The 72,089-nt window shown below is 36.0% G+C and overlaps 1 protein-coding gene across 1 annotated transcript; it reads left to right on the forward strand.

The window, feature by feature from the left end:
• The first annotated feature begins 8,387 nt into the window (after positions 1-8,387).
• Positions 8,388-30,503, forward strand: LOC116871748 (cysteine-rich secretory protein 2-like). Its single transcript, XM_032864571.1, has 10 exons — positions 8,388-8,515; positions 9,580-9,680; positions 12,312-12,342; positions 14,650-14,720; positions 19,411-19,527; positions 20,572-20,659; positions 24,724-24,869; positions 25,281-25,378; positions 28,052-28,140; positions 30,149-30,503. Exons 4-10 carry the CDS (start codon positions 14,652-14,654, stop codon positions 30,274-30,276), a joined length of 735 nt encoding a protein of 244 aa, XP_032720462.1. The 5' UTR covers positions 8,388-8,515; positions 9,580-9,680; positions 12,312-12,342; positions 14,650-14,651; the 3' UTR covers positions 30,277-30,503.
• The last annotated feature ends 41,586 nt before the right edge of the window (positions 30,504-72,089 follow it).

The raw sequence follows: 72,089 nt of genomic DNA on the forward strand, positions 1-72,089 counted from the left end.
GAATTGGGATATTGTTATCAGTAGGATAACAAGCCAGGAAAATATATTACAGAAGATAGTGATATGATGAGGTATAAATTGTAAAAGAACAAGAGTGCAAGCTAGCAACCAGTTAAGAGACTATTGAGAAGAAGAGAGGTTGACTTAAATTTTACTAGATTATGGATATACCTTAAATATAAAATATAGATTGTGCAATCTCAGGATAATATCTCTTTATATCATGACAGAAAACAGGAGAACTATTTCCCTACTCAGGGTAGCATTAACTTATGCCATAGACAAAGATATCACAAGAAAAGGAAACTACAGACTACTATTTCTCATGAACATAGATCCAACATATAAAAAAGATTATACACCATGACAAAGTGAGGTTATTGCAGGAATGAAATGTTTCAATATTCAAAAATCAATTAATGTATATACCATATCAAAATAAAGATATCATGTAGTTGTCAAAAAAGTTACAAAAAATGCACTTGATAAAAACCAACACCTTTAGTTAAGATAATTTTCAAAAAACTAGGAGTAGACGGTAACTTCTTCATCTTAATGGGAAATATTTTACAAAATTCTCCAGCTAACCGTTTTCTTAGTAATGAATGACTGAATGCTTTCTCTTTATGTTATAGGGAAAAACAGTATTATAGTATTTTTCCAATCTGGAATCTCCTCTCAGGAATAAAGCAAAACTCTCATTTTGCACCACTTTGTTCACATTTTAAGTATACTGCCAATGTGTGGAGTGGGGGGGTGGGAAGGAGAAGAAAATAAAAACATTTAGTGTGGAAAAGGGCACTGGGTAGGTATTCAGAGAACTAGCTTTCAGTCTTGCTCCCCAATGGACTGCTTGCCTCTAACCTTGGGGTAAGAGGGCAGGGTAGGAGGAGCATAAGTTTGGCTTAGATATAACACAGATACAACTAGATAACATTCCCACTAGTGTAAATAACCCAGAAAATGTTCCAAAGATGGGCAGAACAAACTCCACAACTAAAGATGAGGCCACATCAAAGAAAGTAAAACTTGTGAAGACATGGTTTGTGAATGAAATGGGCCATGGCTAGCCACAGTGGAGAGGGAGCCATGACATGAAGAAAGGCAAAAAACAGTTCATACTGGGGAAGCATTTTTAATTTTGACCCGATTAGATCTCATTTCTGCACTAGGAAATTCTCTAGTGTCTTTTATGCTTTTTTCAAGCCCAGCTACTAACTTTATAATTGTTATCCTGAATTCCAGCTCTGACATTTTACTTATATCTATATTGAGTAGATCTGTGGCAGACAGTATTACCTCTGTTTTTGTTGTTGTTGTCATTGTTGTTGTTCTTAATTCCTCCTCCTAGTCATTTTTTCTCAGGGAAGAATGGAATGAGGGAAGAATCAAATAATATCAACCATGACCCAAAGATATACACAGTAGACAAGCCAAAGAGGTTAGAAACAAACAAAAACAAACAAAAAAAAGAAAGATAGAAAGAAAAGAAAAGAAAAGAAAAAGGAAAAGAAAAGAAAACTGGAAAGAAAAAAGAAAAAGAAAAAAACAAAGAAAGAAAAAAATTAAAAAGGGGGGATGGAGAGAGAATATAATCTCACAGGGTGGACAAAATAGGGTGATCTGCTTGGTCCTGGGTGTATTTTGGTCCCTGTGTTAGAAGACACTAAATCCCAAAGTTGTAAAGAAAGCAAAACCATATATATATATATATGCATATATATATATATATATATATATATATATATATATATATATATGATTGAATAGAGTGCAAGCAAGCCACAAATGAAAACTATATCTACAGAAGGTAAATGTAAAAAATGAAAGTTAAAAAAAAAAGACTTAAAAACCAAGAGTTGATAAAGAAAACTAGTTGAAAAGGAAAAAAGAATGGAAAATTTTAATTTGAAAGATAAATGAACCATGAGAAAAAAAACCTCGAACTATATATACTATTTTTCCCATAGTACTGGAGTTTCGCAGTCCTGTGAGGTCTGTAAACTTGCTGTTCACCTCTTCTTCCAGTTGCTTTTCTAGGAGTGGGGCCTGCTGTGCTGATTCTTAGGTGTCTTTGCCTGGGGCAGAGTGCATCACCCTTGTTAGGCAGCCAGGCTCTGTGTAAACTCTTTCTGGTTGTTCTGTGTGGATTTTATTCCCTGAAGGCTTTGTGCAGCACCTCTTTAGAGGATCAAAATTAAAACTTCCATGCCCCCAATCTCCAGTCCCAGAGCTAAAAGATTGCAGTCCCTTCTCTTCAACAAACCCTCAGGGATAAGCAGTCTTCCCTTTCATGAGTGCCAAACTCTGCAGGCTCCTGTGGTGCACAACCACTCCATCCCTCCCTGGGGGAAGGTAGAGGGTCACAACATTCCTGTATTTTTGCAGGACTCCCACACTGAGAGCTTTCTCCCAGTGGTGTATGCAACTGCCCCATGTCTCCTAGGGGAAGGTGGAGGGTCCCCACATTCCTGTCCTCTACAGGGTCCCCACACAGAGAATGGTGACCCTTGCCCCAGCTCACAGTTTATGGAGAACTGAGCTGAGATCTCCTCTCCCCAGTTTCACTAACCATAATCAGTTTCCCTGCTTCAGTGTTTGGGAACTCCACCAGCCTAGATACCCACGTTCTTTCCATGATGCCAGGGATCCTGAGACAATACTGTCCCACCTAGAAATCTCCCCCATTTCACCACCTGAACACCTTTTAGGCAAGAATGTCTCTCTCAATGGGCAGATTTCTAAGGGTTCAGATTTTGGACTCTGTGGCTATATCACTTTCCAGTGCCACCTTATGGAGGCTCCCTTCTCCCACAGCTTTTCGTGTGATATATCCCCTCAGATTCACTTCTCCACACCTCCTAAATTGCCAAAAAGTGGTCTCTTTTTAAAAAAATCCATTAAAAAAAAATACACTGTGATAAAGTAGGATTTGAACCCAAGATACAAGGGTGGTTCAATATTGACAAAATCATCAACATGAATCATCACATAAATAAGAGAAAGGATAAGAAACATACAATCATTTCAATAGATACAGGAAAAAAAATTGACAAAGAACATCCATTCATCCGAAAAAGCCTCTGCAAAGTAGGTCTAGAGGGAATATACCTTAACATAATAAAAGCCTTATGTGAAAAACTCACAGCCAATATCATATTCAATGGTGAAATTGAATATGGTGAAAGCTTTGGTGAAAATGGTGAGAGCTGGGCGCCTGGGTGGCTCAGTGGGTTGGGCCACTGCCTTCGGCTCGGGTCATGATCTCGGGGTCCTGGGATCGAGTCCCGCATCGGGCTCTCTGCTCGGCGGGGAGCCTGCTTCCCTCTCTCTCTCTGCCTGCCTCTCTGTCTACTTGTGATCTCTGTCTGTCAAATCAATAAATAAAAATCTTTAAAAAAAAAATGGTGAGAGCTTTCCTCCTTAGCTCAGGGATAAGACAAGGATGTCCACTTCCACCACATTTACTCAACAGAGACCTAGAAGTGCTAGCCACAGTGGTTAGAAAACATAAAGAAATAAAAGCCAAATTGGTAAAGAAGAAGTAAAACTCTGATAATACTCTATATAGAAAACCCTAAAGACTCCACCAAAGAACTACTAGAACTGACACATGAACTCAGTAAAGTCACAGAAACCTGTTGCATACTTATATGCTAATAATAAAGCAGCAGAAAGTCAAAATAAGAAAATAATTCCATTTATAATTGCACCCAAAACAGGAATATCTAAGAATAAACTTAACCAGAGAGGTGAAAGACCAGTACTCTGAAAACCATAAAACACTGGTGAAAGAAATTTATGATGATGCCAAGAATTGGAAAGACATTCCATGCTCATGGGTTGGAAGAACAAAGGTCTATACTACCCAAAGCAATCTACAGATTGCATGCAATCCCTATCAAAATACCAGTAGCATTTTTCACAGAACTAGAGCAAAGAATCCTAAAATTTGCATGGAACCACGAAAGACCTCAAATACACAAAGCAGTCTTGAAAACAAAGGGGAAAAAAAAGGCAAACCTGGAGGTATCACAATGCATTACATTACAAGTTATATTACAAAATTATAGTAATGGAAGCAGTATGGTACTGGCATATAAACAGACACACAGATCAGTAGAACTGAAAAGAAAATCCAGAAATAAATCTACAATTATATGGTCAATTAATCCTCAACAAAGGAGGAATGAATATACAATGGGAAAAAGGCAGTTTCTTCAGCAAATTGTATTAGGAAAATCCATTGCAGCCACATGCAAGAGAATGAAACTGGACCACTTTCTTGTACCATATGCAAAAGTAGACTCCAAAAGGGTTAAAGACCTAAATGTGAGACCTGAAACCATAAAACCCCTAGGAGAGAGCACAGCAGGTAATGTCTCTGACATTGGCTGTAGGAACATTTTTCTAGATCTGTCTCAAGGTAAGGGAAATAAAAGCAAAAATAAACTATTTGGACTACAACAGAATAAAAAGCTTCTGTATAGCAAAGGAAAAAATCAATAACAGTAAAAGGCAGCCTCCTGGATGAGCAAAGACAAATGACATATCTGATAAAGAGTTAGTCAAAATATTTAAAGAACTGGTACAACTCAACACCCAAAAACAAATAATCCAATTAAAAATGAACAGAAGACATGAACAAGCATTTCTCCAAAGAGGACAAGGATGGCCAAGGGATACATGAAAGGATGCTCACTGGCACTCATAATCAGGCAAATGCAAGTCAAAACCACAATGAGATATCATATCCTGTCAGAATGGTTTTAAAACGCAAGACACAACAACTTGTTGGCAAGAATGTGGGAGAAAAGGACCCTCTTGCACTGTTGGTAGAAATGCAAATGGTACAGCACTATGGAAAACAGTGCAGAGGTTCCTCAAAAAGTTAAAGGTGGAGCTATCCTAGGATTCAGTAATTGTACTATTCAGTATTTATCCAAAAACACTAATTCAAAGGGATGCACACAACCTTATGCTTATAGCAAAATTAGCCAAACTATTTATAGCCAAACTATGGAAGCAGCCCAAGCATCCACTGGAAGGTGATTGGATATAAAAGATGTGCCATATATATACAATGAAATATCATTCAGCCATAACAAGAATGAAATCTTGCCATTTGCAACAACATGGATGGAGCTAGAGAGTATAAGTCTTGGAGAAATAAGTGAAAAACAAATAACACATGATTTCACTCATATTTGGAATTTAAGAAATAAAACAAATGGGCAAGGGGAAAAAGAGAGAGACAAACTGAGAAACACATTCTTAAATGTAGAGAACAAACTAATGGGTACCTGGGGAAAGGTGGGTGGGGAGAATGGGTGAAATAGATGATGGGGATTAAAGAGTGCACTGACCAAGATGAAAAAAATAAAGTGATTTTTTTTAAAAAAAGAAGAGAAAAGAAAGGAAGAAACTGTCTTTACAACTCTAAAATGATTTTTGTAGAAAATCCAAAGGAATCTACTAAAAAAGCTACAAAAACTAATAAGCTAGTTTAGTAAGGTCACTTTATGGGTGGAGGGGGAGGGGAGCATCTTACATATAAAGGAACAGGGTAAGAATTAGAGTGGATTTCTCTGCAGAATCATGCAAGACCCTAGCCCTTAGCTCTCAGGTATTTTCAACACTGTGCCTCTCAGCTCAGCACATTGCTAACCTTTGGTTTTACATGAATATTTAGAAGTACCCACACTGTTCCTTTCAATAGATGGAGATATGATTTCAAGTGACTCAAAACCTATAAGCTGTCTTCTGTTCCAGATTTGCCCTCCATACCAACTTCATCATCAACACTGTTTTTTTTATCTCTTCACATCCCAACTTCTGTTCTATTTCTGCTGTTCTAAAATTAATACGGGAAATTGCCACCACGTTCTTATTTTTTCTGTCACCAATTTCTCTACTCTGCAAATCACCCTACATAGAGTTATTGGGTAGAATTTTCTTTAAGTTTTTATTTAAGTTCCAGTTAGTTAACATACAGTTTAATATTAGCTTCAGGTATACAATATAGTAATTCAGCACTTCCATACAATACCCAGTGCTCATCACAAGTGCAATCCTTCATTCACGGCTCCTGTTTCATACTTCCCCCAACTCACTCCCCTCCGATAACCATCAGTTTGTTCTCTGTAGTTAAGGGTCTTCTTCTTGGTTTGCCTCCCTCTTTTTTTTTTTTTCCTTTTGCACTTCTTAGTGCAGCTAAGTAATATTCTATTTAGTAGTTTTGATAAAATAATATTTGATCATAAATTTTCCCAGTTATCTAAACATCAGTGAATTTACTTCCCCATGTTATACAAAGAAGCAAATCTCCTCAGATTTCTATGCAAAATTATCCCAACATTTTAAATAGCCTATCATTCTGACTTACATACACCTTGTGATACATTGATTTGTCTGTTTTGCCCTTCCAAACAAGTGTTAAAACTATTTTTCTGATAAAGTCATATGCATTTTTCAAAGGAAATTTTTTATCCAGATAATATTTTTACCCAGATTTTTACCAAGATAATATTAACTAAATCGGAATTTTTACCCAGATATTAACTCAGATAATTTTTATCCAGATATTATTAATCCAGAATTCCCAATTGTTGTAGATATTCCCTGTTCCAACTACTTAGCACTAAACTACACTACCTGAGAATGTTTGTATGTATGCATTTTTCCTACATTACTATAAGTCTTAGAGGAAAGAGATGATGTGTGTTTTTCTCTGCATTCCCTAAGAATCTAGGCCAAGTCAATATTTATTCTCTCAACAAATATTTATAAATTATTACCTAGGTAATTTGGATCATGCTAGGCTTTTGACATATAGCAATAATCAAAAGAGATATAATCCATTTCTCAAATATATATTTACTCACAATATCTATCACTACAACACTCAAGTTGCTCTCATTCTGACATCATCTATGGAAACAAGTAATAATTATAGGTATGGTGGTTCCCAGAATGAAAAATAAGATATTCATGGTAATTTATAGACTGTTACAGGATGACAATTTATTGTGTTGCACTAATTTATAAAAAATGTACTAAGCAATTCTATTTATAAATAAGTGAGTAGCAACTTTGTAGACATAAGAATTTGAACTGTTAAATTAATAGTCTAAGCAAGATGCAGTGAAAACATGAATATAGCAGTGAGAAAGATCCAGGGATGGATTTTGTAAACATTCAGAAAAGAAAACTGTCAGAAGTTAACTTTGATTGAAAGGAACCATAAGATTAAAGCAGGTTACGATGACCTCTAAATTCCAATTTTTTTTCTTTTCCTTTTTTTTTTTTTTTTTTTTTAGTTAATGGTATTTGAACTGAAATAGCAATAAAAGAGAACTAAAATAATGTTTGTGCATTGGTCTCTTGGAATTTTAACATTGCCAGGGGAAAATGACAATTGTGCATAGACGAGTCTCAAAGGTGGGAATGAAAAGTTCAAGCCTCTTTGTAGGGGTAGAGTCCGTTAATATGTGATGGGTATTGATCCTCGGTTTGTCATCTTTGACCAAACCTATCTTCTATGTGATGAGTTAATTCATTCCTTTAAATCTTGAAAACAACTAAGCATAGGAGGAAATGTATCCATTACTCATCTGCCCTCTGTGAAGACGTGCAATACATCTTCAACCAGTGACAGATATACCTACTGAACTTGAAGCCACCAGCCTTGGATCAGGAATTCTGGGCATTTTCCTAAGACTTGCTCTTGTTACTCTTAACTGAATTTCTTTCTTTCTTTCTTTCTTTTATTTTTTTTTTTTTAAGATTTTATTTATTTATTTGACAGACCTATCACAAGTAGGCAGAGAGGCAGGCAGAGAGAGAAGAGGGAGGAAGCAGGCTCCCCGCTGAGCAGAGAGCCCGATGCGGGGCTCGATCCGACCACCCTGAGATCACAACCCCAGCCGAAGGCAGAAGGCTTTAACCCACTGAGCCACTCAGGCTCCCCTTAACTCAATTTCTTAACCACAAAACTGTTTTGGAAGGGAAGAGAGGCATCAAGAACACTAGGTGTTTATGAGCAAACCTACAAATGCCAACTTTATGTAACCCTGAATGCACTTTGGGGACTACACTAGTATTGCATTGCAAACTTAATTATCTGTGGATTTTTACCAATCTGCTCTTTAAATTCTGACCTGTGTTAATTCAGGAATTCTTATCTCTACAAGAATGCCGCCTTTTTCAACCACCCCCTGTGCATTCCGAATCCTAGTGTTATCTCCATCTTCCTCCTCTTCAAGTGGGCAAGCAGACATTTCCTTTCCTCAAGGGAAGCTGTGTAGGATTTTCTCAGCGCGGCGTCACAGGGAGTCGGGGCAGTCGTGAGAATTCAGTAAGCTGACGACTGCGCTGAAGGCACAAAGCCGCGTGACGTCGCTCGTCGCTCACACCTGCTTGGATGGGTATTTTACTCTCGCTGTCCGAGCAGCGAGCAGCAGCCAGTCTCTGGCTCCCGTCCCCACTGTGGGAAGATCGGGGCTCTGGAGCCAGGGTAAGAATTGGAGCAGTCTGGGAAAGGAAATGACCAGGGCCTGGGAGGTGGGGTGAAATGATAGAAAAAGATCGGTGAGCTGAGAGGTGCTGTGGTCCTCCCGGCCTTTTCTGACACTCTGGTGGACACATCTGCTGAATCAGTGCATATGGACAGCTTTAAGTTTTGTTGATTATCTCCGTTCCACCAAAGACTTTCAATGTGCCTCTCATAGATGTTTATCCTATTGAAACTCTGTCTTAAAAGATTAATCATTACATTTACATGAAATGCTCTGATTCATAGCAGAAGACAAGTCATGTAAATGAGGAGTTCATGAGGTCAAATTAAGAACTTTAATTTCTTACTTGTGTTTTGAACCCACAGTTATTAGAAACTGTGTATTGCAAATAATTAGACTTATAGATGTTGACTCTTCTGGACTGTATGTCATCTACTGGCTTCCAGGAAAAGACATGAAGACATATAGGTGTGATTCCAAATCCATGTAGTAAATGCTTACTATGTGGGTGACTACTTATAGAAATTATCTTCTAAAGAGTGTATATATGTGGGGACCACCTGAGTGGCTCAGTTCCTTAAGTGGGGATTCTTGATTTCACTCAGGTCATGATCTCAGGGTTATGGGTTGGAGCCCATGTGAGCTCCATGCTTAGTACTAGGAATCTGTCTCTTTCCCTCTGCTCTCTACCTAAGCCATGGTGCTCATTCTCTCTCTCCCCCTTTCTCCTCAAATAAATAGAAAAATAAAATATTTCTAAATTTTTTCTAAAAAAGAGTGTATAAGGATTTAGGAGTCTGGAAAATATGTTGATAATCTAAGGAAGTCAAGTGAATTTCCTTAAGAAGCTCACTTTTTGTTATTTGAAGGAAATACCGAGACATCAAAACATAATCTGATCTCAGAAGTATATTATGGTCTTAATGGGTGAGCTCAAATAAATACAGGAAAATATTGGGGTAATACTAAAAACACAGTGTTTTAAGTTTGTGACAAAGGTTATTGATACTACCTATTTATTCTTCCCATCTTTATTTTAAATATCATTTTTTCCTTGTTCTAGGATTATCAAACTGAACACCATGATCTTCCTACAGACACCTTAGATCTATGTCACCTCAGTCTTAAAACACCTGCAAAAAAGTGCACAGTACTTTTCCATTAGTAAGTAGCAAGGAAAAAAATGGCTGCAAACTTTTCAACTATGTATGAATGTGGGTTTTCTCATTGTTTTCACTGATGTAATAAAGATGATTATGAGTTGGGTAATGAGGGTGGGGGAAAGGAGAGTGGTAGGGAGGAATATGTGGGATCTTGACCTAGTGAATTATGGAATTGTGGGTCATCTAACGCAATCCCATTGAATGATTGAGCCATACAAAATTATCAGGCTAATCTATATGTCTGTAAATGAGCTGATAAGGATACAACAGCCCAAATGTTAGATCCATTTTCTTAAAGTTAGCCAGAAGACGTCCAGTAGAAGTGGGCCTTGAACATTTGAATCTCTGATTAGATTATGCTGATTTTTTCCCAATGATACCCAGAAATAAAACAAGGCTTATAAACACTTCTAAAATTAGCAACTTAAAATCATAAACGCCATGCATTCATGGAAAGATCTTATGAACATAGCAAACTACTGCACATTGTAAAGGATTATAATAAAAATATTAATAACTTACATATGTTATTATTTGTCAGGCATTGTATTAGGGGCCTTATGTATATTATCCCATTCACTTTTTCAAAGCAAGGTTCTTGATATGATAATCCACATTTTACAGAAGAGAAAATTGAAGCTCAGGATTTTCCAAAACTGATGGTTTCCAAAGACTATGCTCTTAAGCAGTAAGTCATAAAAAGTAGGTAACTGGGATGTAAAAGAAAGCTGAGCCTTCAGCTATAAGGTAGCATCCTGGTTACCTTCACAGTGATTAACCAGTCTTCAGTAGTTATTATAAAAATACTAAGCCAAAAAAGCAGAATCCAGATTTTCGTGTGCTTGGTAAAAGAAGAGGGCTGGTTAGGGAGGGCAATCATGTTGTATTAACTCATGTTAAAGAGATACCACCTCACGCAGGTCAGAATGGCTAGAACGAACAACTCAGGAAACAGCAGATACTGGTGAAGATGAGAGAAAGGGGAACACTTTCAAACTGTTGGTAGGAATGCAAACTGGTGCAGCCACTCTGGAAAACAATATGGAGGTTCCTCAAAAAGTTAAAAATAGAACTACCCTATGACCCAGCAATTGCACTACTAGGTATTTATCCAAAGGTTACACAGTGATCTGAAGGGGCATGTGTGCTTCAGTATATATACCAGCAATGTCCTCAACCTCCAAAATATGGAAAGAGCCCAGATGTCCATTGACAGATGAATGGATAAAGAAGATGTGCATATATATATGTATATATATATGCACATCTTCTTTATCCATTGTATATGTCCATATGTATATATATACATGTATGTGGACTATATATAGATATATATGTCCATATGTGTATATATATATACATATATATGGACTATTACTCCATATTATGGAAAATTACATATATATATATATAGGAGTATTACTCAGCCATCAAAAAGAATGATATTGTGCCATTTGCAATGACATGGGTGGGACTAGAGGGTATTACACTAAGCAAAATAAGCCAGTCAGAGAAAGACAAATATCATATGATTTCATTCCTACTTGGAATTTAAGAAAGAAAAAAAAAAGATGAACATAAGGGAAGGGGAGGAAAAATAAAATAAATAAAACAGAGAGGGAGACAAACTGTAAGAAACTCTTAACTCCAGGAAACAAATCGAGGGTTGCTGAAAGAGAGGTGGGTGGGGAATAGGGTGACTGGGTGATGGGCATTAAGGAGGGCACATGATGAACTGAGTGTTATATGCAACTAATGAATCACTAAATTCAACCTCTGAAACTAAATACCGTATATTTAATTAAATTGAATTTAAATAAAAAGATTTTTTTTAAAGTGGTATGTGTACCAGTCTATGGAAATGCTTTTCTAAAGGATAAAAAAGAACCTGCCAATGCTGTGAAAAGAAGTAAACAGTAGTTGAGACCAAGTTAAATGTAAAAACAAATGTGAGGAATAAAACTGAATATAATTGATGAAATCTGTTGCCACTTTGACATCACAATTTCAAATTCTTTTCATAGTATGTTCTAAAATTATTGCTTGTTCTTTTGCTTGTATTTTAATACAGTGATTGAATAAACAGATAATCTAGTTTCATTAAAAAGGCAGTTTATAACAATGTAATATGCAAAAACTATTGAATCATGCACTTTATTTATTTATTTTTTTAAAGATTTTATTTATTTGACAGACAGAGATCACAAGGAGGCAGAGAGGCAGGCAAAGAGAGAGGGAGAAGCAGGCTCCCTGCTGAGCAGAGAGCCCGATGCGGGGCTCGATCCCAGGACCCTGGGATCATGACCTGAGCCGAAGGCAGAGGCTTAACCCACTGAGCCACCCAGGTGCCCCTGAATCATGCACTTTAAATGACTGAATTGTATGGTATGTAAATTAGATCTCAATAAAGTTTGTCTTGTTAAAAACTTTTAAAAAATGCTGTATGGAAGCCAGGTAATGTCAAAAGCCGTGTCAGACAACTAGCAATGAAATTTGAATATACTGGTGTGAAAAATTCTGTTTCAGAAATTTACTGACTTAGATTTACTTGCACAAACAGAAATTGCTAAAACAGAATAGATGTAACATATATTGTGCTCTAACCTCTTCTCCACTTTCCTTCTTTCTACAGATAAAGCAAATTCCTACTTTGAGAACCAACAGTAAGTGATAACTCATTTATTTTAATGTGAACAATTTGTGTCAGTCATTTTTGTTTTGCCAATGGCAAAATTATATACTTAATACATTTATCCATAATTTCCAAAATTTATGGATAATTTTTTATTAAAAGAATCAAGCTAATTTTACTCTTTTCTCACTTTATCAATTTGAAACTTCTTTACATTTAATCTTGAGAGATAATAAAAATAATTTTCAGGTTTATGACTTTAAAACAATTATTCTAGAACTATCTTTACTAGAAGAAATGTAAAAGTATGACAAATTGTGTATGTTATTGATGATTTTTACTATGAACATGTATGGTTATGTATTAATACAGGAGTTGTTAAAATAAGGATAAGAGTGCCTCCAGTGTACTACAAAATGATTTTGCTTTTCTCCGTTGAAACTATGTTTCTTTCAATGTGAATTGACTTTGACATTATGCTTGGTGGAAGGCTAATTTCTGAAGTTACTTAAGAACTTACCATTGGGATAGTTTAATTAACTATTTAACACTCAGTTTCTTCAGCTGTAAAACATAGTCATACCCACTATAGTATGATGATGACATTAGGTGCAAATTTTGCTTTGCATGGTCAATAAATGTTCAGTCTTGGGGCGCCTGGGTGGCTCAGTGGGTTGGGCCTCTGCCTTCTGCTCAGGTCATGATCTTGGGGTCCTGGGATCGAGCCCCGCATCGGGCTTTCTGTTCGGCGGGAGGCCTGCTTCCTCCTCTCTCTCTGCCTGCCTCTCTGCCTACTTGTGATCTCTCTCTGTGTTAAATAAATAAATAAAATCTTTGAAAAAAAAAATGTTCAGTCTTTTCCTTTTATGAGCACATTATTGAGGATAAAGGGAATACATGGAACAGGTATCAATTGTCTACTATTTACAAATCAATAAGGCCTAGGAAGTACCATAAATAAATTGTTTAAGATATTTTTTCTCTTCAAAAATTTGGGAGTACTAAACTCAAACAAACAAACAAAAAAAGATCAATGCATCATTCCTTTAGTTTACAAAGTGAGTAACTTAGATGACTAATGGCCAGAAGATAAGTGGTTTTAAGATAAGTGGGCTTGTTGCTTCATCTAAAGGACCAAGAATTTTTTTTGAAACATTGAGAAATGAGAACATAGACAACCTAAAACTGAGTGTCTTTTAAAAAGTTAGTGAGGATATTAAATAACTTTTGTACCAAATCATGGATTCAGCAAATTTGAACAGGCTTGATTTTCAATAAAATATTTGTGTTTTATTTTTTTATACTGGGAAATTTGAGATACAGACAAGTATAAGTAATAAAAGTCAAAATAACTTCTAATCCCTCTACCAGGGAAATAACCACTAATGAAGTGTTTGTATATTTATTTTTTTATTTTAGAGAGAGAGAGAGTGAGAATGCATGTGAACATGAACCTGTGGGGTGGAGGGGCAGAGGGGGAGGTACAGAGACAAAGAGGCTCCACGCTGAGCACAGAGCCTCACGTGGGGTTCAGTCTCATGACCCTGAGATCATGGCCCAAACTGAAATCAAGAGTTGGATCCTTAACTGACTCAGGCACCCAGGCTCCCTATATATTTATTTCTGTGTAATCGTAATTTTGGAGTCTTGATTAGAATCATGTGTAAATAAAAGAACAAACAGTTCTACTTTTTTTTTTAAGATTTTATTTATTTATTTGACAGACAGAGATCACAAGCAGGCAGAGAGGCAGGCAGAGAGAAGGAAGAAGCAGGTTCCACACCAAGCAGAGAGCTGGATGCGGGGTTCCATCTCAAGACCCTGGGATCATGACCTGAGCCGAAGGTGGAGGCTTTAACCCACTGAGCCATTCAGGCGCCCCCAAACAGTTCTACTTTTTATAGAGCAGAGCAAACCAAGAGACTGTGCATACAGAAAATAATGTTTTCCCAAAAATTGTGATGAATAATCAATGCAGTATCATAATTAACTCTGAAAAAATCTGTATTATCCACATTTTTAATGAACTTAGGAGGAATAGAGTTGGTCAGAAATATAATGACATGTCCCTAGCCTTTATATGTATACTTTAAGAGCATCAGTCAAGTGTTTCAGTTTATTTTTTATTGCCCCTATCAGTGACAAAGTTGGTTTCACTATGATTCTACTGCAACCAAATAATAATCTTCTCTTGTTACATTTTTTTGTGTGTGTGAATTTGGGAATTACAGTTCCTTTGAACTAACCAAGATCACTATATTGGCTTTTCCTCATAGTTAGAGGTCCATGTGCTACATGTTTTAATGCAGAATTTTCTTCTCTTTGACTTACTTCCCAGAAATGGCTTTATTCCCAGTAGTGTTGTTTCTGGCCATTCTGCTGCTTCCATCTGTACCCACAGAAGGAAAGGTAAATGTAAATAAGAAAATCTTTCTAAATCTATCCACACAAATTTGTGGGATGGTTGGGTCCTTTGAGAGGAGAAAGGGAAAAGTGTCTGTACATCACAAAGTACTCACTGGTGGCTCAGATCACTTAATACAATGTCTTGATGACAGTCTATGCTGAGCTCTCCAGTACCCACTGGTCACATGTGGCTATTGAACACTTACAGTGCAGCTTATCCAGAACAAAATATACTGTAAGTACACATGCTAGATTTCAAAGATTTAGTGAAGAAAAAGAAGAAGGAGGAGGAGGAGGTGGAGGAGGAGGAACAGGAAGAAGAAGGAGAAGAAGAAGAAAATATGTCATTAATAACTTAGATATTCAGTACATGATGAAATTTTATTTTGGATAAATAATTCAATAATGTATTAGGTTCTCAAGGCTGTTGTAAGAAATGAATGCAAGTTGGGTGACTTAGAACAACAGAAATTTATTTTCTCACAGTTCTGGTGGCCATAAGCCTAAAATCTATGTGTCAGCAAGGCCACACTCCCTCTGGAGGATCTAGGAAGGAATGTGTTCCATTTCTTTCTTTTAGCTTATGCTGGCTTTGACAAGTCATTGTGATAACTAGGCTTGTAGCTACATCACATATTCTCTGCTTCCCTTTTCACATCACCTTCTCCTCTCTCTGTCTTTTATATGGATACTTGTCGATGGATTTTGGTCCTACTTAGATAATCCAGGATAATTGAATCTTGAGATTCTTAACTATATACAGAGAAGGTCACATTGACAGATTCTGGGGATTAGGATGTAGACATGTTATTTTTGTAGACTATTAGTCAAGCCATTAAAAGTAAAATTTATTGCTTAAAATAATGTCAATATTTTTAAAAAATCATACATTATGATCAAGTAGGATTTACTCCCAGAATACAACAGTAGTTCAATATTTACAAAATAATCAATGCAATATGTCACATGAATAAGAGAAAGGATAAAAAACATACAATCCTGTCAATATATACAGAAAAAGCATTTGACAAAGTGCAACATCCATTCATTATAAAAAGCCTCTGCAAAGTAGGTCTAGAGAAAACATACCAAAACATAATAAGGGCCTTATGTGAAAAACTCACAACCAATATCATATTCAGTGGTGAAAAACTGAGAGCTTTCCCCCTTAGATTAGGGACAAGACAAGGATGTCCATCCTTACTACATTTACTCAACAGAGTCCTAGAAGTTCTAGCCATGGCATTTAGAAAACATAAAGAAATAAAAACCATCCAAATTGGTAAGAAAGAAGTAAAACCCTCACAATTTGCACATGACATGATTCTCTATATAGAAACCCTAAAGACTCCTCCAAGGAACTATTAGCACTGAAACATGAATTCAGTAAACTCATAGGATACAAAATCAATACACAGAAATCTGTTGCATTCCTATATGCTAATAATGAAGCAGCACAAAGTCAAAATAAGAAAATAATTCCATTTATAATTGCACCCAAAACAGGAAAATATCTAGGAATAAACTTAACCAGAGAGGTGAAAGACCAGTACTCTGAAAACCATAAAACACTGGTGAAAGAAATTTATGATGATGCCAAGAATTGGAAAGACATTCCATGCTCGTGGGTTGGAAGAACAAAGGTCTATACTACCCAAAGCAATCTACAGATTGCATGCAATCCCTATCAAAATACCGATAGCATTTTTCACAGAACTAGAGCAAAGAATCCTAAAATTTGCATGGAACCACGAAAGACCTCAAATACACAAAGCAGTCTTGAAAACAAAGGGGAAAAAAAGGCAAACCTGGAGGTATCACAATTCATTACATTACAAGTTATATTACAAAATTATAGTAATGGAAGCAGTACGGTACTGGCATATAAACAGACACACAGATCAGTAGAACTGAACAGAAAATCCAGAAATAAATCCACAATTATATGGTCAATTAATCCTCAACAAAGGAGGAATGAATATACAGTGGGAAAAAGGCAGTCTCTTCAACAAATGGTGTTAGGAAAATAATCCATTGCAGTCACATTCAAGAGAATGAAACTGGACCACTTTCTTGTACCACATGCAAAAGTAGACTCCAAAAGGGTTAAAGACCTAAATGTGAGACCTGAAACCATAAAAACCCTTAGGAGAGAGCACAGCAGGTAATGTCTCTGACATCAGCTCTAGGAACATTTTTCTAGATCTGTCTCTTGAGGCAAAGGAAACAAAAGCAAAAATAAACTATTGGGACTACAACAGAATAAAAAGTTTCTGCACAGCAAGAAAAATAAAAGAAAAAGGAAAAAAATAACCACTAAAAAACAATGTCCTGGATGGGCAAAGATATTTGCGTATGACATATTTGATACAGGGTAAATATCCAAAACATTTAAAGAACTGATTCAACTCAACACAAACACAAAAATAATTCAATTAAAAATGGATAGAAGACATGAACAGACATTTTCCAGAGAAGGCCTACGGATGGCCAACAGACCGTGAAAAGATGCTCAGCGGCACTCATCATCACGGAGATACAAATCAAAACCATGAGATGTCACCTCACACCTGTCAAAATGTCTAAAATCAATAGCACAAAAAACAACTTACTGGCAAAGATGTAGAGAAAAAGAAACCATTGTGCACCATTGTTGGTAATGCAAACTGGTGCAGCCACTGTGGAAAATTATATGGAGGTTTCCCCAAAAAATTAAAAATAGAATTTCCATACGATTCAGTAATTTCATTACTGGGTATTTACACAAAGTATATCAAAACAATAGTTAGAAAAGATATATGCTCCCCTATGTTTCTTGCAGCATTATTTACAATAGCCAAACTATGGAAGCAGCCCACGTGTCCACTGATAGATGAATGGATTAAGATGTGATATACGTGGGTGGTACATAGGTAGATAGACAGATGATAGATAGAATAATGTGTGTGTGTGTGTGTATAATGTATATATTGTGTACATCTATATAATGAAATATTATTCAGCCATAAAAAGAATGAAATCTTGCCATTTGCAACAATACGGATACAGCTAGAGTACAATGCTAAGCAAAATAAGTCAGAGAAAGACAAATAGTATATGATCTCACTTATATGTGGAATTTAAGAAGCAAAACAAATGAGAAGAGAAAAAAGAGAGAGAGAGAAAAACCAAGAAATAGACTATTAACTATACAGAACAAATAGATGGTTACCAGAGGGGATGTGGGTGAGGGGATGGGGGAAATAGGTGATGGGGATTAAGAGTGCACTTATCATGATGAAATAACATTTAAAAAATTATAAAATAAATTAATATCACTTAATTTTTTTACTTTTTTAATTTGACCACCAAAATGTTAAAATTACATGTTATGCTTGAATTATTTTTCTAATGAATGCAATGGTCTATGATTTAAGAAGCTAATGATAGTCCTCTCTCCACAAGATCGTTTCCCATTTCTTTTATTTAATGTGCTTCAGTGCGATCTTAAAGAGAACTAACAATGACATAACTTTAAATTAGCACTATTTCATATATCACATTTAATTTTCATCCTTACTGCATGATAAAGTTATACTTATTTTTACATTTAAAAAAATCTACCTCTAAAAGTCTTAGTGTTTGTTTTGCTTTCTTATTCATGCTCAAAAATGCTTGATATGTGAAGCCTACCTCTTGAATTCAAACCTTTTAATTTGAATAAACTATATTGCTTAAATAATCCCAAGACCAAGATCAGTCATCCTTTTCAATGACTGGGAGGGTAGGTGCCCATATACAATGTCTATCTCTTGATCAGAAAATCTCTTGATTGTAAGGAGCTCTGGTCATTGCTGTTTCCCTATCTTTAACTCCGGGCATATAGGAAGATATCCCAGGACCAGAGACTAGTAAGACTAGAACTCATCAGACCAGAGAATTCTGCCACTGGCTGAAAACTTATTTGGTATTCAGAAATACAGATTGTAATAAAATAGATAATAATATCTACTGTAATAGGAATAAGTTTACTAAGGTATTGAATGAAATTTGAACTCCTGAACATTCTTTCTCTAAATACATTCTGAATACATTATTTCTTTAAATACAGACCATATCAGGTCAAAGTTCCCTTAAAGTCTAGGGTGAATCTTGAGCCCCACTCTCATCCCACCTACTGCAACCTGATCAAATATGAATGAATATGTCTTAAAGTTCCTGTTGTGTGCCTTTGTGGTTATAAAATATCACTCATATGTCTAGAAGAATCACAGAGAAGATCCAGTAAACCATATAAGGTAGAAAGTAGAGAATCTGATTAACAAACACATAGCAGTGCAAAAGAGAAAATATATCTCTCTTCAAATAATTTTATAAGTGAAAACCAGGATATGGACCAGAGAGATAACATGGCCATGAAAGGAGAAAAAGTACATTAATAATTACCATGAAACTAGAAATTGGCATCTGTGGCCTCAGAGGAGATTTTAATTTGTTATGCCATGAATTTCACCCTCCTTCTCAAAGCTTCAAATGACTTCTTTTCTATTTGTCATAGCTTTGGCTCAGGTTCATTGGCAATGCTTAACAACTAATATTGACTTGAACTGAATGCTCTTAAAATGATCTTTGTTCCCTTGAATTTGCTTATTCATTCTTTAATGAAACTTTAACAAATGTTAAGAAGATAACCTTGATTTTTATTTCCTTTTAGGACCCATCCTTTACTGCTTTGCTAACCACTCAAACGCAAATCCAAAAAGATATTGTAAATAAACACAATGAACTAAGGAAATCAGTCTCTCCACCTGCCAGCAACATGCTAAAGATGGTAAGAGGCAATGATAAGGGCTAATGATGTGAGCTAGCAGTGATAAGAGCAGGGATTTCTTTTTTTTTTTTAAGATTTTTTTATTATTTATTTGACAGACAGAGATCACAAGTAGGCAGAGAGACAGGCAGAGAGAGAGGGGGAAGCAGGCTCCTCACCAAGCAGAGAGCCCGATGTGGGACTCGATCCCAGGACTCTGGGATCATGACCTGAGCCGAAGGCAGAGGCTTTAACCCACTGAGCCACTCATGCACCCCAGAGCAGGGATTTCTTAAGAACTTTGTGCTTACAAAGTTTTTCTTCTATTCTGCTATTTCATCTGAGCTGTGTTATGGGCATGGCAGAAAATTTTTCCTTTTTAATGGTTAAATAATCTGTCAAATTTATAGGGATATTCAGTCAGGAAGGCAACATTAGAGCCAGATCTTCAGACATCAAATGTGAGGCCATTGCACTTTTTTGTCACTATCTGCCCTAGTCTAAAGGAGGTCCCTTTCTTTCATGTATTTTATTCTTTTTAATTAATCTTTATGCCCAATGTGAGGCTCAGACTCAGGATCCGAAGAATCCTGTGGGTAAATAAGAGCCCACTTTCCACAGCATGGTTCATAAATGCTAGACTATCTCCCATTTGAAACCAATGGGCTACAATTAGAATTGGGAATAATCTAGGCCTGCTTATTACTAAGGAAATATAATTCAAAGACTTCACATGTTGAGTATTTAGAGTAGCCCCATTACTAAAAATCCTGCATGTGGTTCCAGTACTATCATAAATTGTCAGATATTATGTTAGATATTTCTCTATCTCTATCTAGTCATCATTTATGAACTTCTCTTCATGTGGAAATTGGCACTGGAGCAAATAAATGCACACATGCCTATATACCCCCCTACCAAAAAGGTTTTTGCATACCACTGATGATCAGATAATTATCTATAGAAGTTTAAAGTAGTGCAAATCAACCTACCAATCAGATTATAAACCATATGCTTCATAGGAGTTGAATTTTTAAGTGTATTTTTTTTTCTTGTGACATTTAGGAATGGAACAGAGAAGCAGCAGCAAATGCACAAAAGTGGGCAAACAAGTGCACTTTGGAACACAGTGTGCCAGAGGACCGAAAAACTAGTATGTAAATGAGTAAATATTTTTTGAATAGATGAACTAATAAAATGATATTGAAAAAATCAGATAGAATGGAACATTCCGGTATGTTATAAGAAGACTTAGAGAATAAACATTGCTTATACTGCTCTATTTATATATTTTTGTTTTTGTTTTTGAGAGAGAGAATATGAGTGGGGGGGGAGGGGCAGAGGAAGAGGAAGAGAGAATCCCAAGCAGGTTCCATGCCAAGTGTGGAGGCTTACACGGGGCTTGATTTCATGACCCTGAGATCATGACCTGAGTGGAAATCAAGAGTTGGATGCTTAACCACTGAGCCACCCAAGTGTCCCTATATTCTCCTTTTTTAAAATCAAAGTATCTGTAGAAGGAGAGAGAATTATAGGTACCATTTTGCACTTGTTGATTGTTTACATTATGCAAATGATACTTGAAGCAATACTCCACTTTTTTGTTTCAACCAGCTCATGAGTCAATAAGTCATGTATCATCATTTCTCCAAATTTAAAGATGAGAAGATGAGGACAGGGGAAAAATGACTTCCCCAAGTCACAATCTGAAGTGTGTCATATATTGGAAAGTTAACCAGCCTTAATTATTTCTAATCCACTGCTCTTTTTTGTGATCCTGTGTAGCTATCTGATGTTTTCATATCTCTTCTTTTGTATTCATAAAATATACTAAATTAAGGTGATTTGCTCCTGAATTTTGTGAATATTGCTCTAAAAATACTTAAATTTTAAAAATTATGATAAATATTTTGGTATGTTGATTCATTTTTAATTTTTGAATTCTTGTCAAGTATTATAAACACCATGAAAGAAAAGATGTTTTATGCATAAACCTTACAATAAAATATTTATTTATATTTTCAACCATAATATACATATAGGCAAGCTCAATTTGAAAGCAACAAATTTTTACCTGTAATTTAATCACATTATTTACTTATATGGTTGATGCTGCTCTGTTAATGAAATTATGAAAAGAATGACTGCATTCAGTAGAAGATTAAAACAAATGGTCTTAGAGATGCAAGTCTACTATTAGATTCTTAGTTTCTTTTTTCTATATTAAAAGACATAGACAAGAATATTTTATACTCTCTTTAAGCAACAAATAGACATTATATTTTAAGCTACCAAAATGTAATTCATAATTGAGAGGTTGAAAAGATCAAGAAAAGTTTCTGGGCAAGAAATTACTTTCTTTATTGTGGTAAGAACACTTCATGTGACTTACACTTTTAACAAGTAAGTGTACTGTATGATATTACTGACATTAGGTACAATGTCCTGCAGCAGAAGTTATTAATCTAGAACTTATTCATCTTTATGAATGAAACTTTATGCCCATTGATTGGTAATTTCCCATTTCTCCTTCCCCCCATCCTTATCTATTACTGTTCTACTCTTTGGTTCTATGAATTTGGTTATTTTATGTACTTCATATAAAGGGAATCATGTAATAGTTGTCTTTCTGTGACTGGATTTTTTCACTTAATATCATGTTTTCAAGATTCATCCATAGTGTCTCACCCAAGTGTTGCAGAATTTCCTTCTTTTTTAAGGATGAACGAAAGCTGTTGTGTATATATGGGTGTCATTTTGTCCATCCACTCATCTGTCCGCAGATTTTATGTTTCCATATATAGGCTATTGTGAAGAATGCTGCAATGAATATGAAGAATGCTAATATTGCTTCAAAACCCTGATTTCAATTTTTTTGGATAAATACCCAGAAGTAGTATTACTGGATCATTGGTAGTTCTAACTTTAATTTTTTGAGGAACTCTGTTTTTTTCCACAGCAGCTACCCCATTTTTTATGCCCAACAAAATTATACAGGATTCCAATTTTTCACATCTTTATCATCACTTGTTGTCAGTTTTGTTTTCCCCCAGAAGAGACTTCTTGACAGGTGTAAGGTGACATCTCATTGTGGTTTTCATTTGCATTTCCCTATGTTTAGCAACACTGAGCACCTTTTCACATACCAGTTGGCCATTTGTGCATCTTTGGAGAATGTCCAATCAAACTGTGGTCAGAAAAGATCTGTAGTCAATTTCTCAGGCAGCCTCCTAAAAGAGATGGATCTTTAGGCATTCCATCCAACTCTTTCTCTACTCATGAAGAGGCTAGAAGTTTGGATTTTTTAATCTACTTATTCTGTGCTGAACAAGGAAGGGAAGCTGGCATTTATGAACCCAAATCTCTATGCTCATCTTGGTTATGCTAGATCTGTCATTTTCAGAGAGGCAAGTCAGAAGTCAATTTTCTGGGCAACATCTGGAATATTTGTGGCACTGGATGCCCAGGCCAACTTTTTCCCACTCCAGGGAGAAACAGGTAGATATGGTACTTGCTCACTGTGTGCTATGCTGGGGAGCTGAGAAATGGCATCTACCAATCCAAACCACCATCTCTGTTCTCCCCCAGGGAGTAACACTGAAACTATGTCAAACCCCTCAGAGCTTTAAGACAAGCAAGGCTGATGTCAGTTCTTCAGGCAGCCCTAGAGAAATTGGAGCAATGGACACACCAATCAACTCTTTGCTTCCCCAGGAGGAAGCTGAGAACTAAGAACTAAGCCAAGGGGAGGAGATATGGTAACTACCAGCTAAAGCCAGCATCTCCATTCTCCTCCAGATGACTAGCCTGTGCCTGATAGTCAGAACTCCCAAGACTACCAAGAAAGAAGCCAACCATCTCTGGGGAATTTCCTTAGGGAAGGTTGGGATGCTGGACACAAAAACCAACACCTTCCTTCCCCTAGGAGAAGCTGGGAGCTAGGAGACCTCTTCCTGATCATAGGGGAAGCACTGTGCTGAGGGTAGGCATTCTAGCAAAAGGGTGTCCCAGTTTCCCTACAGACTTCAGTTCTCCCATATTCTCCCATGAGAATTCTCCCATGATATTCTCCCATGATCTAGGAGTCTTTCAGTTAGTTTTCCCACAAAGGGCAATTTGTTTGGAAATTATTGCTGAATCTGTGTATTTGTTAGGAAAAGGAGAGTCTGGGGCTCCCTACTCCCCCATCTTTCTGATGTCACCTTCTGCAAGGCTCTTCTTGGCTAATTCTCTGAGGAAGATTGGCCTTATGACATTCTGATTTAGTGATTAAGAAAGACTCCAAAAGCTTTGAAATCTGCCATTCCTCCTGATGTCAGATGCCTATAAATTGAGGCTCTTATAGACTGCCTGTAGAACTCTTTTTATCAATTTCACACAAAATCATAGTTATAAACATTGAGAACAGGGTCCAGTATGTGAAAAATCTCTGGTGAAGATGGATGAGAGGAGGAGAAAAGGAATAAAAGTTGTTCACTGCCTTTCACGAATTTATGATACAAAGCTGAGAGCATAGGAGTTAATACAATGTGAAGAATTTAGCCTGAAAAAGAATGCATTTCTGAAACTCCAGAAGATTTTTGAAGCGTAAGGTCTTCTTAACCTGTGCAAAGTTTTGCATGTTGATGCCAGCCTCAGTGTCCTAAACAGATTTTTTTAAAAGATTTATTTATTTATTTTAGATAGAATGGTGAAGGTGGAGGGAGAGAATCCTCAAGAAGACTCCCTGCTGAGTGGAGAGCCTGATGCAAGACTAGATCTCAAGACCCTGAGATCATGGTCTGAGCCCATCAAGAGTCAGCCTCTTAACCTACTAGGCTACCCAGGTGTCCCAAGATAGATCTATCTTCTGTTCAGCTTTAGAGCTGAGAAGAATGGAAGCCCTTTTATTAAGTATTATGAGTTATAAGTATAGGCACTGTGTTTGAAGGGCAACATCCTTGTGGGTTTTTTTTTTTTTAAGATTTTATTTTATTTATTTGACAGACAGAGATCACAAGTAGGCAGGCAGAGAGAGAGGAGGAAGCAGGCTCTCCACGAAGCAGAGAGCCCGATGTGGGGTTCGGTCCCAGGATGCTGGGATCATGACCTGAGCCGAAGGCAGAGGCTTTAACCCACTGAGCCACCCAGGTGCCCCCATCCTTGTGTTTATATAGTTGATTTCTTTTGCCATTGAATACTCTATTGCTTCCTCAAGAATGATCCATTTATCTTTAGGTACAAAATGTGGTGAGAATCTCTATATGTCAAGTAACCCTGCTCCATGGTCAGATGCAATCCAAAGCTGGTATGATGAGCGCCATAATTTTGTCTATGGTGTAGGACCTAAGAGTTCCAATGCAGTTGTTGGACATTACACCCAGGTAAGACAAACAAATAAAAATACTTTGACCACAAATGCTCTAATATGAAAGCATCTCTAAATTATGACCAAGTCCAATGTTCAATTTGGGTAAGAGCATGAATAGATATGATAGTCCTGACGTTGGCTGGTACTTCATCGAGAGTTGTCTTTTTTTTCCATCACTTGCAAAACTCTTGGTAAGGAAGCATACTCCATATTTTCTCAAAATTAGAAATGGATAAAATAGTGAAGGCATGTTAAGATTTAATATTTTAAAATTTGTGATTTTCTTCAATTGTAAATATTTTCAAAAGGTACTTGGCTACAAGCTATAATAGTACCATTTTTTCAGTTTTATAGTTGCTACTATTTTTTAAATATTTTCCCTCATCTTGAATGTGATCTCATATATTCCCTTTTGGAATTGTAGCTCGTTTGGTACTCTACTTACCATGTTGGATGTGGAATTGCCTATTGTCCCAATCAAGAGAATCTAAAATACTACTATGTTTGCCAATATTGTCCTGCGTAAGTATACACTTTAGAGTTTCATGCAATAATCCTATGTGCAATTTAGTATTTTAAAATTCTTTTATAGTAAACAAATTAGAACATAAAACATATTTCAGTAAAGGGAAAGAATAATTCCTTTTTTCATTTTTTAAAATTGATGCATAGTTCATATACAATGTCACAATGTATAACATAGTGACAGGTCTACACTTTATACTATGCTCACTGCAAGAGTAGCTAACAGCAGTCACCATATGATGCTATTATAGCTATTTTTTAATTTTTTTAAATATTTTTATTTATTTGTCAGAGAGAGAGCACAGGCAGGGGGAGCGGCAGGCAGAGGGAGAAGCAGTCTCCCCACTGACCCTGGGATAATGACCTAAGCCAAACGCAGATGCTTAACCAACTGAGCCACCCAGGTGTCCCATGTTATTATAACTATTTCAGTACTATTGACTATTATCCCTATGCTGTACTTTTTATCCCCATGACTTACTTTTTCCATAACTGGAAGCCCGTATCACCCACTCCCTTTCAACTATTTTGTCCATCCCCTCATTGCTGCCAATCTCTGCCCCTCTGTCAAACATCAGTTTGTTCTTGTACTTATGGTCTGTTTCTGCTTTTGTTTGTTTGTGTTTTTAGCATCCCCATATAAGTGAAATAGTATGGTGTCTGTGTTTCTCTAACTTGCTTCACTTAACAAATACCCTTTTAGGTCCATCCAGAAGGAATACATCTTTGGAAATGCCTTTTTTTTAAAAGATTTTATTTATTTATTTGATAGACAGAGATCACAAGTAGGCAGAGAGGCAGGCAGAGAGAGGGGAAGGGAAGCAGGCTTCCTGTCGAGCAGAGAGCCCGATAAGGGGCCCAATCCCAGGACTCTGGGATCATGGGAATGCCTTTTAAGTTGAGATACATTCAAGTTCTCAGGGAAGAGACCAGGTTCTCAACTCCCAAGTATAAAATCTGAAACTCTCTTTCTTTAGTTACAAAGTAGCATCTTTTTTCTCAGTCACCTTTCCCTTGGGCTCACTACTCTAGACTTGATATCATCAGTTCTCACTAACTTCACACTTTAGGAGGTTGCAGCTTGATGGTTAAGCAAGGGATGGTTGTGGAGTGGCAAGTAGGGGATGGAAGATTGTGATTTCCATTTCTCCTGCTAAAATATCCCTTATCCCGTTAATCTAAAAAATCACCCACATTATTTCCTCGCAGATTATTCATTCTTTTGCATCTCAAAGGTTTTTCAAGAGATCGTTAATATACTTCAGTGTCCAGAAAAAAAAAAAATCTTCAGTCTTTGTTTTTCAGAAGTTTTCACAAAATCTCCACAATGAATCATTTTTTAAGGTCTTGACCTATAGCAGGAAATATGTTCTTTCCATCAAGGATTATGTCTGAATTTACCCATAATAAATTCTGTGGATATACTGAAGATCTAATCTCAATTTACCTGTTAATCTTAAATTCTTTTAATGCTTGAACTTTCATGCCACTGGAGACAGGGAGATCCCTAGAAGCAAGGCTCCTATAGGATTTGTTTTGAGACTGTAGATAATCCAAGCATGTGATCCTCCAGAGTGAGAGGTATGACCTCCAACATCATTTTCCTGCAAGCACTTACTAAGGTTTAGTAGAAAGAATTGAGAGGTCCTAGGAGAATGCACCCAAACTCACCGGCTGGCTCTGAGAGAGAGGGTCTGGAGCCAGTCATCTGAAGTGAGAGTTGGAGTGAATAATGAGGAAAAGCAGGGGTGAGAGAACTTCCAGAACATGTTTGTGTCTTATTTCACATTTTTCCAGGGGCTCACACATGGTCGTTATGTTCTGTGCAGGGAGAGATTCAGATGCTTGACCTTGTATTCTTGGCCCACTTGACACTATTGAGATTTGGACTCACTTGTAATTCAAATAAATTAAATGGCTAATAGGTAATGATCATGAGCAAGTTGTAAGTTAGTCACTGTAATGTGTTACACTCTGGATATCCATGCTTGTCAAAATTTTTGAGTGAACATTCCCTGTGTTTGGTAAGATTAAAAATGTCTCACATACCTCTAGAAACTCACAAATTTCCTTCTCTCTGCCTGTTCCAGAAACACACACCACTAACTTAACTTAAATATCCCTGCCCTCATCTAAAAGTTGAAGTACATATATATGTGTATATATATACTGGAGTTTACTGTTTCTAGATTATATCTAAGAAATTTGGTATTTTATTATCTTTCAACTATAAAATGATATTGTAACATTAAATATTCTTTTCCAACTGCAACTACTTGCCTCCCAGGAGCTCTTTTGTCTCCCTAGGGGATATATTCTACCTCTAGCTAACACATTGGGCTATACTGCCTTGCCAGTTTGACCAAGTCTGCTGGGACATGAAGAAAGTGTGACCACATTGAAATATACTTTGAAAACTTTAGACTCTAATTACTCTAATTTAGTTGCGCAATCGGAATAATTATAGTCAAGGAAATTGGTCAATATGTGAAGCATTTTCTTAATTTGAATGTTACCTGAATTACTCACTGGGCATTATAATTTTTAACTTTTTTAACATAACTGAAAACATTTGTAGTCATGTATGTTTGGTAATTTATACTGCCCTTGGGGAGTATAAACTAAATTATAAAGTGAAAAGTATTTGACATTAGGTATTTTAAATTTCAGTGGCAATAACGTGAGTAAAAAGAATACCCCTTACCAACAAGGGACACCTTGTGCCAGTTGCCCTGGTAACTGTGACAATGGACTATGCAGTAAGTTTGAAGTGATCACCTTGCTATTATAATAAAAAGTTGATATTTTATTTTCTTTCTGTGGGTTGAGAAATCTCCTAAAGTAATCAGTTTAAATAATATCGTTATGCAGAAGACAAATATGTTACTCAACACAGCATGTGTTTATGTAAACATTTTACACACTTTAGTAACCTACATATTACTTGTAATGAAAAGAGTATTGCCATATGTAAGATAATGAAAGATCTGCCATTCACATATTTTTGTTACTAAGCATAGCTATTAATATTAATTATACATATTTCTGGCAAATAGTTCAGATAAAGTTAGTATGATTGTGTCAAAAGTCCTATTCTGAAATGCAAAACTATGCATATAAGATCACATTATATCTGAATCTAGACAGGCAAATCAAATATTATACTATTTTTGTGCTAATGAGTTCATTATGCTAACTACCTCTTTTTTTCTATAGTAAAATTGGAATCATAGTGTTTAAATTAATAATCACTTTCTCTATAATTTGATAGTAGTCTACTGCATTTTTTTCTTTTCCTCAGTCAACAACATTGTCATTACTGTACATTTTTAATGACAAAATCAAATCTGTATATAGTGTTACATATATACAGAGCCCACAAAAATACTGTTGCAAAAAGGGAGAAAATAAATTTCACATACATAATTTCTAAAGTTGTAATGAGTAGAAGTAAAAATAGCTCTTAGCTCTTTATAGTTAGGATACTTGTATTAAAATTATTGTGAATAATAGAATTGAATGAAACTCATTCACTGAGATTTTTAACTTTCAAATGCATTCATCTTTAGTTAGCATTCTTACTGACTGAATTATATAGCTATTATTCAGAATATTATTTAGAATATCAATCAGCTAAAGAAGGAAAAAAAGTTACATATTAATAGCTCTGCTGAACGTTATTTGGGAAGAAGCTTATAATTTATCCTATTATCAATAAGCACTCAGTTGAAATATTTTAAACAAGGGTGACAGGGTTGTAACCATGTTTTATAAAGAGCTTTCTAGCAATAGTATGGAAAGACAATTGGATGTAAGTCAGCTAGAAAACTGACTATGGGTTTAAAAAAAAAAATCTCTCTACCACATTACTGACAAAATAATGAAGAGAATTGGATGGGGTTGGAATATAAGGAATAGAATAGCCAATGTTTGTTACCTGTGCTGATTGAGTGATGATCAGAAGTAGGGAAGAAGGACGTCAAACTGATCCAGTTTTTGGTCTAAATTACTGAGTAGTTAGAGAGCCATTTCTCTGACATTGTTAGTGGGGATGTAGGGAGACGAGGGTGAAGGGGTTTACAGGAAGAACATACCCAAGAATTGTCAGCCATACAGGTAGTATGATGAGTTTAGTTTGAGATTTGTTGAGTTCGTGGCCTCTGGGGAGGATCCAGAAAGAAATACCAGAAGGAAAGGGGACATGTTATCATTGTTTTGCATCTTTATCTTCCCATAGAAATTCCTTTCTCAAGGAAGCAAACACTGGAGTCTAAACCAGTGCTGTTCAATAGTATGAAATAAAGAAAAAGTCCTGTATCAGCATGTGTCTTACAAGTAAACTAGTCACATGTGGCCTTTGAATATTGAAATGTGGCTAGTAAGATTAAGGAACTAAATTTTTTACTTTATCTAATATAGAGTAATTTAAATGTAAATATCTATATGGGACTAGTGGTTCCCATATTAGACACTGAAGGTGTAGAGAGATTTATTTATATTTATTTAACTTTATTGGCTAAAGAAGAAAAATAGGTCAATTTATTTTGGAAACATATCACCAAGTTCAAAATAAAAAGTGATACTTTAATCAGTGAGCTCAACTCAGGCTCACAAGATATTTCTCACAAGAAACGGAAAGCCCATCATTGTGTAAGTGACATTGACTTGATTTGTCCAATCTTTATGGCCTCATGCACTTTTGAATGTACAGCATTATTTTGCTGCTATTGAAGAAAATGATAATGAACTCATTTATTTTTGTCACAGCCAACAGTTGCGAGTTTGAAGATCTCCTTAGTAACTGTGATTCCTTGAAGAAAACAGCTGGTTGTGGACACGAATTGCTTAAGGAAAAGTGCAAGGCAACTTGCCTATGTGAAAACAAAATTTACTGAGATGCCCATTGTGCATTGCACAGGACTAAGTGAAGAGAGCTGCAACATTTTATTGAAACATACCACAGGGGAAATTGTAGGCATGTTAGTTACAAATATGGTTCCACTCAGTAATTCATCTTTTTTCCTCTCTATAGAAATCTCTTTTCATGCAGATATTTACACAAGCAGCATAGTCTATGAGGACAACTTTGGACTTTGATCGAAATTTGGTACTTTAAACTTAACGAATTAAGTTGACAATTTTGTAAATTGTATAACCATAGACCTTAGGTCACTAGAACACTGGATTGAAATGGAGAAGTACATGATTCCTGAAACAACATGCCAAAAAAAAAAAAAAAAAAGAAAAGAAAAGAAAGAAAGAAAAGAAAAGAGAGAGAGACTGAAACATCATTGTTATTCCTGTGAAATGACTTTTTACTTGAATAAAGAATAAATTCAAAGATTGACACTTACCTTTGTCTCATGGCCTCTTCTTTAAGCAAAAGTAATCATCTTTTAGAATAAAAAAATTATGTAAGAAACCACATGAGTGATTCTTGTGTAATATTTTCTAGTATTTATAATTCACCCCAGCTAGATTCAGCCCAGATAAATAATTTAGTGCAAAATTTCCAAAATATTTTCCTATAAAATTAAATTTTAACAAAAATAAGAATCAACTCTGTTCTTATTTTTTGATATTTTAATCTCCTCCTTATAGATGTGGTTGATATATTAAAAGAGTGTATATATATCCAACAGCATATATAAATATAGCCTTCTAAGAAAAAAAACAAAAATGATATTTCAGAGAGATTTATCATTTATAAATTTTTGCATTCATTCTCATTTAAGACTGATTTCAACAGGGCCCATTTTATAGGTGAGAACACACACACACACACACACACACACACACACAAATATAAAAAAGATGAAGGAGGTATTGAAAGTAGTTAAGAAATATGTCTGGCCAGACAGATGGAGAGCAAGTATTAACTACTGATGCCTCCAAGATGAGAGTATATGTATCATTCTACACTCATTAAAGAGACTGAATTCATAATTTTAAATCTTCCCAAAGGGAAATTTCCAGATCCAGATGATTTCAGTGAAGCATTACACCAAACATTTAAAGAACTAATACTAAGTTTACACAATCTCATCTAGAAAATTATATAGGAGGGAATGCTCGTCAATTTATTCTTTGACACCAGTATTATCCTACTCTTAAAACCAAAGACAGTGCAAGAGGAAAAAAAAAGTACAAATCTATAGCTGTCTTGAGCATGAATGAAAATATTCCAAATAAAAATTTAACAAATTAACCCAGCAATATAGTAAAAGGATAATATACCCTAACCAACTGGGATTTTCCCTATGGATGCAGGTTTGAGCTTACACTTAAAATCAAACTCTGTTCTGCTATATTAGCAAACTAAAGAAAACCATGTGTTTACTTCAGTAGATAAAAAGAACAAGCATTTGACAAAATCTAATATCCAATCCTCATAAAACTCTCATCAAATCAAAAAGAGAAGGGAGTTTCTCACCTTGATAAACAGAAGCTAAAAAAAAAAAAACAAAATGTACAGCTAACACTGTAATGGTGAAAGACTTGATTTTTTCCCTCTCTAAGATCAGAGAAAAAAAAAAGGGGGGGCTGAGATGTCCACTCTCATCACCAAGCATTGTACTAGATCTGGTCAGTCAATCAGATAAGACAAAAGGCATCTAATTAGAAAAGGAGGAGTAAAACTATCCTTATGCACAGAAGAAATGACACACAAAATCACCAGTCTGGAAATGTACAGATACAGTTGACCCTTGAACAACACGAAGGGTTTAGGGGGACTGACACCTGCATAATTGAAAATCAGTGTATAACTTTTGGCACCCCCAAAGCTTAACTATCAATAGTCTACTATTGATCAGAAGCCTTACTGATAACATTAGTGGATTAACACATATTTTGCATATATATATATATATATATATATACTGTGTTCTTACAATAGAGCAATCTAGAGAAAAACCTTTGTTAAGAAAATCATTTTTGTATAGTACTGTGCTGTGCAACCCTGCAAATGTATTTATCAAAAAAAATCTGGGGGGGGGGGAGGAGCAAGGTGGTGGTGGAGTAGGAGACCTAAATATCATTATGTCCTAGGAGTTCAGTTAAATAGTTATCAAACCATTTCAAACAACTACAAACTCAACAGGAGATCAAAGAGAAGAAGAGCAGCAATTCTAGGAAAAGAAAAGCAACCACTTTCTGGAAGGTATGTACAGAGACATGAATCCAAGGCAATATAGTGGAAGATAGACCATGGGAAGAGGGGTCAGCTCCTGGTAGTGGTAGAGCAGCAGAGCACAAAATTGGAAATTTAGAATTCTGCTCCACTGAGGGATGTCACTCCAGAGGCTAAGCAGGGGCTGGAGACCTCAAGGGGACAGTGTAGTCTCAAGACCCGCACAGTCATAAAAAGACCAGGGGTGCCTGAGTGCAGCAGAGCTCTCAGGTATCAAAGCAGGGAAGCCAGCTGCAGAGATGGAGCTGAGGATTGGGCTCTCAGCTTGGGGTTACCTTAAACTGTGATCCAAGACAAAGTCGGGCCACTTCTCTTTGAGCAGAAACCCCACAAGTGGCAGACTGAAGAGACCGCCCCACCTTTCTTCCTCTGGAAAGAATGGCGTGGGAGTGCGTTACAGGAATCTGCTGGGTTTGGAGACCAAACGGGGCCATGTGCCAGAGACAGAAATGCTTGATCACAGGCTGGGTGAGCAGGGAGCTCGCCAGAGACCAGGGATATGGGAGTGATTGACAGCTTTTCTCTGAGGACACACTGGAGAGTGGGGCCCTGAGCTATAGGCTCCTCTGGGCTGGAGTTTGGGAGGCCACCACTTTCATACTCCTCCTCCAAAGATGTATGGAAAATGTTCAGGGAACAAAATCTCCCAAGAGTGAACCCAAGCAGATTACTGAGCCTGGCCCCTGGCAAAGGTGGTGCAATTCTGCCTCAGGCAAAGACATTTGAGAATCACGGCAACAGTTCCCTCAGCCAGAAAATCAGCAAGAACATCCAGCCAAGAACAAGTTCACCGATCAATGAGAACTGCAAAACTTCAGAGCTATGGGAATACACCACATAGAATTCATGGCTTCTTTCCCATGATTCTTTAATCTTTCAAAGTTAAATTTTTTTAAATTTTACTTTTTTCTTACTCTATTTTTTATTTTCCCCTCTATCCTATTTTAACTGTTTTTAACTATTTTATCAATACCTTTTTAAAAACCTTTTAACATTTTCATTGTTATAGTCATATTTTATCCCTTCATTATATTTAAACTTACCTTTTGTTTACATATAGATTTTTCTTTCTTTAAAATTTAGGATACAATTTCTTCTAACAGATCAAAGTATATCCTAAATCTAGCATGGATTTGGTCTAGTCTCCAGTCTGATCACATTCTTTCCACTTTTTTTTTTCTTTTTCAACAAACTACTTAGCAATTCCTTTTTTAGAATCTTTTTTAATTTTCATCTTTAAAGTCATATTCCATCCCTTCATCATGTTTACCCTTATTTTTGTATATTTTATTTGTATATATATGTACATATATATATTTGTGCAAATATATATGTGTGTGTATACACACACACACACACACACACACATATATATATATATATATATATATATATATATATATGGTTTTCTTTCTTTAAATTTTTGGGAGATTTGGGAGATCTAACAAATCAAAATACACCCAAAATCAAGTGTGTGGCCCTGTTTGATTCATCAGTCTAAAATATATATATAATTTTTTCTATTATTTTTTTCTTTCTTCTTCCCCTAGTTTTGGGTATCTTCTGATTTAGTTAGTGTACAACTTTCTGGGGTCGTTGTTACCCTTTTGGTATTTTGTTCTCTCATTCATCTACTCTTATCTGGATAAGATGACAAAGCAGAAAAACTCACCTCAAAAGAAAACAAGAGGCAAAACTGATCTAATCAATATGGACATTAGTAAAATGTCAGAACTAGAGCTCAGAATGAGGATTATCAAGGTGCCAGCTGGGCTTAAAAAAGCATGGAAGATAATAGAAAATCCCTTTCTGGAGAAATAAAAGAACTAAAATCTAACCAAGTTGAAATAAAAAAAGAAACTATTAATGAGGTGCAATAAAAAAAAAAAAAAGGAGACTCTTACTGCTAGGATAAATGAGACAGAAGATAGAATTAGTGATATAGAAGACCAAATGATGGAGAATAAAGAATCTGAGAAAAAGAGAGATAAACAATTACTGGACCACGAGGGGAGAATTCAGGAGATGAGTGATACCATAAGACAAAACAATATGGATCAGAAAAATTAACCAGGAAATTAAAGAAGCATTTTAAAAATTCATGGGAACAAATGAAAATGAAAACATAACTGTTCAAAGTACTTGGGACACAGCAAAAGCGGCTCTGAGAGGAAAATATGTAGCAATACAAGCCTTTCTCAAGAAACAAGAAAGGTCTCAAATACACAACCTAACCCTACACCTAAAGGAGCTGGGGAAAGAACAGCAAAGAGAACCTAAACCCAACAGGAGAAGAGAAACAATAAAGATCAGAGCAGAAATTAATGAAAGAGAAACCAAAAGAACAGTAAAACAAATCAACGAAACTAGAAGATGGTTCTTTGAAAGAATTAATAAGATTGATAAACCCCTGGCCAGACTTATCAAAACATCAGAGAAAGGACCCAAATTAATAAAATCATGAATGAAAGAGGAGAGACCACAACCAACACCAAAGAAATACAAACAATTATAATGAAAGAGGAGAGACCACAACCAACACCAAAGAAATACAAACAATTATAAGAACCCATTATGAACAACTATAGGCCAGCATATTTGACAATCTGGAAGAAATGGATGCATTCCTAGAAACATATAAACTACCACAACTGAACTAGGAAGAAATAGAAAACCTGAACAGACTCATAATTAGTAAGGAGATTGAAGCAGTCATCAAAAATCTCCCAACAAACAAGACCGCAGGGCCAGATGGCTTCCCAGGGAAATTCTATCAAACATTTAAAGAATAATTAATTCTCATTCTCCTGAAACTGTTCCAAAAAATAGAAATGGAAAGAAAACTTCCAAACTCTTTTTATGAGACCAACATTACCTTGATCCCAAAACCAGACAAAGACCCCATCAAAAAGGAGAACTACAGACCAATATCCTTGATAAACATGGCTGCAAAAATTCTCACCAAAATCCTAGCCAATAAGATCCAACAGTACATTAAAAGGATTATTCAGCACGATCAAGTGGGATTTATTCCTGGGCTGCAAGGTTGGTATAACATCCACAAATCAAATCAATGTGATATAATACATTAATAAAAGAAAGAACAAAACCATATGATACTCTCAATAGATGTTGAAATAGCATTTGACAAAACACAGCATCCTTTCTTGATCAAATCTCTTCACAGTTTAGTGAAAAGGGTACATACCTCAATATCATCAAAGCCATCTATGAAAAACCCACAGTGAATATCATTCTCAACGAGGAAAAACTGAGAGCTTTTCCCTAAAGGTCAGGAATACAGCAGTGCTGTCCACTATCACTATTGCTATTGAACATAGTAATAGAAGTCCTAGCCTCAGCAATCAGACAACAAAAAGAAATAAAAGGCATCTGAATTGACAAAGAAGTCAAACGCTCACTCTTTGTAGATGTTATGATACTTTATGTGGAAAACCCAAAAGACTCCACTCCAAAACTTCTAGAACTCATACAGGAATTCAATAAAGTGTCAGGATATAAAATCAATGCAAATAAATCAGTTGCATTTCTATACAACAACAGCAAGAAAGAGAAATTAAGGGGTTGATCCCATTTACAATTGCAATCAAAACCATAAGATACCTAAGAATAAACTTCACCAAAGAGACAAAGAATCTGTGCTCAGAAAACTATAAAGTACTCATGAAAGAAATTGAGGAAGACACAAAGAAATGGAAAAACGTTCCATGCTCATGGATTGGAAAAACCAATATTGTGAAAATGTCTATGCTACCTAAAGCAATCTACACATTTAATGCAATCCCTATCAAAATACCATCGATTTTTTTTCAAAGAAATAGAATAAATAATCCTAAAATTTATGTGGTACCAGAAAGACCCAGAATAGCCAAAGGAATGTTGAAAAAAAAAAAAAAAAGAAAAAACAAAGTTGGTGACATCAAAATTCCAGACTTCAAGTTCTATTACAACACTGTAATCAATAAGACAGTATCGTACTGGCACAAAAACAGACACACAGATCAATGGAACAGAATAGAAAGCCCAGAAATGGACCCTCAACTCTATGGTCAACTAAGCTTCAACAAGGCAAGAAAGAATGTCCAAAGGAGAAAAGACAATCTCTTCAACAAATGGTGTTGGGAAAATTGGACAGCCACATGCAGGAGAATGAAACTGGACCATTTCCTTACACCACACACAAAAATAAACTCTAAATGGATGAAAGACCTCAATGTGACATAAGAATCTATCAAAATCCTTGAGAACACAGGCAGCAACCTCTTCAACCTCAGCTGTAGCAACTACTTCCTAGGAACATCGACAAAGGCAAAGGAGCAAGGGCAAAAATGAAGTATTGGGACTTCATCAAGATCAAAAGCATTTGCACAGTAAAGCAACCAGTCAACAAAACCAAAAGATAACTGACAGAATGGAAGAAGGTATTTGCAAACAACAAAAGAGATAAAGGGCTAGTATCCAAAATCTATAAAGAACTTATCAAACTCAACACCCAAAGAACAAATAACCCAGTCGATAAACGAGCAGAAGACATGAACAGACATTTCTGCAAAGAAGACCTCCAAATGGCCAACAGACACATGAAAAAGTGTCCAACATCACTCGGCATCAAGGAAATGCAAATCAAAACCACAGTAAGACACCACCTCACACCAGTCAGAATGATTAAAATTAACAAGTCAGGAAATGACAGATGTTGATGAGGATGCAGAAAAAAAGGGAACCCTCCTACACTGTTGGTGGGAATACAAGCTGGTGCAGCCACTCTGGAAAACAGTAAGGAGGTTCCTCAAAAAGTTGAAAGTAGAGCTACCCTATGACCCAGCAATTGTACTACTGGGTATTTACCCTAAAGATACAAATGTAGTAATCTAAAGGAGCACATGCACCCGAATGTTTATAGCAGCAATGTCCACAGTAGCCAAATTATGGAAAGAACCTAGATGTCCTTCAACAGATAAATGGATAAAAATGGTCTATATATACAATGGAATACTATGCAGCCATCAAAAGAAACACGAAATCTTGCCATTTGCAATGACATGGATAGAACTAGAAGGTATTATGGTGAGCGAAATAAATCAATCAGAGAAAGACAATTATCATATGATCTCTCTGATATGAGGAATTTGAGAGGTAGGGCAGGGAGGTCATGGGCAGTAGGGAGAGAAGAAATGAGACAAGATAGGACTGGGGAGGGAGACAAATCATAAGACACTCTTAATCTCAGAAAACAAACTGAGGGTTGCTGGGGGCGTGGGGGTAGGGATAGGGTGGCTGGGTGATGGACATTGGAGAGGGTATGTGCTATGGTGAGTGCTTTGAACTGTGTAAGACTGATGACTAACAGACCTGTACCCCTGAAGCAAATAATATATTATATGTTAATTAAAAAGTCCATGTATAAGTGGATTCACACAGTTGAAACCTGTATTTTTTGTCAGTCGTATATGGAAAGCTTATTTTTGACGGTGCTGGAGAGGCAATTCAAAGGAGAAAGAATAATCTTATCAGCAAATGGTAGTGGAAAAACTGATGTCCATATATTAACAAAAAAAAAAAAAAATGAAGTTTGATCCAGACTTTTGCAGTGTATACAAGAAGTAATTCTCCATTTTCTCACATACCCAAATAAAGAAATTATAAAATGTTTAGAGGATGTAAGAGAATCTGTAGACTTATTAAAAAGTTATACACCTACCTCATGATCCAGGCTTTCCATTTCCAAATGCCCATGAGAAAACATTTATCTCTTCAAGACTTATACCTGAGCATCCATAGAACACTTATGTGTAATAGCTAAAACCTAGAAACAATCCAAGTGCTCATCCACATGTAACTGGATAAACCAACAGCATTGATCTCAAAGTTATTAGACTGAGTGAAAGAAGACATAGAGGTGTACTCACTGTGTGATTCTATTCATATAAATTTGGAAAATGCAAACTAATTTATAGGGACAAAGCAGATCAGACTTCAGCTTCCTCTTTTATAAAGTTAGTATAATTGTATATATGTGTGTGTGTATGTGTGTGTGTGTGTATAATATGAGGATATTTAGTAAAAAAATAATAATGAGATAAGCACTTAAATCTCATAGTGTTGATTGCAGGGTGATGTCAGCAAAACAGCAGCATAAGAATTTCTAGCACTCATTTTCCACCCAAAAACATCACTCACAAAAATAGCCAAGGATTCTAGGTGAGGGATCCAGCAACTAGGTGAAACACAGAAATTAAAAAAAAGACACAGCAGATTCATGCTCAATCTTCTTCACCTCCCCCAGTCCTAGGCAGCCCAGCATGGACCATGAGGAAAGTAGAATGAAGCGACCACCTGACGTCACCACAGATTTCAGAATTGGTCCACCTCAGCACCAGGCAACCTCCTAAGCACTAGGGAGCTCCTTATGGACTCTTGCAAACACAGCCCCCAGCTCACCCCAGTGTTGCTGGCTCCAAGAGGCCAGCTAGGGGCTGGGTTTGCAAAGCTCAAGTCTGCTTCCTTGGCTCCAGTTTCCCAAGAGGGCCCCATGAACCAAGTCTGCTGATCCTGACTGGCTTCTGTTGGCTTTCACAGCTCCAGGCAGCTGCTATGGCCTGGCATGCTCCTTTGACCACAGGCAGCTCCTGGGGCACCAAGCTTCCAGCAAGCTCCCATGAATTTAGGCTTCCAGCTTATCCCAACAGCAGCTTCTCCTGAGGTCTGGACACCTCCTTTGGTACCAGGCTCCCTGCCATCCTCGCTAACCCCAGCTCCAAGCCTTGTCTTCAAGGAGTTCACATTCTAGTGGGATCTTGCCCCTCTTGTGCACTTCACAGTTATATTCCCAGCACCTGACAGAGTGTTTCACACATAGGTAACCCTCAAAAAATATTTGTGTCATAAATGAATTATATCAAAGAACAGGCCAACAAGGAAACTATGTATTATACACTATAAGTGTCATAAAGAAATCAAGCAGGAACATGTAATGGAAAAAAAAGAAAGGGTTTTTTTTTTAATATCATTGTCTTTGCAGACTTAAGAAGCAGTGTAGGCTTCATAACTTCGTTTATGGGATGAATATACTTCATGTACACTCCAGCTACCTATATTGTTGTCCTACCACATACTAAAACAGATAACTGAGAATGAGGGGGAGAGATAAAAGTTATTAAAGATAATTTATTAAATTATTAAATTTAATAATTATAATTACTATTACTAAATAAAGATAAGTGAATTTTTGTTGGAATTAATAGGCTATGTAGGCATATAATGAAAATATTGGAAGTACAAAAATTAATTAAATATGCAAAATATATAAATATGTAAAATGCTTTACCTGATTTTGCAAAATTACTTAAATGAAAAATTTCCCAAAGGCATGAATCTGAACCCATTCAGTTTAATTAAAAAAAAAAAAACTGTTAAACTGATGGTTACAGAGCAGGGAGAGGGATGAGTAAAGTAGGCTATGGGGATGAGGAAGGGCACTTATCCTGATGTACCTTAGGTGATTTATGAAGCATTGAATCACTGTATTGTACACCTGAAATTAACATAACACTCTATGTTTACTAACTAGGATTAAAATTTAAAAAGGTGTTCAAAAATTTTAAAAATTGGGCACATGGGTGGCTCAGTGGATTAAGCCTCTGCCTTCAGCTCAGGTCATGATCCCAGGGTCCTGAGATCAAGCCCCGCATGAGGCTCTCTGCTCAGCAGGGAGCCTGTTTCCCCTTCTCTCTCTGCCTGCTTCCCTGCCTACTTGTGATTTCTCTCTCTGTCAAATAAATAAAATCTTATAAAAAAATAAAGAAATTAATTTTTTTTAAATCCATTAAATAAATAAGCATTTTAAAAGAGATAAATTAGCTAGTTATATAGAAACTAGACTGGAAATGCATAACTCATAAATACTAGTCTCTAGGGGTACCTGAGTGGCTCAGTCATTTAAGTGTCTGCGTTTGGCTCAGGTCATGATCTCAGAGTCCCAGATGGAGCCCCTTGTCTGGCTCCCTGCTCCACAGGGAGTCCGCTTCTCCCTCTGCCCTTCACCTGTCTCCTGCTCTCTCGCACACATGCTTTCTTTTCTTTCAAATAAATGAATAAAAATCTTTAAAAAATACTATGCTCTATAAATATGAGGCCATACAATCAACATTTAAAATAGCAACATATCAGGTCTGTAAAAACAAGTTAGATTTCTTATTTTCAACTAAATTAGATTTGTGGTTTCAAAAGACAGTGAAAAAGAACAAACCATTGTATATTTTACTGGGAATTCCCAGGTCAAAAGTTAATCTTAATTTTATTTGTAGTTAAATATTTAGAGAACACTGAGAACAGAAGTAGATGCCTGCAAAATGAAAAAGCAAATCTATACATTATACACTTAAATAAGCAAAACTACATACATGGATCCACAAAATATGCACAAGTTGCTGAAAAATGCATCACATTGATGCCTCCAGTATTGTAATGTAAAAACAAACAGAAAAGGACAGACAATATTCCCTCTGGCAGAAAACTACATAGGCAAAAAAAATATTAGCAGCACCACAAAGATTCATGGTTTTCAAAGTTTTTATTGCATATGCATTATTCAATACATTTATTAAACATATTCAATATTTTATGCATTATATTTTCATTAAATATACGTTTTAGACTTATAGTCAGTGCTTATAATTGCATTTATAAATGAGATAAAGGCTTTTATTGCTATTTTCACTTTGAAAGCAGGGAGAGGCTGGCAAATTAAAATGATCTCTTCTAAAATTATGTAGATTCAGAATGGAGAAAGAAATAAAGTAGGAAATGGGTGCCTAGATGGCTCAGTTGGTTGAGCATCTGACTCTTGATTCCAGCTCAGGTCATGATCTGCGGGTGATGAGGGAGAACGCTGCCTTGGGCTCCACAGAGAGTCTGCTTGAGATTCTCTCCCTCTGCCCCTCCCTTTAAATAAGAAATAAAGAAAGAAAAAGAAAGAAGAAAGAAAAAAGAAAGAAAGAAAGAAAGTTAGATCAACAACAAAAATCTGTAAGTTCCATAAAACAAAGGTATAAAAAATATTTTATCATTATGTGATGAAACCACAAATTATGAATAAAATAAAAACTCCAAAGGCTTTTCTACCTGAAAATTTAAAAATCCTCTATTAAACAGATCTTGGGTGACAGGGAGCATATAAATACAAATTATGGAATTTCTATAAAAAAGTGATAATAAAAATGTTATCCATCTACATTTGTGGAATATACTTAACAAAGTGATAAGAAAATTCATTGCCTGAAACATTGTTTTTAAAGATTTTATTTATTTTATTTTTTTTTATTATTTATTTATTTGACAGACAGAGATCACAAGTAGGCAGAAAGGCAGGAGAGGGCAAGGCAGAGAGAGAGGAGGAAGCAGGCTCCCTGCCGAGCAGAGAGCCCGATGCGGGGCTCAATCCCAGAACCCTGAGATCATGACCTGAGCCGAAGACAGAGGCTTAACCCACTGAGCCACCCAGGTGCCCCTGCCTGAAACATTTTTACCAAAAATTTAAAATAATTAATTCCCCAATTCAAAATATTGAAAGTTTATGTTCATTCCCCCTTTAATCTGGAATCCTTCTAGGATGTATCTTTAAATCACTTCTAGGAATTTCATGTTGTTCTTCCAACAATATAAAAATAGATGTGTGCATATACTGAGGTCTTAGGACTCCAGATCTGTGAGAAGCTGAAGAGGAGTAGGAAAAGAGCCATACTTTCAGGGAGGTGACACGATTGGTAGGACATGAGAAAATCCCTAGAGGTCTAGGGCTGCCCAGTAGTAATTGGGTATAAAGTTTAGGCTTTATGGCTCTTCCAATAGCGGGGGAAGGGAACACTACCACTACCAGTCACACATACGTGTGCTTAGGCATACCTGAAAACAGTCAAAGGGAACTGTCTGAAAATAAAAACCCCTAGGATTGGCAAATAGGGATATAAAATGCACTCTTGCTTTGCATATAGTGTTTTAAAATATCATGAGTTATTATTTTAAATTGAGATGGTTTTTCTCTTGTTTTTGATTAAGTGAAATAATGCATGCAAGCTATTTAGAAGTAAGAGATGCCAGGATGCTTAATAAGTTCTAAATTCCTTCTTGGTTTCTCTTTAGAGCTACCAAAGTTAATTAGAAAACATACTACATTTCAAATGCTGTGTTGTGTTTTTTTATATACCTTTTTGCATTTTATCCACACAAAAGTCCTTTGTCTGTACTTCGCAGAAGAGAAAACAGGGATAGGAGGGTTAAGTTCCTTTTCCAGATATAATCAGCCGGCAAAGGTCAGAGCATGGACTCAACCCAGATAGAGCCTGACAAAAGCCTGATGCTTTTAAGCACTGCACAATGCTGCTTCCTATTCTGTTAGAATTAACTGACAGTTTAGATTAAAAATGTATTCACGGTGAGTATTTATTTGAAAAGAAAAATTTCCGTTCTATAAAGTTCTGAGATTGCTTGTTCTCTACTCATGAAGGTTTTGTTTTGTTTTGTTTTTGACAATGTGACATTTAAGACTTGTAGTTCCATAGTAATCAGGCATAGAATACTTTCCCATAACTTCACAAAATTGCATAGTGACTCAATCCTACTGACTTGCAGTGTTATTATCTTAAAGACCTATTCTGTAATTATAAAAAATGTGACAAGAAATAGACTAAATGTAGCATAGATGGGTGAGGAAATGAGGAAGTCCTCTGGAGTCCTGGTTACATAGCTATAAACATATGTAAAGGTTAAGTTGGCTATGTACCCTTAAGATTATGTGCACCATATTGTAGGTAAGTTATACCTCAATGTAAACAGATGCAGAAAAGAAGGAAAGAAGGAAAAGAAGCAAAGAAGGGAAGAATAAAGGAAGGGAGAAAAAAGGGAAGTCAAGAAAGGAGAGGAAAAAGAATAGATTATCATGACATGACATGGAGACACAGGTTTGGGCAGAAAGTCAGGTGCTGCATTTGAGGCGGATTATAGGTAGAGGTATGGAGTGGTAGTGGAGTCTGGAACTTAGTCTAATGTGGAAATAAAAATTTGGGGATCATCATCACTGTGTATATGGCATTTAAAGTCACAATACTACATAGATTCCTAGGGAGTAAGGAAAGTAATGTGCTAAATCCCAGAATATTCTGAAGTTTGTGAAAATAAGATGTAAAGGTCCACCAGAAATGTCAAAAACAGAAGAATGAGAAAGGATTAAAGAACATAATAAAGAGTATAGTGTAAATGAGTGCCACGAAATCAGAGTACTGTATAACTCTGTTATTTTTTCTATCAAGTGATGTATCTTTATAACCCCCTGAAATTATCTGAAGGAAGAAAAGAATAATTTAATCTGTGAGGGGAAAGTAACAAATCATCTAATGCTTGGGGGATATTGAAAAGCTTTTCCAAGTGACTATAGTACCACTCTAAGTTAGCCTTGAAAAATGATAAAGGAGATGAATATAAGATGAAAGAGAACAATAAAAGGTGACTGACATATGGCAAATTGAAAGGACAAAAATAATCTTGAAAGCTTGACGCCAACCTGTGGGAAATTCTTATTATTTAAAATATTTTTCTTTTATATTTTAGCATCTTGACCCATGGTTTCATATAGGGAGTAACAAATAAATACATGTTTAAAAATTTTATTAAACTAAATTTGTTTCTTTTTTAGATAGTTTGTACTTATAAATCAGGATTGATTCCATTTATAGAACCATGTTGTGTGTGTACCCACAGTTCACCTAAATGTTCAGCAGAATTTCATTAAATTCTTATTAAAGCATGGGCACTATTTGCAAATACTATTGCAGATATCTGGAAATGGTTGAAAAATGCTAATTAGAGAGAAAATATCAATGTCTAGTTCTCTGTATTTGTTTAGCACAAGATTATCACCTTGACTTGATGCTACTAATCAATGCTTCCAGTAACTTCTAGGCAAGGAACCAATTAGGCAGTGCATTGGATCAGAAATGAGCAACCCCCTAGGAATTTATAAAGATAATTTTATTTCTTAGTCAAACTAAGTGAACTTGGTTAAACCAAGTTAAACCAATTCCAGTTGAAGTGTTTGGGAAGTCCCAAAACTCTAGTCAAGATACCCCAGATTTACTCTCCTGAAGATAAGATTAGAGTATAATTATAATTTATCAAATTGCAACTTAATAGGGAAAGACTATCATTAGACAGGGTAGGTCAGTGAAAGGCAGTGGCCCTTAATGAGTCAACCTCCCAGTCAACTTTACCTGGAAGCTGTGGACTGTATTTTGTGATACTGACGTAGATCATTTTTAAGAAGGATGTATTGCCAAAGAAATCATTAATGTATTTCCTGTTAAATTCAAAAGAACACTACCTTTATCAAAAATAAAGAATAGTTGACATCTCCACCTCTTTGGTAAACATGGAACATCCCTTCTATTTCTATGAAAAGGAAGGAATAAGAGCCAACTTCCTTTTGAGACATAATAAATACATGCAAGGAAGGAACATTTTTAAAGGAATCATGAAAGTTTAGTTTATTCTGAAGTTCGTTCTCTCTCTTTAATATCGTGTTTATTATTTTAAAATGGTATGCTGATATATTGGTTGTTTGGTGCATGTAAAATTGAAATAAAAAGGAAAAATAGCTAAAAATGTGTTTTAAAGGAATATACCACAATATATTTGATTTTATTAGAACACTGAAATTAAAAGGCAACTAAGGGTATTGATACATATCAAGATATATTTGTCATGAAATATCCACTGGGAATCCAGCACCATTTGCATATATCTGGCAAGCAAAAGCTAATTGCTAGTCTTTCATTCATATATATATATATATATATATATGTGCATATATAATATATAAATAATGATATATATATAATATATTATATATGATTATATATAAATATATAATTATATATATAATATAAATATGTATAATGTATAATTTATATTGAAGATTTACTATGTCCTATATGTGCTGATTAGTTGCATTGGGAAATCCTAACTTCATGGAAAGTATGGATGTCCTACATCTTAAAACAATGTCAGCAGATTTTATATTATTTACTAAATATGAAGAACTCCATTACTGTGTAGGTCATCATTATTATCAGGGATGCAAATTTGATTCAACTCTTTTATTTGGCAATTTGGAGTTAAGAGTTAGAGTACTAACTTGCCAAACTTTCGGCTGAACTACAGCTTGCAAGGATAACAAATAAATCGAGAAGAAAGTGATCAATGAGATGAAGCCAATCCACTCTACCAAACAAAGAAAGAGATAAAGAAAGGAAGGATGGAAGAAGAGAAAAGCAAGCAAAAAGACTTTGATTCTGGTATACTCTCGGATCACTGAATCAAGGTGATCAGGAGGCAGCTAAGAATCTGAATTAATTTCAATCTCCTTTGGTGGAGTAAAGAAGGTATTAACCCATTCTGCTGCCTGCTATGAAGTTGCGTGGAGAAATGAGAAGCTAAGAATCTCCAGAGAATGATCTGTCCCTGCTCCCACTCTCTGAACTCCTACATCACACAATTACTTAACTCTCTGAACTGCACTTTTTCAAGGTGTCAAAATAAAAATTCTTACCCTATTACTTCACAGCGGTGTTCTGATAACCCAACATAATATTCATAAACATTTCATGACAGTAAAAAACCAGTATACAAACATTATATATTATTATCGTTCTGCCCAGACTACATGAGAAGCTTTATTTTCTAGTGTATGATTCTGTATAAGAACCTTCAGTAAAGGAGAACTTAAAGGAAAAAAAAATCTCTGAAAAACAATGACTTGTTATAAACCCCTGAAACAATAAGAAAAAAAAATTGAGATTGTGAGGATAGGATACCACCCTTAAATATCAGGAAAGCCCATTCCCTGGGCTATTAATTTTGAGTGTGCTAACTTATCAAAACCAGTTCACCATGTACGCTGCTACCAAACTATACTTTCCAGAGCATACTTATCATGTATTTCCCTTCCGCTTAAAAATCTTCCAACAGATGTTCTTTCCTATAAATTAAAGCATTTAATTGAAATGTTATGACCTTTCATAAGTTGGCTATAAACTCAATTCCCAAACCCATTACTTTCCCATAGTAGGATAATGTAGCTATTTTCAAATCCCTAGAAAATAACATGGTAAGAATAAGTAGAGTTGCTTCCCAAGGTGCATCTCCCTCATCTATGAAAGGAAGGATGTGGTGCTTTACTCTTCTGTTTATGGCACCAATATCACCAGTATTTAGAACAGAACCTGCATTTAATGCATTCTTGCTAAATCCCCATATATGGAGCTGACAGTCTATGAATCTTGATTCTTATTCATCAGAGTGCACAATTTCATCATATCTGCTCTTACTTATATCCCTAATTAACTGCATAGATATAGTAGTACTCTTTTGTTGGAAAAATACGAAAACCCAGTCCAAACTAACATAAACAATACAGGAGGTTTTTCTTAATTATATGACTAAATAAACCCAAAAGTGGGCACACCACTGGAGTCAAAGTCTTTCAATGTCTTTAAGTTACCAGATTCATTTCTCTGCAGTCCTCTCTATTCTGTTCTCCATGTATTGGCTTTACCTAGAGGTTATGTCACAATCCTATTAAAAATCAAGCTATAGTTTAAACATGGCACTAAAAAAAGGTATTTATCTCCTCAGTGAATGAATTTTTAACAGCAGGGAATGAATATAAAAGTAAGATTTAATGCCACTTCCCAGCTTCCTTAGGCAAAATTTCAAGGAATAAGCATATATGTTACTCAAGGAGAAATAATGAGATACAGCTTCTCCCCACTCCAGGGCAGGGCACAGAACTAATGGCAGACAACCAGGTAGGTTGGTGAGTATTTGTACTGGTTTTGAGAAACTGGGGCTTCTCTGTCAAGTCAAGGGACAAGAAATTTCATTAGTGGATGTTAGCAAATGTAACAGCACAGGCATGGGACTGAGAGTTCTTTCTGCATCTCAGACCTCCCAGAAATGATAGTCACAGGGCCATGGGGGTCAGTGAATAAAGGGGCAATATCATCTAATCACTAATTACATATACTCACAGCTCTTACAAAGAATGGCTTGCTTGGCATTAGCAAAGTAGGCTGTCCATGAACATAAGACCCCTTCATTCTTCCAAATTATTTTGAAGAATCACATCACATTACAAACAGTTTTTGATCATCAATTATAATTGTCAAATTATAATGAGTATGTTGGCTTCTATTCAATTTAAGAACTAGCAATTTCAAATAATTGAGGGGACACATTGGTTAATCAAGTGGAAGTTGTTTCCTACTGAAGCTATACATAATAAGCAAAGCCAAGAGTCATAAGCAGTCTTCTGTTGTTTTATATTTGTTTTGCTTTAGCCTCATCCTCATTTCACTCACTCAATAAATACTTATTGGTAGTTACTATGTGTCAGGCACTATTACCAGTGCTGAAAATTTATAAAAAAAAAAAAAATACAAAAATCCTTGCCCTTGTGGAGCTTATATTGTGGTGGAGGAAGACAGACAATTCTGAGGATAAAATTAGGAAAATATATAATATGATTCATAGTAATAAACCCAGAGCTGATAAAACAGAGTGGAAAATACTGGAAAATGGGACCAGAGAAGTAAAGGACAGGAAGCCAATCATGCAGGGCCTCGTGGGCTATTGTAAGGACTGTGTCTCATTTTCAGAGTGAGAAAGAAGTTGTTGGAGGAGCTCCTGGAGAAGCTGCTAGAGGGTGCAAACAGAAGAATGACATAATTCGATTGATGTTTTAACAAGATTTTCCTACTGCTGTGGGGTTGGACTAAATGTGGATAGTTATGAAGCTATGGTAAAAAATAAGGACAGAAGATGAAGGTAGTTAAGCCAAAATAATTGCTCTGTGATGCTGAGAAAGTGTAAGATTCTGGGTGTATTTTGAATGGAAAGCTTATCAAGATTTGCTGATGGATCTGAGGTGCAAGTAAGAGAGAGAGAGAGGAATCAAGAGTATCTATGAGGTTGGTAACTGAACAGCTAGAATTTGGGTATTGCTATTTCATGAGATGGAGATATTTTAGGAGGATCATGTTTCAGTGGAAGGATTGGGAGTTTAGTTTTGGATAAGTTGTACATGCCTTTTGTGTAACCAAGAAGGAATGTTGAGTAGGTAGTAGGATATTTGAGTCTGGAGTTTAGCGGAGAGTTCCAGAGTAGGATATAAATTTGGGAATCCCCAGAATGTAAAAATAGATATTTAAAGACATTAGATTGGATGAGATCATGGAGTGAGTGTAAATAGGAAAGATAAAATGTCTAAAGATAGTCCTGGGATACTAATGCATTAACAGTTCTGGGGAGGGAAAAAAAGTAGTGGGCCTTTCAGGTATGAATGAATTTTACTCTGTAAGAAGCTATGTGAAAAAAAAATGTTTTAAAGATGAGGCATAAGCTGTCAACATATCAAATAAGACAGGAGGACCAAGAATTAAGTCCTTGATGCCCTTGAGAAGGGCAGTTTTCATGGAGTCATGGGGGCAAAATTTTTATTAGATACAATTAAAAAAAAATTGAAGAGTGTGGTTATAACAGTGGCAACCATGACCATAGATATTCAAACTACAAATCCAGATAACACACCATCCAAGGGAGGGAAAAGTAAGTAAATTCTTTATACTTGCATGTAAACATCTATCCTGAAGTTCATTTGAACTGGGCCAGGTTAAGTCACATTTTTTTTTTTAATCACTATGAAATAAGGTGGCCTGAATCATGTTCTGAATTAGTTTAGCTCAAGTCACATGTTCTCTCTTCCCATGTCAGGAGCCTGGTGTAGAGTTCTATTTCTCAGAACCACAAGAATCTGTAAATAGAAATGAGTATTGGTGGGAAGGAAGGCAAACATGATGTTTTCAAACATTTCAAACTCAGACAGAATCCAGTGGTCTTGTTTTTTGGGCTTTGTACTGACCAGATATTGCACAAAAAGGAAATAAAGTCACAATCTTTAATCTCAAGGATCTTAATGTTTTTAGTGCTATAATAGAAGAGTAAGGTGAAGATAGCCTGAGAAGGAAATTCTAACTCTGCTCAGGGGGCTTGGGGAACATGCCACAGCTAATATTTATAATTAATTCCCTTGCTTTACATAGCCATTAGTAATACAATTCTTCCTAATTAAACCAATCAAATTAGAGTTTCTCAAGCAAATATCTCTTATAAGCTGATAAATTCACTTTTTGTAACCAAATATTTTCATATCAATTTAATAAAAATAAAGTTCATGTAAACATTGTTAACACCAAAAATCTTCTCAAATAGTTAAAAATTGTTTGAAAATTTCTATTTCCCCTGTTATATTTTTTTCTCTTAAAGTATCTTATTTTAAAAACCAATTGAAGAGGGGTGGGGAGGAATAAACCAACAGGTGTCTAGAGAGACAGAGATGCAGAAAATAAAAAGACATGAGTCCAAAGGAACTCTCAGCATCACATCTCAGAAACATAATGGATAAGTCAGTTTCCCAAAAGCATGTTGTGATTTACTCAAAACTCTCCCCTTCTTTCTCCTCTCTGCCAATAATCATAAAGTTTCAGCAAACTCAAAATACATTCTCATCATAAAAAAAGAATGGCAGACACTTTTGATCTCATGGTGATCCGTGCCTTTATCCCTAAATTAGGCATTATATCTTCCAGAAATTTCTCCATCACCTAAGACTGGATAAATCCTCCCTTCTAGATGTTCTCCAGCACACTGGTATCCATATGGCAGGATAGCATGGCCTTTTTATTGCTCTGTGTCTCCCACACATCCCTAAGCTCCTGAAAAGAGTTTGTATGCTATCATAAGCATTATAGTCACAGGGCCACGTTCAGTGTAAGGCCCCGCAAAAGTTTGATAAATATTTGTTAAGTACAGAATAAATAGGTGAATGTGAATTGGAGTGGGTTTGCTTTTGTTTTTTGAGATATTTCTGTCTTTATTCCTCACTAATAAGTAAATTACTAAACTTAAAAATAAAATTAAAATAAAAACCAATTAGATCTTTACATGTATAAAAAATCCAAAGAGAAAAACAACCTAATTGCCTCTATATCTCCATCCAGAAATAACCTTTGATATTCTCTTAGTCTATACTGTGTCATAAATTGCTCTATGGCTTTATTTATATTTAATGACCTTCAGTTGTGTATTTGGGACCCCTCCATTCTTGTCTATCCCAATGCTCACAAATTTTTAATAACTAACTAAATTACAATGAGATATCTTTTAATAATGTTTTAGTGGCATTACTGAACTAGACATTTGAGCTTTTTAAATTTTAAATAGTAGATTAAATTATTTTTAATTTACTTTAAATTTAATTCATTATTTATATTTTATTATTTTTAATATTGGATTAATTTTTATTATCCATCAAGTATTATATTCAGTACCTCAAATAAAATGGTAATCAAACACAAATGTAATTTTTTTCTCATTGAATTACTGTTTCACAGAACAGAAAGCCATAAATCAGATAGACACACAAGTGGAGATTGTAACTGCGATAAATGTTAGGATATCAGGGTGTTGAATCAGACTTTTCATTTTGCTATAAATAGGAGACCAAATCCTTAGTCAAAAACAAGTGGGACTGGGGCGCCTGGGTGGCTCAGTGGGTTAAGCCTCTGCCTTCGGCTCGGGTCATGATCTCAGGGTCCTGGGATCGAGCCCCTCATCGGGCTCTCTGCTCATTGGGGAGCCTGCTTCCCCTTCTCTTCTCTGCCTGCCTTTCTGCCTACTTGTGAGCTCCCTCTCTCTGTCAAATAAATAAAATCTTAAAAAAAAAAAAAAAACAAGTGGGATTGAGTATTCCTCTTTCTAAAGAGATTTGCCAGTAGCTAAGACTGGGCATTAACTTTTTAACTTTTAACTTCTTAAGAGGGGCAAAACTTATCTTGATGTTGTTAGCCATCACGTCAGATTCTGGGCTTGCTTCCTTTGGGGTCTGAGCAGGAGCAAGGTAGTAAAGAGAGTCAGAAGATATCCGTTTTGTGGAAGATTAATGCTTGTGGGGAGAAGCTTCCTCCAACAACCCGATCACCCTCCCCCAGTCCACTGCCAATCTCCTTGAGCCATGATAAGGGGAGAAATTCCAGAGATTGGAAATAAGGATGGTGTAAGGATATAAGGATGGTGATGGCATCACAGATTCCCTGGTTAGACATTACCAAGCGAGTGGATGTGCTGATCTTCCTGTAAGCTCATCTGAGCAGGAAGAAAGAATTGGAAAAGTGGGCTGGCAGATAATAGCCTGAATTGGAATCATTTGGCATAGCAATGATGCATGAGTTTCTTTGGGGATCGGTTGGACTCAGGAAAGGTAGCTTAGGCTTCAAGTATCTTTTTTTTTTTTTTTTTTAGATTTTATTATTATGCAATCCCAACACCAACATGGAGCTTGAACTCACAACCCTGAGATCAAGAGTTTCATGCTCCACCAACTGAGCCAGCCAGACACCCCTAGGCTTGAGGCATCTTATGAAAACTCCCAATCAAAAGGTCTGTCTCTGAGGCCAGGGTAAACCAGAAACAGGAAGCTATAAGCTGTATCTACTGAAAAGGGTTGTCATAACAATAAGTATAAAATGTACAACATCTAGAAAATTGTGTTATTGGAATTCAATCTCTCTCTAAAACCACCACCATTTCTGTCAAGGATAGCCAAATCAAAACTAATTTGTAAAACAAATAGCTTTAACAAACGTGGCCTTATTATTTACATAAGCACAGCATAAATAACAATTGATCATATAGGTTCTTTTAAAACTGCTTTGCTAGAACTTGTTATAAGGGATTTTATATTGAACATTTACTAGCCTCTCAAGATCAGAAGCCAAGCCAAATGCTTATCATCAGACTTGCTTATAATACCTGTAAGTTTGGGCAAACTCTTCTCTTCCTAATGTCCCCAAAATATTCTGAAGTTATTGCACCAGCCAGGAAACAATATTCTTTACTTAACTGGTAAGGCTGCTTGGAATTCTGTAAGCAAGTCATGAGGCCAACATTTCCAAGGGACTCTATTGGTTCCATAAAGTCAGTCTTAGTTCCTTAAAGCTGTCTGGTCATGTCTGAGTCCGTGCATATCTCTGTCAAATATGACATTCCAGTCAAAGACTTGGTAAATTAACCAATGTTTCTAATTATGTCCTGTTACAAGGAGAACAGATTCTTACTGAACATAAGCAAATAGCTAATTGCCGTAAAAGTACTCACTGAGAGTTTCTAAACTCTTGAGGGATCAGTTAGGGAGAAAGATAAATGCTCCAATTTGTTTACAAAGGAATATTTTATCAGATTTCTGTAAGTCACAGATAGCTTAAAAGAAAAAGTTTCCTCAAATCTGGAAGAACAAACATTAGAGAACCAGCAAAGTTTTAAACAAGAGTCATTAAAACTGCAATCATCTTTTTCAGTTGATTTAATCCCATCTTATTAATTCCTGTTCTGCTTGAATGCAGACTTTCCATTAGTTCTTGAAGTTCTTACCCAGTTTAGTTTCATAATCTTAAAGATATCAGAAATCTGTATTCATCAAAAGTCCTTTTCATGAATCTCCCTGACATTGCAAGAGCCTCAAGATAATGACTGTAAATAGCAGAAGACTCGGAAATGACCATGGTTAAAAATCGGATGAGAGGTCATTATGTGCAAGGCTATTCGGGTATTTTTTTGACACAAATTTCAATATTTAGAATTTCAAATGATTACATTATACCAGGACATAGTAAGACTTTAAAAATATTATATAATTTCTAGAACAGTTATAGCATTCACCCATATAATATAACCTAAGAGTGTTTAACATCCCTTACTTGGGAATGCTTCCCATGTAGTTTAACATACTGTATAAACATCCAAAAGACTTCACTTAAAATTTGAGTATTTGGGAAGTTTATTAAAAACCTCAGATGATTCTAAAGCACATGCCTAAATAGGGTTACAGATCATTACGAAATTTAGAACTTAATTATCTGTTTAACCCAGGTACCATAAGAGATTCTACAGAAGGTTGGGGCACGTAGGGGGCTCAGTGGGTTAAGCATCTGCCTTTGGCTCAGATTGTGATCTCAGGGTTCTGGGATGGAGCCCTTTGGGCTTCCTGCTCAGTAGGAAGCCTGCTTCTCCCTCTCTCTCTGCCCCTCCTCCACACCCCGTTGTGTTGACTTTCTAATAGGTAAACAAAATCTTAAAAAAAAAATAGAGAGAGAGTCTACAGAAGTTTACCTAACTGTTAGCAAAATGTATCTCCTTTAATATTGACAAAATTTGGTTTTCTTATGTAATCAAATACCTGATAAAAACAAATATAGAAGCTTTGTTTTTCTGGACAAATAAAGAAAAAACTTTGTTTATAATTTCTTTTCTAGGGCAGACCAATAATCCAAGAAACACTTCCTTTTTAAAACAGAGAAAAACCAAGTTCCAATCTTATACTAGTGTACTTTCAAAATTAATTTATTCTAGTCTTAGCTGGTTCTGACCATGAATAAAATTCTCTTCCAAAAATTCTCCTTCACAAACCTTTTACCACTTTCTTTTTCATTTGGATTTTTACCCTAAATTTTCCCTCTTTAAACATCTCATTTCAAGACAAACTTCCTTTTTATTTAAATCAACAAATATCTATTCTCATACTTTATACCTTTCTTATACATCTCCTATTTTCCTATATACAGAGTTGTTTTCTTTATCATTCCAGCATTCTCAATAACACTTATGAAAATTTTAATACTTAAAAACTTTAATTTCCAGTGGAAAACTAAGTAGTAACCAACTGTGAACTATCTATTACACCAGAATTCTTTAGATTGGCAAATTTATTAATATATTTCTAGAAACAGGGTTTTTTTCCCATAGTACAACTTTCAGTAAAGCATGAAGCATGTTTATTAGCAGACCCAAATTTATCTTTACTTTCTCTGTAATAATGCAAAAGCAGACAAACCTATATTTAGTACTTAATCTTTTAGTACTTTACCTTATTTGGAAAAGAAATAGACATCCAAAGAATTTAACCCAATTTATTATTTAACTTAGGAAAACTTCAAGGTTTCAGGTTATCAAAGATTTTGGAAGCTATTTAAAAGTTTACCTATAAACCTTTTTATTTATTCAAACTATTTGCTTTTAACAATTACCCATGAATATTGCCCGAGACAGACAAAATCAACCATTATTTTAACTAATTTTAAGTCATCGTTGCTGATAAATTGCAACAGAAATAACATGAGCTTATTTACCTTTAGTAAACCTTGGTAAAATAAAAGTTTTACATTTAATGTTGATAACTCTAAAGACATGGCTGGTGTAATTAGACCAACAACCTTGAATTTAAGTTTATCAAAGATTATTCCAGAGCCCATGAACTTGAAAAACATTTGGGTTGGTTCTTTTCTTTCTAAGTTTTAGAATGCCCAATTTTTTGCAAGTGTTTGCCTTTAAACCAATTAATAGAACCCCTTTAGCAATACCGTCTGGAGCTGGAGAAAATATCTCACATTTATAACATATATGGACACATAAACACAAATAAGGTGTAAACAAAATCTAGACTGTGTTTCACTAATATTTGTGGAGAGGACATTAAAGACCCAATTTCCAAAGTCTTTCTTTTATTAAACAACTCTAATTACAACATAGCATTATAACTTATGGAACCATTAGTAATTTTCCATTTTCCAATTAGAATGTGGGCAGTTTTGTGCAAAGATACCAAAGGCTACAGCAAAAAATAAACCAAAATAAACCACAGAAGCCTGGGGTTCTTCTGTGAGCATTGATTTTTCCCAAAAGTTAAGGATAGATCCAAATGGATTCTTAGTTTCTGGTTGCTTAGTGTTATAGCTGACTTTCTCTAATTGTGTGTGCAAAATAACAAATTCAGACATGTCAAAAGAACACTGTGTGGGCCATCTGATTTTGGGCCATCTTAATTTTCTCATTTAGGTAAGCACTTGAAGGTATGGGCTCCATATGTATCATACAGAGACCCTGCTGGAGTTTCCGATGGGTGGTTGTTCGTTTTCCTCAAGCTGTTCAGCTTTTAAAGTAGGATTCCCTATTTGTTTTCACTTCAGTTATGGAATAAATCTGAATAAAATCTAATGATGGTAAGTATGCTGGATCAAGAGAGTGTTGTTTTTGTCACTTCCAAATGACAGGGGTATACTCTGTTATATGTCTAGTTTCCCCTGGTAAGGTCTAACACCATCCAGGAGGCTCAGAGCACTGGCTGATCAGTGCATCCCCAGATGAGCTAATTGTTCACTATCTCGTGAGATGGGAAATTCCTCCGAGACTGTTATATGTCTCTAGGAACATACTCAGACACTTCCGATAGACTTTTAGTCGCCTGAAAGTGCAGTTCGGCTGGAAGGAGCAAGTATCACTTCTTCTGCAGCTGAATGATTCCAGTTCTCATGTTTCTAGCCAGAAAATTTATTCAAGCCTTATATTAATAATGTCAATTAGTATAATGCCAAATTAAAACAACCAACCCAGCGACTCCAAACCCTCTAGGTTATTTCCATCTGGAGAACATTACTGGTAACCCTCAGTGCTCCAATACGTTAGGACTGTCAACTCAAACTGAGGAGGTCCAGATAGCAGAACTCACTGGAGACACTGGTGAGGTGAGCTGAAAAGTCGGAGGAGCTGGTACCAAGCATCAAGTTCCAGGTGGCCCCCAGGTGTTCCCGGGGAATTGCTCTGATACCTTGTCAACTGTGACGAAAAATGACCCAAATTAAACAAGCATTTTAGAATTTCTAAAAGAAAGTTTTATTCAAGCCCAAGTTAGGACAGCTATTGGGGACACACAATCCTCACAAAGAAAAGAGTGCTCCAGGTAAGGAACATTTGGGGAAGGGTTTTATATATTTTTTTTACATAAAAAGTTACAAATTGTTAGACAAAGGACATTTCAGAAAGTTGCAGACCTTATCTTAAGCTTCTAGTATTCGCAGGACTGTATAACCAGGGATGTTTTTGTTGCTGTTCTTGTTGTTTTCATTTTTTTTATCTTTATGTTTGGAATGGTCCTTTTTAGTTATTTTTTTAAGTGAACCATATTATACAATATGTCCTCAGGGCAGAAAAAGAGCCCATACTTAAAGGTTTTGCTGAGTCCTTGTGACCTTGGTAAATGTTGAAATAAAGCTTCTATGGGTGGGATCCCGGGAGCAGAGCCCACAAACATCAAAGGTTGACAATTTATTTTATCATAGTTGAGTGATTAATACTCTATCTTAATAGAGAGTTACATTCTTCTAAGTCTGGCTATAGATTTTTAGTAGTGCACTGTGTACTTTCGTATGTTTTATGTCATTGATTAACATCTTTTCACTTCAGCTTGCAAAACTTTCAGCATTTCTTGTATGCAATCTAGTGGGGGTGAACGCTCTCAGCTTTGTCTGGGAAAGCCTCTATTTCTCCTTCATATCTGCAGGAGAATTTTACCAGAAGAAGTATGCTTGACTGGAAATTTGTCTTTCAACACTTTAAATATGTAACTTCACTCTCTTCTGGCATGTAGAATTTCTCCTGGGAAATCAGGTGATAGTCTAATGGGGACTCCCTTTGAAGTAGCAGACCTCTCCTTAACTCTTTGCCACTTGCCTTTGAAGTGTTATTTCTCTTTTTTTAAGATTTCATTTATTTATTTGACAGAGAGAGACACAGGGAGAGAGGGAACACAAGTAGGGGGAGTGGGAGAGGGAAAAGCAACCTTCCTGCAGAGCAGGGAGCCTGATGTGGGACCTAATCCCAGGACCCTGGGATCATGACCTGAGCTGAAGGCAGATGCTTAACGACTGAACCACCCAGGCACCCTGAAGTGTTATTTCTATGAAGCTGTTATTAACTGAGGGTTTTTTGTTTTTCCTCTGTTTCTGAAAGTGTATCTGCTTCACTCTTCTTTCCTCTTGCGTGGAATTTCCAATCCTTCCTATCTACTCTGTTTCATGTAATTCACCCAGATGGCTGTTAGAAACCTCTCTTTTGCGTTCCAGAAGGTGGCGCTAGAGCTCAAGTGTATCGTTTATCCTCGGTCCACCAACTGGAGCCTGTTTCCTCCTTTTCTTTTCTTTCTTTTCTTTTTTCTTTTCTTTTTTTAAGATTTTATTTATTTATTTGTCAGAGATAGAGAGAGAGCACAAGCAGAGCGACAGGCAGCGGGAGAAGCAGGCTCCCTGCTGAGCAAGGACCACCCCACCCCACCTCAACCAATGCCAGACTGGATCCCAGAACTCTGGGGTCATGACCTGAGCTGAAGGCAGCAACCCACTGAGCCACCCAGGCATCCCCGTGGCCTGTTTTCTTACTATTCTCAGTTTACTGAGCTCCCACTCACAAGTTCACTCAGGAGCACGCACACGGAGTCAGCAGCAGAATGGAGGCTAGGTGTAGGTTTGGCAGTCACTGCACTGACGATGCACTTGGGCCTGCTTCGGAGATCTCCAGTCCCAGAGGTTCATGGTTCTGCTGCACGCAATCCCTTTAACACCATTTGAAATTCTTATCTGCCTCTTCCCTACTGCCCCAATCCACCCCCACCCTGACTCCCAAGCCACTCCAACATTCCCCCAACCCTACCCCTCCTCCCAACCCTCCCCACCCCGGCATTCCATCCAGGCTAGAATTCTCACCTTAGTACTCCAGGTATTGGTGGGACAAATCAATTTCTCCAGCCTCCTCCTGCCCAGCTAGGGCTCATACCACTTCGTTTTCCCCTGCAGGAAAGATTACCTTTGCCAGATAGATCAGCCCCATGCAGTGTTTCCTTGAGGGACCAAACTCCTATTTTCCTCCCTCCAGTGGTGTGCCAGAGTTTCATAGAAGAAGGTTGGACTTCTGCATGTTCTTTCTCAGACCTCAGCGCCTGCCCTAGCATAAAAGTCACCTGACTTTTTTGCTCAGCAGCAGCAAGAGGTATCAATAGCTTTTCTGGAGGTTGTCTGTATCCTACCCCCTGCATTAGTAGGTGAAATTCCTCAGTGGATCCTTGGAGTAAAGTGAATATAAAGCATCTTTGGACATAAAACATCTTTTTTTTTTTTTATCTGCTTATCTTAGGTAAAAGCATTTGTGCATCATTTAGTAAAAAGAGCTATGCACAGTGGTAGGTAAACCTTTTGTAGACTTTAATTCTATTCCCATATTTACTAATAGATGGGAGTATATATTAATTTTTAAGATATTTAAATTTTTCTCAGCATTGCCTTAGTCCAATATGCCAAATAACCCAAAAGATAAGTCATGTATGGAATAGTGTTTGGCATAACACTTTTTTTTTTAAAGGTTTTATTTATTTATTTGACAGAGATCACAAGTAGGCGGAGAGGCAGGCAGAAAGAGAGGGAGAGGGAAGCAGGCTCCCTGCTGAGCTGAGAGCCTGATGTGGGACTCGATCTCAGGACCCTGAGATCATGACCTGAGTCGAAGGCAGCGGCTTAACCCACTGAGCCACCCAGGCACCCTGGCATAACACTTTTTAATAGGAGTCATAGATAAACTGGAGTACATCAGAACAAAGCTACTAGGATAATAACACTCAAAACTACATTGTAGCTAACTGATTGTAATTAAAGGAGGCTGGCTTTCCAACTTTTCATACAGGAGCCCTAACTGATAATGATAGCCAACTTTAATAGTTAATGGTCATGAGAAAGAATTAGAACAAAATTTGATGAGGGGAAAAAAAGATGGGAAAAAAATGTTCAAGAAATAGTTTTTAAAATAAAAGAGGGAGGGGCACCTGGGTGCCTCATCATTAAGTGTCTGCCTTCAATTCAGTCATGATCCTAGGGTCCTGGGATCCAGCCCCGGATCAAGCTCCTTGCTCAGTGGGAAGCCTGCTTCTCCCTCTCCCACTCCCCCTGCTTGTGTTCCCTCTATTGCTGTGTCTCTCTCAGTCAAATAAATAAAATATTAATAAATAAATAAATAAATAAATAAAAGAGGGAATTGTTATAAAAGAACCATTTGGCAATTGTTTAATAACATAATAATAATAATGGTAGAGAATTATCTGAACTAAAGTGTAATGAAATTATAGATCCATCACTCTTTAGAAGTATTCACTGCTACTCCTTTGCTGTATAACTTTGCAGATCTGCAACTTGCTTTTTTTCAGTGATACATTAAAGATTACCACGACCAAGAGAAATTTTGAAAAACGTGTTTTTTTTTTTAATAGACTTTATTTATTTATTTGAGAGAGAGATCACAAGTGGGTAGAGAGGAAAACAGAGGGGGAAGCAGGCTCCCTGTTGAGCAGAGAGCCTGATGCAGGGCTCGATCCCAAGACCCTAAGACCATGATCTCAGCCCAAGGCAGAGGCTTAACCCATTGAGCCACCCAGGCACCTCAACAAGGGTTTTGTTTTGTTTTGTTTTGTTTTGTTTTAAGGTAGAGTAAAATTTTTTTATAATTTCACTTGATTTGACTATTATTGACACAGTATTACATTATTTCCAGGTGTACAGCATAGTGATTCAACTTCTACATACATTATGCTATGCTCACAAATGTAGCATCTGTCACTATACAAGGCTATTACAGTATCATTGATTATACTCCCTATGCTGTGCCCTTTATTTCTGTGACTTATTAATTCCATAACTGGAAGCCTGTATCTCCCATACCTCTTCCCCCAGTTTACCCCCACTCCACCACCACTTTTTCCTCTGGCAAACATCAGTTTTTTTCCCTGTACTTATAGGTCTGGCTCTGCTTTTTGTGAAAAATGTTTTAAACTATCTTCTTTATAATTAGAGATGCTCATCAGTGATATAATTATAGATTATAGATTATAGATTACTTTCCCTATGGAGAATGGGCTCAGTGGACCATGAGGTACAGGTATAAACATTGTCTCTGTCACTTGCTTGTTGTGTGGCCTTCAGTTCTCCAATGGCTTAACAACACAGAATTCTTTTTCCTTATCTATAAAGAGGTAGTGGCAATACATTTCTTGCAGGAATTTTCTAAGGAGTAAATATGATAAGCTATGGTAAGTACCTGGATTCTCAATGAAAGCAGGTCTATTCAATAAAGAATTAAGAAATATTCTGTGAGTTGCCAATCCCCTAAATTCTTAGGAACCCTAGTACAAACCTGTCTTCTGGTTGCATACTTTGGTATACTGTAAAGACAGTGGAACACCGTCTCCTTTTTCTCTATATATGTAAATCCTAACAATTTACCTTGAAATTGTCTTTGTGGTTCCAATTTTCAGAAATCTCTCTCTCCTTTTTCAGAACTTCTGTGACTCTTATTACGTATTCCATTCACATGGCACGACCCTGTATTCTTTAGTGTTGTCACTAATTTTGTCCCTCAAATATTCCATTGCCAGTGGAAGCAGTGGGAAAATCATGAAGACCCCATATAAGAGAGGAAGGTCATGTGGAGACTGCTCTCATCATTCTGATAATGGGCTTTGCAGTAGTTAATACCCATTCTGCATCTTTATGTGGTCATGTCTACCGGGCACTGACCTCACAGAGCATGACAGGCTCAGAATCTGTCCTGATACAGGTATGTCCACGTTCTGTCTCTGGGTCATTTTCCCTGCTTCAGTCATTTTGATCTTGGCAATAAAAACAGAACTAAAGGGGCGCCTGGGTGGCTCATAGGGTTAAGCCTCTGCCTTCGGCTCAGGTCATGATCTCAGGATCCTGGGATCGAGCCCCACATCGGGGTCTTGTGATCTCTCTCTGTGTCAAATAAATAAAAAAAAATCTTAAAAAAAAAAAAAAGAATTAAAAATGACACAGTATGTTCAGCTGTCATTTGAAAGTGGTGGTGACTAAAATAAGGTACCCATTGAGGTAGTCATGCAGAGCAAAGTGAAGCCAAAGTAGGGACCAAGTTTCCTTTGAAGTTCTTCTGTTCTGTGAGCACCTTTTTCTCAGGGAAGAGAAGGATAGAAACTGACTATATAATCTCAAATAGGGTCCGGCTTGATTGGCTTTGGCCTCGAAATAAAAGCCAGGGGATACATGAAAGAGAAACTTGGCGGTGTTCTCCCCAATGTGCCCACCTCCCCTGCCACACACACACACACACGCACTCACAAACACACTCTGCCAACTACATCACTTGATTCTTCCCTAACAGCTTCGCTTCCCCACTTCATGGGAAGCAGGCACCTGAAAAAGAACTTTGGGCTCTTTCAAGCACATGGTTGAAAATTCAGTTAGTCTTCGATTAATCCCTAGACACTGCCTACAGACATAAATATACATACCAGAGCCACTGCTGGCAGAAGATGCTAGTCCTTTGTGTGTTTGTTGAATGGAGTATGAGTTGGATTTGTGTACCCTGTTTGCTACCCTTGCCCTTTTGTACAACCCACTCTGAACACATACTCACACGGACATATACTACTGCGCTGAATAAGTAGCACCAGAAATATATTGGGAGTTAAGTTTATTTGTGTTACTATGACCCTTACTGGGACAGAATAGAGGGATTTATTTGATTTCATAAAGCTGTGGGTTGTGTGAACTGTGTATCTGCCTCATCGGTATGTCCGTGTAGTGAGCTCTGAATAATAGAATATATTTTAAAAAATAAACGGGTTTTCACTAAGATAATATAGTTTTGGATAACTAATACTTTAATTCAAGGAGCAGGATTTTATTTGCCTTTTATTTCATCTTAGCCAGGCCCTGCATGCCTGTGGATAAGTATGCAAATTGCATCTGTGCAGTCAGAAAACATGGGTGTGGTGCAGACAACGGGAGAGAAAGATGCAGGGCCTCCTGCAAATGCCCTTTGGAGATAAAATAAAACATGCTTCAATGGTGATGTTTCACTTTTAAAAGTGAAGGAAACTGACTTCACTTAAATGACTGTAAAAATGTCCTTGCTTTCTTTTATCTTTTTTTAATTTATTTATTTGAGGAAGGAGAAGCAGACTTCCCATGGAGCTGGGAGCCGGATGCGGGACTCGATCCTGAAAGTCCGGGATCATGACCCGAGCCGAAGGCAGTTGCTTAACTAACTGAGCCACCCAGGTGCCCCCTTGCTTTCTTTTAGATGATCCCATAATGTTGGAAAAAGTCTTCTTCCACTGAGTACCCCCTCTTTCAACAGCTGGGTTTGATATCTGAATAAGAAAGTCAGACAATAAGAAATAGTAAATGCAATAACTGTGAACTAGTCCATTCCCTGACACTACATATTTACTCTCCTATTTGTGGCCCTTTGGATTGCTTCCAATTTTTCACCATTACGAACATTGTTACAGTAAATATTTTTATATATGTTCTTGTAAACATGCACCAGCATTCTCTGTGACTAAAATTGCTAAGCCAAAGGTAATTTTCATTTTCGCCTTTACTGGAAATGCCTAATTACTCTTCAGACTAACAGAACCAGTTTACACACTGCCAACAACAGAAACAGGATTCCCAATTTCTCCATTTCCTTAAAACAGTTGGTTTAAGTGCATTTCTAAAATTTTGCAAATATGATACCCTGTTATATTTACATTTTTATTCCTTTACTTATTAGTAAGGTGGCAAATATTTTCATACGTTTCTTGGCCATTTGATGATTCCTCCTTCCTATACTGCCTGCTCTCATTATGTATTTATGGTAGCAATGTTGGGAGAGAGGACTTTTTTTTTTTAATAATTCATAGGACTTCTTTATATAGTCTATATAATAATTCTTTGTAAATTATATGCTTTGACAATACTTTCTCCTGTATGTAGCTTGCCATTTTTAGTGCTCAAATGATGGATTTTGATACAAATAATTTAAATTTTGATACATTCCAATGTGTTGATATTTTGTTGACTTTTGTCTTTTGTGTTACTTAAATGCCTTTTTAACAACTTTTGTAAGATACTCACCTATTTTCTTTCAAAAATATTAAAAGTTTAACTTTTCATAGAAAGTAGATATTGGTGTTTTTTTCACTTTTCATGATGATGTGCACTGGTATAGATTGTTTTTTCAATATCTGAACAGCCATTCAGTAGAGTTTGCTTGTTTTTTTTTTTCTTTTATTGAGATTTTGTTTAGAGAGAGACAGAACAAGAGCGGGAGGGGGCAGAGGGAGGGAGAAGCAGGCTCCCCACTGAGCAGGACGCCCAACTGCAGTTCCATCCCACGACCCTGGGATCATGACCTGAGCCAAAGGCAGATGCTTAGCTGACTGAGCCACCCAAGCATCTGCGCAATAGTTTCTTAATCTTAAACTCAACCATTTAATTCTGGAAAGTCTTAAAAATTATTTCTTTGAAATTTCAATTTTCTGTTTGTTTGTTTTGCAAGTATTCAAGCATTGGATCCCTTGCTTGTTCCTCTTGTCTCCTTTACTTTTTCTTTCATTTGCATTTCCCTTGTTGTCAATGTTGTTCCCTTCCAGAGAGCTTTCTTCAATTTAATAATCTGAAGCTCCTGCTGATTTTTTGAAGGTTCTACTATCATTTTTTTAAATTTCTAAAATTCTTTTTGTTCTCTCAATATTCTTTTTAACATCTTATTCTTCCCACAAACTATATTGAGTTAAAATTGAGAAATGAAAATTATGTGTATTTAATGTGTACAAATTAATGTTTGAATATATACACATAGTAAAATAATTGCAACTATCAAACTAATTAACATATTCATCACTTCACAGAGTTGCCATTTGTATCTGTGGTGAGAACACTTAAGATCTACTCTTAGTAAATTTTAGGTATACAATATAGTATTGTTAACTATATTCATAATGCTGTGTACTAGATACGTTAGTCATCGTGCATAACTGAAATTATACCCCCTGACCAACATCTATTCATTTTTCTCTTCCCTTCAGCCCCTGGCAACCATCTACCCTGCTTCTGTGAGATTGACTATTTTGAATACCACATATCAGTGAAATCATGCAATATGTATCTTTCTGTATCTAGTATATTTCATTTAGAGTAATGTGCTTGAGGTTTGTCCATGTTGTCAGAATTTCCTTTTTTAAGACTAAATAATATTCCCTTGTGTATATGTGTATGTATGTGTGTGTGTGTGTGTGTGTCTGCGTCTGTGTCTGTGTGTGTGTCTTTATCCATTCATCTGTGCATGGACATTTAATAGCCTCTTCTTTCATTGTATCTTTTCTCATCTCTCAAAGAATAATAATTATAATAGTTTTAACATTTTATTCTGATCTATATTGTCTGTATTCCCTCTGAGTTGCCTTATATAATTTTGTTTAAATTTTATTTTAATTCCAGTTAATTAATATACAGTGTTTTATTAGTTTCAGGTGTACAATATAGTAATTCCACATTTCCATACCTCACCCTGTGGTCATGATGACACGTACACTCTTAATCTCTGTCACCTATTTAATCCATCCCCCCCACCTCTCCTCTTGTAACCATCAGATTGTTCTCTATAATTTGGTCTGTTTCTTGCTTTTGTCTCCCTCTTATTTTTTTTTACCTTTGCTTGTTTGCTTTGTTTCTTAAATTCCACATATGAGTGCAATCATGTGGTATTTGACTTTCTGTGACTGACTTATTTCATTTCAAATGGTACTTTCTCTCTCTAGGTCCATCCATGTTTTTGCAAATGGCAAGATTTCATTCTTTTTTACGACTGAGGAACATTACATTGTATAGCTACAACACAACTTCTTTATACAGTCACCATTTTTTTTTAAGATTTTATTTATTTATTTGACAGAGAGAGACACAGAAAGAGGGAACAGAAGCAGGGGGCGTGGGAGAGGGGGAAGCAGGCTTCCTGCTGAGCAGGGATCCCAGTGCAGGGCTTGATTCCTGGATCCTGGGATCACGACCTGAGCTGAAGGCAGACTCTTAACTGCCTGAGCCACCAAGGCATCCTCCATTCATCAATGGATGAACACTTTAACCTCAAATGGTATTAGAAGATTTCATCCAATTCCTGGTGATTATGGTTGTGTATTCACATGTAACAATGGGACACTAAAGTGTAGACCAGAAGCTTGGTGTGTATAAGCATGACTGCTTGACAGGAGAGATCCTGTACTACAGTGGAAAGCAAGGCTTTAATTGTTAATAAAACTTATATCAATAAGCTAAAATTAAGCACAAAAGAACTGTCAGTATTCTGTTATAAAGATTGGCTACTATGAAATGCTTGTAATACTGCCAAATTCCTACAATGCGTGTGTTCTCATTTTAACTAGTAATACCCATACTATTAGGGAAAGAGACTGTTATGGGTACATCAGCAAAAATGTTGTCTTTGTTTTCTATTACTGGCATCCTTATCATCTCATGATAAACTACTAAAAATGTTGCTTCATTTGGTTTTTTTGTTGTTTTATTTTGTTTTGTTTTACTGTAACTTTGTTGGGGATATTTAGTTAACAGAATATATTTTAGATTTTGCATTTTGGAACTATAGTTTTCTAATATCTAGAATTAGACAAATATGTATTGTGGTTCAAATATTTCAAAGGAAATACAAAAATAATATACACAAGATTTGTTTGGACTATGATTATTGTTCCTGGTGATTTATTTTTTTCACAGGTAAGAAGTAGTGGAGCGTTAACATGGTGGATTGAATACAAGTTTTTATTGCCACTCCATTCCCAAACCCACCAATATTTGAGTAAAAATATAAAAGATAGAGTGCATCAAAACTGGAATCTAGAGACTCACTGAATAAGAAGTAACTGAGTCAGCAGAACAGAAAAAAACTTGAACACTAACAGGGGAGAAGCTCAGAAGCATCTGGCTCATGACGTAGAACCCAAGGAAGTTTTAGGAAATGGTAACACCAAGTACTTCTGAAATTGCAAATGTGGATAGGAATTTAAAAATGAAAATTGGTTAAGTCCACTATTTAGAGAAATCCCTCTTCATTATAATCGCCAAGGTAATTACCTTTTCCTCTTTTTTTTTTCTTAAGATTTTATTTATTTGACAGACAGATATCACAAGTAGGCAGAGGAAGGCAGAGAGAGGAGGAAGCAGGCTCCCCAGTGAGCAGAGAGCCAGATGTGGGGCTCCATCCCAGGACCCTGAGATCATGACCTGAGCTGAAGGCAGAGGCTTTAACCCACTGAGCCACCCAGGCGCCCCCCTTTTCCTCCTCTTAATAGAAGACTAAAGCTTTAGTCTTTGGACTGGTTAAACCAAGAAGTATTCAGGACTTAGAGAGAAGGAAGAAAAGAAAGAAAGAAAGAAAGAAAGAAAGAAAGAAAGAAAGAAAGAAAGAAAGGTAGGTAGGTTAATTACATACACGCAGTGGGCTAATAATACAATTGAGCCCTATAGGTATAATGAAGTCATGCAGCTTTTATATATTTTAGACAAAGAAACATAAATCTGTGAGCAATTAAAAGAAAAAAAGAAAACTTATGTTTGGGAGCTTCAATTAGTAAAGAATTTGGGCTGGAATAGTAAGTTAGCAAAAGTAACAAGTTTTGTGCGTTTAGCCTTCTTGGTCTTGAATTCCTTATGCCTGGTGATAAGGATGTCTCTTTATCTCCTAGTACAGAACAGATACCCTTCACATGTGAGATACATCATGAAGACAAAGATACATCAAGAAGACAAAAAGGAATGAGGTCTTCTTGCACTGGCTGTGTCTTAAGTAACTCTTATTAAATATAACCAATATGCCTTTGTGGCATATTTTAGGGTGGTCTGCCCAGAGCCCCCACAAAGTTACCATAGAAATAAAGAAAAGATGATACTCCTCATTGAACTTCTAATTGCAACCAATTAGGGAATAATTCCCTCTTCCCCTAATAGTTTTATGACAGAAAGCAAATTACTTAGATTCTCTGAGAATTAATTTCTTCTTCTGTAATATAAGCTCCAACATTATTGGGTAACTATGAAGTTTAGATGAAATAATGGATTCTAAATGCTTTGTAACTAATATATGATAAAAAAGAAGTGTTTCTTTTTTAACCAATATAAATTTTTGAAAATTATTATATAGTAAAAGCCTTTTCCTCAGACTTTTCTCTTGTAATCAGAATCTTAAGACATACATATGCTTATGCATATGTCTGCATATATAAATGTCATGATTAAATGCAAATACCAAATACTCATTTGAAAAGAAAATATATATAAATTCCTACCTCATCCCAGACTATTACAAAAAAGTTCCAGATGGCTAAAAGAGTTAAACCAAATTGAAATCATAAATGTATTAAAAGAAAACATGGAAGAATATTTTAATAGTATTGATATGGAAAAAATTTTCAATTATGTAATAAAACCCAGAAATATAAAGGAATGGAATGATACACTTAGCAACATAAACATTAATCACATAACTCAGTAATAAAAAAGGATACAAAAAAAGACAAGGGATACTTAATTAAATTATATAACCATCAAAGGAATAATTTCTACAATATGCTGAGACTTACAGCAAAACAATACAAAAAGAAAATCAAAAAGAAATATGGACAAAAGTCTTTATCAGATAATAACAAACTAAATACAGTTGCTAATAAAATTTGTAAAGAGGCTCAGCTTTATACTTAGATGCTGATATAAAGAATGAAAAATTATCATTTTCATCAAGTTTCATTTTCATCATTTTTGAAGTTGTCATACTCATGAGGAATTAAACTTTAATAACACCCAAATTACTTTTATGGGAGTATAAATTAATGCAAATTTGCAGAGAGCAATTTGATGCGTTTTAAAATGCACATATTCTTCGACTGGCAAAGAATTTCTCACTTCTGAGAAATTTTCCATAGATATATTCACTTATGTGTATGAAAATGCTTGTACAAGATGGTATAATTGCAGTATTGTGTAGAGTGATTTTTTTTAATCAAAAACAGCATACATGCTTAAATCTACATCAAGAAGGAATTGATTAAAAATATTATGGTCCGTTAAAGACATTATGGTCCATCTCCACCAGGAGTGGACAAACTTTTTGTAAACGTCAAGATAATAAATAATTTAGGGTTTGTGAACCACATGTTATCTCTGTCACATATTTTTTTCTTTAACATAGTATTGGCATAACCTCTGATCTAGAGAATGGAATATTAGAGACAATAAAAATTATTTATGTGCAAAGGTGGCAAATTCATGTGAAATATTGTTTGGTAAAACCAATGAGAACCAAACATCTTTTCTTTAGCTAATGATTTTTTTTTCTTATTATACTGGAAAATTGGTGTCCATTAGGCGTATGTACCACATGTTTACCTCTCTTCCTTCCTGCTCAAATGGAAAATCTGCCCTCAGTTCATCCTCAGCAAACCATTATACACATGCTCTGGATAACAGTTCTTTTTGTTCTCATTAAAATCATTAAAAATTTTTCTTTGCCTTTTTTCCTTCACAGGAAAATTTCAAATTGCTGTATTTTTTCATTCCTTCACCTCCTTTTTTCATTTTCTCCCCAACCCACTTCATTCCAGCTTTCATCTCTTCTGCTCTGTTGAAATAACTCTTCTTGTTGCCAAACCCAACGTTCAATTCTCATCTTATACTTTTCATACTCCGCATTTAACATACTCTCTTACCTTGCTGACTTCTTCACAGATGTCTTTCCTATAGAATCTTACTCTTCCCACACTCTAGAAATTGGAGTGACCACAAACAATATTTAATAATCCTATGTTGCATATTGGAAAGCTGCTAAGACAGTAAATCTTAAAAGACATCACAAGAAAATAATTGTGACTGCATGGTGATGGATATTAGCTAGACTCACCATGGTGATCATTTCTCACTGTATAAAATATCAAATTATGATGTTGTACACTGAAAATAACATGTTATGTATCAATTATACCTCCATAAATAAATAAAATAAGAATTTGAGTGACCCCAGACTTCTGTTTTTCTCTGTCTATATTCACCCTCTAGAGAGGATCACTACCTATATGCTAATCATTTTCAACTTGATATCTTCAATATAGGACTCTGTTGCTCAGTCTAAAATACCCAGCAAGCATAAGTGCTTGAATATGTAATAATCTCACCTTTAACATGTCCCACAAAGCTCTTTTGATTCTCCAGCCCAACCTCTTCTCTTTTCTTGATGTCTTGCCCTTAATGCCCCCACTAACTGGGCACCCTGCCGCCATCTCTAATGGCTTCCCATTATCTTTAGAATAACCTCCAAAGTCCTTACTAATGTTTCCCAGGGCCCGCCTGCTTTGGAACCCCATTACTATTCTGCCCACATCTCCTACTCCTCTTACCCATCTCACTCTGCTCCAGCCACCCTGGCTTCTTCCAAACCATCAAGCATGAAACCATCTCAGAGTCCTTGAAGCCGATAGTCTTACCTCAAATGCTCTTCTACCAGATATCCACATTGTTGACACCCTTGCTTCATACATATCTCTGCTAAAATGTCAACCCTTCAATGGAACTTCCTGTCTGCATTATTTAAAATAGTATCTTTTTCTTTTTTACTATCTCTTTAATGTGCTTTTCTTTCTCATAGCACTTACTGTCATCTGATATTATAAATCTATTTATGCATTATTTGCCCACCTACCCGGTAAAATATAAACTACATGAAGACAAAGATGTCTTTCATTTTGTTCACTGCTCTATTCCCAGTACCTAGAACAAGGCCTGAGACTTAGGAGACAATAAATCAATCTTTTTTGAGTGAATGACAAATACTACTTGTGTAAAAAATAGTAATATTTACATTTAGTATTTTTGAACCAAATCCTTTGTTTTTAATTTTAAGGATTCATTCCCTTCAATTATGATTTTACTATTCTTCTAAAAAAAAAGTGGGACAAAAGGAGGGGAGAGGATAAACGAAGCTTCTGAAAAATCATGTTGTTTTGTATTTTTGACATGACACTGAAATAATGGGTCAGTTTTACCTTTAGGTTTAGGTTTGTCATAGTACTTGAAGTAGGGTTAGGATAAGGGTTTTCATAACATTCAAGCCTCAATTTCTGATTCAGCTACTAGCTGAGCTTCAAATTAAAATTTTTGTTCTAAATATGCTTGCAGTTACATGAAAATTTCCTGGAAGAATACACAAACCTAAAAAGGCATTCCTAAGATTTGGAAATACAGTTGGTGGCAGTGTAGAGTGGACTAAGAAAACTTTCACATTTCATTCACTAGCCATCTCTAACAACCTTTCCTAAACCCAATTAGCAGTCTAACAATTTTTTAAAAGACACTGAACTCTTAAATATAGACGGTGTTAAGCTGATAATATGAAGATCATAAGGTATCATCGACCACCTGAAAGGACCTAGCTTTTGGCAAGCCTTCATTAGGACAGTAGGAATGATCTTGGTTGGTGGTTATAAAACTGAAAGAGGTTCAAGCTTTACAAATAAAAGACTTGCAATGGCAAAGAAAACTATAGCAAGCTCATTCCTCTGCTTTTATATTTTCTACATTCCTTCTTGAGATGTCTAAATTAAATGAGATGCAAACACTACCTTTGCATTTCTAGGTCACAGACAGAAGTAAAACCAAAGTGACTGGTGGCCCTTAGGAAAGCTTTGTACAAATAAGAAAAAAGCCCCCATTTTTCAAGACATATGACTCCCATCATAATACACAGGTTTTTTTTGTTTTGTTTTGTTTTGTTTTTTGTCTGTAGCAGCCTTAAGTAAATCAAATTTAGGATGACAAAGCTATATGTAGCATTTGACTTTAATTCCTCATAGGGCAGAATCACAAGGAAGGTAACCTCTTTCTTTCCGTATAAGGGTGACTTTTATATGTTTCTTGGAAGTTACTTGAAGAAGTCCTTGAAGAAGGACTTCAACATCAATCTTCTTTCCATCTGAAGTTTGACCACGACACTCCCACTCATATGCTTACAGCCCATGGCAGTAGCTTTTGATTCTTGAAAAGCCAATATATGATTGATGTTACAGTTATTATCCAGCAGAGGGCAATCCTTGTAATAGAACCAATGTTTGGATCCAAAAAAAAAAAAAAAATCCATGGAAAATTGGCATTTTGTCATTAAAGTTATTAAGTTGCATTTTGCCAAACCAACATAACAGCTTTGAATCAGGCTTATTGTGATTTTTTCAGTTAATTAAACATTGGTAAATAAATGAAATTAACATATTTCACCAGTACAAATTAAATTTATGATTGAATTTCAGTATCCTTAATTCAAGATATTTATTTCCTTCACATGCATAAAGTTCTAGCATCTTTAAGATTACTGATCACTTCCTTTCTTCTTAAACCTCTGCTATCCCCTTGGCTTTCAGGACATTAGTCTCTCTTGTTTTTCCATGTTTATATTTTTCTACTTCTGCTTTATCCTGTAAAAACAGTTCCCTACATCTTATCAAAATATATATTTTTGTTGGGGCTTCTTTCACCACCTGTATAACCTCAACTAATTGCTTTATAACTCCAAGTTTGCATCTCTCCCCAAAATGCAAACTTGTAATGCCCACCGGACACACCTAGATTTTTCATAAGCATCTCAGACTCAAGCCCATCATCTTCC

Source organism: Lontra canadensis, unplaced genomic scaffold, assembly GCF_010015895.1.
Source record: "Lontra canadensis isolate GAN:19392208 unplaced genomic scaffold, GSC_riverotter_1.0 scaffold27, whole genome shotgun sequence".
Taxonomy (NCBI): Eukaryota; Metazoa; Chordata; class Mammalia; order Carnivora; family Mustelidae; genus Lontra; species Lontra canadensis.

Coding starts and splice junctions, on each gene's coding strand:
- LOC116871748 (XM_032864571.1), top strand. CDS start 14,652: ATGGCTTTATTCCCAGTAGTGTTGTTTCTGGCCATTCTGCTGCTTCCA. Junction 14,721..19,410: donor CTGTACCCACAGAAGGAAAG/GTAAATGTAAAT, acceptor ATTTCCTTTTAG/GACCCATCCTTTACTGCTTT. Junction 19,528..20,571: donor CCAGCAACATGCTAAAGATG/GTAAGAGGCAAT, acceptor TGTGACATTTAG/GAATGGAACAGAGAAGCAGC.